We start from the raw sequence: 72,089 nt of genomic DNA, 5'->3' as shown, positions 1-72,089 counted from the left end.
GTCACAATACAATCTTCAACAAATGAAAAACATGAAAATGATAAACACGGCGTGATCTTACTTTAAAAACTTGGTTACAATAACGCCCAAATTTTATTAATCGCACCAAACACAAAACCTTAAATAAGTCATGAACAAATTCCAAAAGATAAAAAAAAGCATTTAGTCCCACACGTTTACACTGAGAATACAAAAATTTATTAACTAACTTAAAAAATCTAACATTTCCTATCATCTCTAGTCATAACTATCTAAATCAAAGAAATCAAGACATTCTTTTCTATCGCTACTCATTAACTAAGTCTCGTTGCACATTAGAATAAGACCTTCAAATCTTATATATCTTACATTCCAAAACAACCTTCTTAGGTATCATCTCAACTTATCAAAATCTAACTGCCTAATAACTTACTAGTCTATACCATACAGTTATATTAAAAAATTATTTTAAGTCCTGATCCCTAATTATAGACTCTAATCAACTACCACACGATATATGTTAACATTACTAGAATAACTATCGTATGCTTAAAAAAGGAAACTTTTTCACTAACCTCGAGATGAATGGCACCAACAATATGTGTGACTCCATCTAGTCGATATAGACGATTCGGGTCGTCTTCCATGTCTCCAGCTTCGATCTTTCCTTGGTGGCTTTCCGAAAATCTCGGCTCTGGGGTGGTGAGGTTTGGTGTGGGGTTCGTTTTGTTATTAGTTCGAATGAATGAAATTTGATTTGTATATAGTGTCAATGAGCATAAATCGAATCCATTGGATTCGAACTACTTTGGATGCAGTGTAAGTCGAATCTATGGGTTTCGATTTACAGAAACCACTAAATCAAAACCATTGGCTTCGATTTACCATGGGCTAAGCTTCTCATTCCTAAATTGAAATCATTTGGTTCGATTTAATTACAAGCATTCATGAAATCGAATCGATTTGTTTTGATTTATGGGGGTATCTAGTTCGAAGCTTGTTATTTTGATTTATGGCCTTTCTCAGCTTGCATGCAATTCGAATCTATTTGATTCGATTTAGTACTAGTTTCCCTAAATCGAATTTATTAAATTCGATTTATATAGAAATATATCTTGGGATATTCAAGAAGGAATTTTCGTTTTGGGGGATCTGGATAATTTTAGAAGCCACTTGGTTTATTTTAGTGATTTACCCACAAATTAATTACGAAAACAACATATCATTTTTATTACATATATTAAAAATCATCTCCATTTCCAACATTTAAAAAAATATAGATTTAATTACTACGTTGATGCACCTATAGTTTTATCAAATTTTAAATTAAGTTCTTGTTATGATGGGTAGCTGGAGATAGGTGGGCTGGACTTGTTAGGTTGGCCCAATCACTTGAAGGAGGTGATCATCTGACCGGATTCGCGTTTGGGCTTCTCCGTCCGACTTGTGTGCGTATGAGTGAATGGGGTGGTACCTGCAAAGACACTCCGATACCTAAGTGAGCAAGGGTCTAAGCAAGTTTGGAGAATATTCGAACTTAGAGATACCTGAGGGGTGACAGTGTATTTATAGTGGTGATCCAATAACCACCGTTGGAGTAGTTCCACTTTTTAAGGAGGATAACCGTCCCTTTATTTTAGTGAAGTTGAGATATGGCTCCTAGAAGTGGGTTGAGAGATTTTAGGGGCACTTACTTATTTGAATAAGGGTTATCTGCCAGCTAATCTTCACCTCCGACTTTCTTGGAGCAAGTCATGGTTAGATCCGACTTCCTGAGAGAAGTTCGGTGTCGAGTGAGGGCCAATCTTTGGATTAGGCCTTTCATTTAGACATGGGCTTTAGTGTTGGACCAGGGTATGAACAGTGCCCTTACTCGAGTATAATATCTTTTTCTTTAAGAGTTTGACTCGAGTATTTTAACTCGGGCTCGTAGCCGACATGATGAGGAACCGACGTATTTTTTCGCAACCGACGTTATTTAAAGTTTCTCAACAGTTGCGTCTAATCAAACGTCGCGTTCGTTAGGAGTTTGCGTATTCACAGGCGGGGAGCAGTTACATTGGTAACGACGCATCTCTTTAATGACCATTTTGACTTTACCATTATGCCCTAGCATGTTTATAAATACTTTCCCTCTCTTACTTTGTTTCGTTTCTGAAAACTTTCGCACTTACGTTCTTCATTCAAAAGAAAGCTTTTTCCTTTTTTGAGTGTTTGCTGTCGCGCCTGATTCTATCGGAAGTAAAGGTCAGTTTTTTTTCATCTCCTCTTTTATGAAATGCTTTCGTTTTGCATATTTTGTTTTAGGGGAGTGTTTATGACGCGTCTGACTGTAGGCCTAGTGGCTCTGTTTATTTTAGTGCATGCCTTAGGCTTTTTTAGAGACCCTGTTTTTGATCCATTCTCTTTTTCTTTGTAGGTTTCGTCATCTTTCTTAGAAAAAAGATGTCTTCCCTAGAGTCTCTTTCCCAATGGGTGAATGTCACAGTCCTTGGGGGAAAATCCCTTGTAGACACCGATTATATTACTGATCTCCGTACTCACCATAGAATTTGTGTTCTTGATGAGGACGAACCGAAGTATGAATTGGTTGCCTCGGGTCCCGAAGACCGGGTTTGTTTTGGGAAAGCTGCTGACACTGACCCTTCTTCCGTTTTTATGTATGATTGTCTGTTTACCCATTTGGGGGTTCTTCTGCCATTTTCTGATTTTGAAATCTCTGTGTTGTCGCATTGCCGAGTCGCTCCCACCCAGCTTCACCCCAGTTCCTGGGGTTTTATGAAAATTTATCAACTTATCAGCCGTGAATTAGATTTTCTGACTTCTTTGAAGATTTTCTTCTTTCTTTTTCATATGACCAAGCCCTTTAGTGGGAAAAATTATAAACAATAGTTGGTATCTTTCCGGGCCATCCAAGGTCGGAGAGTTTTTACCCTCTTTGATGAATCCTTCCATGACTTCAAAAACTTCTTTTTTAAAGTTCAAGCCATAGAGGGTCACCATCCCTTTTTTCTGGATGAAAATTCTGCTCCTCGCTTTCCTTTACACTGGTTGGAGGCTTCTCTTGTGGAGAAGTATGGTTTGGACAACTTAGATGAGGTCGAAGAGGCTGTTGTGGGGTTCCTCCGAGAAGTTTAGGGGAGGACCCTTATTTGGATACAAAGAAATTTCTCCAAGGGTCTTCGAATTTTGTTCGGACCCAAATAGGTAGACTTTGTCGTTTTTTGGATTTCTCCAACTTGTTTTGATTGCTTCGGATTTTGGGATCTTTTAGTATTTCCGATTTCTTTGTGAATTGATTCTTTGCCTTCTTCTTTTTCAGAAATGGTGAAGAAAGCTTCTGCCTCTTCTTATCAAAAAGTCCAAGATGCCAGGAAGAGATCTTGGGCACGGGTGGATGCGGCAAGGGCTGCTGGCACTCTTCCTTCTCCTCCTCCCCCTCCTCCTCCTCTTCATAACTTGGGGATTTCTTCTCGTCCTATCATGGTATCTTCTTCTTCTGCCTCTTCTCTTCCTTCTCCTCCCCCTCCGCCCCGATCTTCCCCTGAGCCCGAGAAGAAGAAGCGAAAAACTTCTGGCTCTTCTTTTAGGGCTACATTCGATGGTCCTCAATTTGTCCAGAACCATATTTTTCCCATACATCAATCAGTATGGAGGATGATATGGTTTGGAACCATCTGAATGTTATAGTTCAGAGAAGCGTTCGGGCGGTTGGGGTGTGTATAAAACTCTTGGATATTTTTGAACAGATTCCCCTTAGCTCTTTGGGTTCTACCCAAAAGGTTGAGGAGCTCAAGGGAAGGATTTTATTATATCAGAAAGAGGAGAAAAGGTTAAAAGAAGAGGTTACCAAGTTAAAGGAGGAGAGGGATCAGCTTCGGAAGAGGGAGAAGAAGTTGATGGGCCAGTGCGTCATGGCAGAGGGCCTTAAGGAGAAGGCAGAGTAGAATTACATTAGGCTCTTTGGGGAGAATCTGGATCTGAAGAAGGAGCTCTCTGGATGTCGAGATGCTTTCCAGGATTTGGAAGATTCAATCGCTGAGGGCGCGGAGGAGGCATGGAGGATCTTTAAGGAACAAGTCGGAGTTATCGCTCCCGACTTGGACCTCTCTCCGTTAGATCCTGACAAGATCGTAGTAGATGGTGCCATTGTCTCTCCTCCCCGACCTGCGACTGACTCTGACTTGAAGACGAGGGGACAAAGGATAGTGGAGTCCCCTCATCAGGGAGACGTGCCGAGTTCCTCTGGAGTTCCCCCTCAAGATCCTGACCAGCCTGCTCCGTCCTCTCCTGGTGCTGCTCCAACTTCTCTCCTCGTGGATCCTTCTGGTGGTGGTGGTGACCTTCCTTCCGGTGATACTAATCTTCCTGCTTAATTGAGATTTGGCTATTGGGGCCCGGCTTGTGGGTCCCTTGTTTTTTGAACTATTAATTTTTTTACTTCTGTGGTGGCTTACTCTTAACACTTCTTGGCCCTTTGTGGCCGTAAACAAAATATTTAAAAATACTCTTTTTTTATAAGGGTTTAGGATATTTTTATTGCGTGCATGCTTTCTGTTTAGGTTTTGAAAACTTTTTTTATCTTTATTTTTTGAAAATCTTTTATCTTGGCCAGCTGCCCTTTGTCTAAGTTATTTTGAATTTTCTCAAAGACTTGGGACAGCTTTGGCATTTTGATAGGTTTTCTTGTCTCTTTTCGGTATTCCCTACACTCAATTTCTGTTTTATTGAGTTTTCATAATATAACTTAGGTTATTTTGCGATGTATTTTCTTTTTCCTCGGCTTTTCCGACTTATAAGTCGGTTAATTTCCGAGTTTTTCATGATCTACTTTTATAACCTCTTTACACCGACTTGTACCTCATCGTTTCATCCTGACGACCATCTAGGTCGGTTGGTGCGCGAAATTGTGAACAAAACTTTTCACAATTCTCATAATCCCCGGTAATGAACCTCAAAGACTTGGTGTTCAATACCATGGCATAAACACAACTTCGCACAACTAACCAGCAAGTGCACTGGGTCGTCCAAGTAATAAACCTTACGCGAGTAAGGGTCGATCCCACGGAGATTGTTGGTATGAAGCAAGCTATGGTCACCTTGTAAATCTTAGTCAGGCAGACTCAAATGGGTATAGATGATGAATAAAACATAAAGATAAAGATAGAGATACTTATGTAATTCATTGGTGGGAATTTCAGATAAGCGCATGAAGATGCTGTGTCCCTTCCGTCTCTCTGCTTTCCTACTGTCTTCATCCAATCCTTCTTACTCCTTTCCATGGCAAGCTTATGCAAGGGTTTCACCGTTGTCAGTGGCTACCTCCCATCCTCTCAGTGGAAATGTTCAACGCACCCTGTCACGGCACGGCTATCCATCTGTCGGTTCTCGATCAGGCCGGAATAGAATCCAGTGATTCTTTTGCGTCTGTCACTAACGCCCCGCCCTCAGGAGTTTGAAGCACGTCACAGTCATTCAATCATTGAATCCTACTCAGAATACCACAGACAAGGTTAGACCTTCCGGATTCTTTTGAATGCCGCCATCAGTTCTAGCCTATACCACGAAGACTCTGATCTCACGGAATGGCTGGCTCGGTTGTCAGGCGAGCGCTCGGTTGTCAAGCGATCAACCATGCATCGTGTATCAGGAATCCAAGAGATATTCACCCAATCTAAGGTAGAACGGAGGTGGTTGTCAGGCACACGTTCATAGGTGAAAATGATGATGAGTGTCACGGATCATCACATTCATCAAGTTGAAGAACAAGTGATATCTTGGAACAAGAACAAGCGGAATTGAATAGAAGAACAATAGTAATTGCATTAATACTTCGAGGTACAGCAGAGCTCCACACCTTAATCTATGGTGTGTAGAAACTCCACCGTTGAAAATACATAAGAACAAGGTCTAGGCATGGCCGAATGGCCAGCCTCCCAAAGAGGGTTCAATCATAGAAACATGATCAAAAGATCATAACACAATAGTAAAAGGTCCTATTTATAGAAAACTAGTAGCCTAAGGTTTACAGAGATGAGTAAATGACATAAAAATCCACTTCCGGGCCCACTTGGTGTGTGCTTGGGCTGAGCAATGAAGCATTTTCGTGTAGAGACTCTTCTCGGAGTTAAACGCCAGCTTTTGTGCCAGTTTGGGCGTTTAACTCCCACTTTGGTGCCAGTTCCGGCGTTTAACGCTGGAATTTCTGAAGGTGACTTTGAACACCGGTTTGGGCCATCAAATCTTGGGCAAAGTATGGACTATCATATATTGCTGGAAAGCCCAGGATGTATTCTTTTCAACGCCGTTGAGAGCGCGCCAATTGGGCTTCTGTAGCTCCAGAAAATCCACTTCGAGTGCAGGGAGGTCAGAATCCAACAGCATCTGCAGTCCTTTTCAGTCTCTGAATTAGATTTTTGCTCAGGTCCCTCAATTTCAGCCAGAAAATACCTGAAATCACAGAAAAACACACAAACTCATAGTAAAGTCCAGAAAAGTGAATTTTAACTAAAAACTAATAAAAATATACTAAAAACTAAACCAAATATACTAAAAACATACTAAAAACAATGCCAAAATGCGTACAAATTATCCGGTCATCACAACACCAAACTTAAATTGTTGCTTGTCCTCAAGCAACTGAAAATCAAATAAGATAAAAAGAAGAGAATATGCAATGAATTCCAAAAACATCTATGAAGATCAGTATTAATTAGATGAGCGGGGCTTTTAGCTTTTTGCCTCTGAACAGTTTTGGCATCTCACTTTATCCTTTGAAATTCAGAATGATTGGCTTCTTTAGGAACTCAGAATCCAGATAATGTCATTGATTCTCCTAGTTAAGTATGATGATTCTTGAACACAGCTATTTATTGAGTCTTGGCCGTGGCCCAAAGCACTCTGTCTTCCAGTATTACCACCGGATACATACATGCCACAGACACATAATTGGGTGAACCTTTTCAGATTGTGACTCAGCTTTGCTAAAGTCCCCAATTAGAGGTGTCCAGGGTTCTTAAGCACACTCTTTTTGCCTTGGATCACAACTTTATTTCTTTCTTTTTCTTTTCTTTTTCTTTCTCTCTTTTTTTTTCCCTTTTTTTTCGTCTCTTTTCTCTTTTTTTTTGTATTCACTGCTTTTTCTTGCTTCAAGAATCATTTTTATGATTTTTCAGATCCTCAGTAACATGTCTCCTTTTTCATCATTCTTTCAAGAGCCAACATTCATGAATCACAAATTCAAAAGACATATGCACTGTTTAAGCATGCATTCAGAAAACAAAAGTGTTGCCACCACATCAAAATAATTAAACTGTTATAAAATTCACAATTCATGCAATTCTTTTTCTTTTTCAATTAAGAACATTGTTTATTTAAGAAAGGTGATGGATTCATAGGAAATTCATAACTTTAAGGCATAGACACTAAGACACTAATGATCATAAGACACAAACATGGACAAACATAAAGCATAAATTTTCGAAAAACAGAAAAATAAAGAACAAGGAGATTAAAGAACGGGTCCACCTTAGTGATGGCGGCTTGTTCTTCCTCTTGAAGGTCTTATGGAGTGCTTGAGCTCCTCGATGTCTCTTCCTTGTCTTTGTTGCTCCTCTCTCATGATTCTTTGATCTTCTCTAATTTCATGGAGGAGGATGGAATGTTCTTGGTGCTCCACCCTTAGTTGTCCCATGTTGGAACTCAATTCTCCTAGGGAGGTGTTCAGTTGCTCCCAATAGTCTTGTGGAGGAAAGTGCATCCCTTGAGGCATCTCAGGGATCTCATGATGAGAGGGGTCTCTTGTTTGCTCAATCCTTTTCTTAGTGATGGGCTTATCCTCATCAATGGGGGTGTCTCCTTCTATGTCAACTCCAACTGAATAACAGAGGTGACAAATGAGGTGAGGAAAGGCTAACCTTGCCAAGGTGGAGGACTTGTCTGCCACCTTATAGAGTTCTTAGGCTATAACCTCATGAACTTCCACTTCTTCTCCAATCATGATGCTATGAATCATGATGGCCCGGTCTAGAGTAACTTCGGACCGATTGCTAGTGGGAATGATTGAGCGTTGGATAAACTCCAACCATCCTCTAGCCACGGGCTTGAGGTCATGCCTTCTTAGTTGAACCGGCTTCCCTCTTGAATCTCTCTTCCATTGGGCGCCCTCTTCACAAATGTCAGTGAGGACTTGGTCCAACCTTTGATCAAAGTTGACCCTTCTAGTGTAAGGATGTTCATCTCCTTGCATCATAGGCAAGTTAAATGCCAACCTTACATTTTCCGGACTAAAATCCAAGTATTTTCCCCGAACCATAGTAAGCCAATTCTTTGGATCCGGGTTCACACTTTGATCATGGTTCTTGGTGATCCATGCATTGGCATAGAACTCTTGAACCATTAAGATTCCGACTTGTTGAATGGGGTTGGTAAGAACTTCTCAACCTCTTCTTCGGATCTCACGTCGGATCTCCGGATATTCACTCTTTTTGAGTGAAAAAGGGACCTCGGGGATCACCTTCTTCAAGGCCACAACTTCATAGAAGTGGTCTTGATGCACCCTTAAGATGAATCTCTTCATCTCCCATGACTCGGAGGTGGAAGCTTTTGCCTTCCCTTTCCTCTTTTTAGAGGTTTCTCCGGCCTTGGATGCCATAAATGGTTATGGAAAAACAAAAAGCACTGCTTTTACCACACCAAACTTAAAAGGTTTGCTCGTCCTCGAGCAAAAGAAGAAAGAAGAGAGTAGAAGAAGAAGAAAATGGAGGAGATGGAGGAGGCTTATGTTTCGGCCAAAAGGGGAAGAAGTAGTGTTTAGGGTGTGTGAAAATGAAGAAGTGAAGAAGGGTTTATATAGGGGTGATGGGAGGGGTAGGGTTCGGCCATTATGGGTGGGTTTGGGAGGGAAAGTGGTTTGAATTTGAATGGTGAGGTAGGTGGGGTTTTATGAAGGATGGATGTGAGTGGTGAAGAGAAAGATGGGATTTGATAGGTGAAGGGTTTTTGGGGAAGAGGTATTGAGGTGATTGGTGAATGGGTGAAGAAGAGAGAGGGTGGTGGGGTTGGTGGGGATCCTGTGGGGTCCACAGATCCTGAGGTGTCAAGGAAAAGTCATCCCTGCACCAAATGGCATGCAAAAATGCGTTTTGAGCCGATTCTGGCGTTAAACGCCGGGCTGGTGCCCATTTCTGGCGTTTAACGCCAGGTTCTTGCCCTTTCCTGGCGTTTAACGCCAGTCTGGTGCCCCTTTCTGGCGTTAAATGCCCAGAATGGTGCCAGACTGGGCGTTAAACGCCCAACAACTAGCCTTACTGGCGTTTAAACGCCAGCACGCTCTCCTCCAGGGTGTGCTGTTTTTCTTTCTGCTTTTCATTCTGTTTTTACTTTTTCAATTGATTTTGTGACTTCTCATGATCATCAACCTACAAAATAAAATAAAATAACAAAGGAAAATATATAAAATATAACATTGGGTTGCCTCCCAACAAGCGCTTCTTTAATGTCAGTAGCTTGACAGAGGGCTCTCATGGAGCCTCACAAATGCTCAGAGCAATGTTGGAACCTCCCAACACCAAACTTAGAGTTTGAATGTGGGGGTTCAACACCAAACTTAGAGTTTGGTTGTGGCCTCCCAACACCAAACTTAGAGTTTGACTGTGGGGGCTCTGTTTGACTCTGATTTGAGAGAAGCTCTTCATGCTTCCTCTCCATGGTGACAGAGGGATATCCTTGAGCCTTAAACACAAAGGATTCTTCATTCACTTGAATGATCAGTTCACCTCCATCAACATCAATCACAGCCTTTGCTGTGGCAAGGAAGGGTCTGCCAAGGATGATGGATTCATCCATGCACTTCCCAGTCTCTAGGACTATGAAATCAGCAGGGATGTAATGGTCTTCAATCTTTACCAGAACATCCTCTACAAGTCCATAAGCCTGTTTTCTTGAATTGTCTGCCATCTCTAGTGAGATTCTTGCAGCTTGTACCTCAAAGATCCCTAGCTTCTCCATTACAGAGAGAGGCATGAGGTTTACACTTGACCCTAAGTCACACAGAGCCTTCTTGAAGGTCATGGTGCCTATGGTACAAGGTAGTGAAAACTTCCCAGGGCCTTGTCTCTTTTGAGGTAATTTCTGCCTAGACAAGTCATCCAGTTCTTTGGTGAGCAAAGGAGGTTCGTTCTCCCAAGTCTCATTTCCAAATAACTTGTCGTTTAGCTTCATGATTGCTCCAAGGTATTTAGCAACTTGCTCTTCAGTGACATACTCTTCCTCTTCAGAAGAAGAATACTCATCAGAGCTCATGAAAGGCAGAAGTAAGTCCAATGGAATCTCTATGGTCTCATTTTGAGCCTCAGATTCCCATGGTTCCTCATTGGGGAACTCAGTGGAGGTCAGTGCACGCCCATTGAGATCTCCCTCAGTGGCGTTCACTTCCTCTCCTTCCTCTCCAAATTCGGCCATGTTGATGGCCTTGCACTCTCCTTTTGGATTTTCTTCTGTATTGCTTGGAAGAGTACTAGGAGGGAGTTCAGTAATTTTCTTGCTCAGCTGTCCCACTTGTGCCTCCAAATTCCTAATGGAGGACCTTGTTTCAGTCATGAAACTCTGAGTGGTTTTGATTAGATCAGAGACCATGGTTGCTAAGTCAGAGTGGTTCTGCTTAGAATTCTCTGTCTGTTGCTGAGAAGATGATGGAAAAGGCTTGCCATTGCTAAACCTGTTTCTTCCACCATTATTGTTGTTGAAACCTTGTTGAGGTCTCTGTTGATCCTTCCATGAGAAATTTGGATAATTTCTCCATGAAGAATTATAGGTGTTTCCATAGGGTTCTCCCATGTAATTCACCTCTTCCATTGAAGGGTTCTCAGGATCATAAGCTTCTTCTTCAGATGAAGCTTCCTTAGTACTACCTGGTGCATTTTGCATTCCAGACAGACTTTGAGAAATCATATTGACTTGTTGAGTCAATATTTTGTTCTGGGCCAGAATGGCATTCAGAGTATCAATCTCAAGAACTCCTTTCTTCTGATTAGTCCCATTGTTCACAGGATTCCTTTCAGAAGTGTACATGAATTGGTTATTTGCAACCATTTCAATCAGCTCTTGAGCTTCTGTAGGCGTCTTCTTCAAATGAAGAGATCCTCCAGCAGAGCTATCCAAAGACATCTTGGACAGTTCAGAGAGACCATCATAGAAAATACCTATGATGCTCCATTCAGAAAGCATGTCAGAGGGACATTTTCTGATCAATTGTTTGTATCTTTCCCAAGCTTCATAGAGGGATTCTCCTTCCTTCTGTCTGAAGGTTTGGACTTCCACTCTAAGCTTACTCAATTTTTGAGGTGGAAAGAACTTTGCCAAGAAGGCATTGACTAGCTTTTCCCATGAGTCCAGGCTTTCTTTAGGTTGTGAGTCCAACCATGTCCTAGCTCTGTCTCTTACAGCAAAAGGGAATAGCATAAGTCTATAGACCTCAGGGTCAACCCCATTAGTCTTGACAGTGTCACAGATTTGCAAGAACTCAGCCAAAAACTGATGAGGATCTTCCAATGGAAGTCCATGAAACTTGCAATTCTGTTGCATTAGAGAAACTAATTGAGGCTTAAGCTCAAAGTTGTTTGCTCCAATGGCAGGGATAGAGATGCTTCTCCCATAGAAGTCGGGAGTAGGTGCAGTAAAGTCACCCAGCACCTTCCTTGCATTGTTGGCATTGTTGTTGTTTTCGGCTGCCATGGGTTCTTCTTTTTTGAAGATTTCTGTTAGGTCCTCTACAGAGAGTTGTGCCTTAGCTTCTCTTAGCTTTCGCTTCAAGGTCCTTTCAGGTTCAGGGTCAGCTTCAACAAGAATGCTTTTGTCTTTGTTCCTGCTCATATGAAAGAGAAGAGAACAAGAAAATATGGAATCCTCTATGTCACAGTATAGAGATTCCTTGAGGTGTCAGAGGAAAAGAAAAATGGAAGAAAGAAGGAGAAGAATTCGAACTTAGTCAGATAGAGTTCGAATTGTGCATTGAGGAGGAGTGGTACTCCATAAATAAAAGGATGTGAGGGGAGAGGAAGAGCTTTTTCGAAAATTAAGTTAAAGAATTTGAAAACATTTTGAAAAACACTAATTAATTTTCGAAAATAAGAGTGGGAAAGAAATCAAGTGATTTTTGAAAAAGATTTTGAAATTAGAAGTAAAAAAGATTTGATTGAAAACTATTTTGAAAAAGATGAGGTTAAGAAGATATGATTGGTTTTAAAAAATATGTGATTGAAAAGATATTATTTGAAAACAATTTTAAAAAGATTTGATTTTAAAAATTAATGACTTGCCTAACAAGAAAAGATATGATTCAAACATTAAACCTTTCTCAACAGAAAAGGCAACATACTTGAAATGTTGAATCAAATCATTAATTGATAGCAAGTATCTTTGAAAAAGGAAAGAAATTAATTTTGAAAACATTTGATTGAAAAGATATTATTTGAAAAAGATTTGATTTTGAAAAACTTTGAGAACTTGAAAAAAAATTAATTTGAAAACAAAATCCTCCCCCTTGTGCCATCCTGGCGTTAAACGCCCAGAATGGTGCACATTCTGGCGTTTAACGCCCAATGCACTACCTTTTTGGGCGTTAAACGCCCAACCAGGCACCCTGGCTGGCGTTTAAACGCCAGTCTATCCTTCTTCACTGGGCGTTTTGAACGCCCAGCTTTTTCTGTGTAATTCCTCTGCTGCATATTCTGAATCTTCAGTTCCTTGTACTATTGACTTGAAAATAGAACCAAGATCAAATAAACAATGCATGCAAGACACCAAACTTAAAATTAGACACTAGACTCAAACAAGAAACATAAAATATTTTTGGTTTTTATGATTTTGAAAATTTTTTTTGGATTTTTTTTTCGAAAATTTAAGTGGAAAAAGAAAATAAAGGGATCAAAATTCTTAATGAGAATTCCAGGAATCATGCAATGTTAGTCTAAAGCTTTTAGTCTAAAGGATTTAGACATGGATAGCCAAGCTTAAGCAGGACATTGCATTCAAGAGCTAAATTGATGATAATCAATCAGCTTTGGTGATGGTAAGATCATCACCTTGAAACACTAGAATTCACTCTTAAGAATTCTGAAGAATACCTAATCTAAGCAACAAGATGAACCGTCAGTTGTCCATACACAAAACAATCCCCGGAAACGGCGCCAAAAACTTGGTGCGCGAAATTATGAACAAAACTTTTCACAATTCTCATAATCCCCGGTAATGAACCTCAAAGACTTGGTGTTCAATACCATGGCATAAACACAACTTCGCACAACTAACCAGCAAGTGCACTGGGTCGTCCAAGTAATAAACCTTACGCGAGTAAGGGTCGATCCCACGGAGATTGTTGGTATGAAGCAAGATATGGTCACCTTGTAAATCTTAGTCAGGCAGACTCAAATGGGTATAGATGATGAATAAAACATAAAGATAAAGATAGAGATACTTATGTAATTCATTGGTGGGAATTTCAGATAAGCGCATGAAGATGCTGTGTCCCTTCCGTCTCTCTGCTTTCCTATTGTCTTCATCCAATCCTTCTTACTCCTTTCCATGGCAAGCTTATGCAAGGGTTTCACCGTTGTCAGTGGCTACCTCCCATCCTCTCAGTGGAAATGTTCAACGCACCCTGTCACGGCACAGCTATCCATCTGTCGGTTCTCGATCAGGCCGGAATAGAATCCAGTGATTCTTTTGCGTCTGTCACTAACGCCCTGCCCTCAGGAATTTGAAGCACGTCACAGTCATTCAATCATTGAATCCTACTCAGAATACCACAGACAAGGTTAGACCTTCCGGATTCTCTTGAATGCCGCCATCAGTTCTAGCCTATACCACGAAGACTCTGATCTCACGGAATGGCTGGCTCGGTTGTCAGGCGAGCGCTCGGTTGTCAGGCGATCAACCATGCATCGTGTATCAGGAATCCAAGAGATATTCACCCAATCTAAGGTAGAACGGAGGTGGTTGTCAGGCACACGTTCATAGGTGAGAATGATGATGAGTGTCACGGATCATCACATTCATCAAGTTGAAGAACAAGTGATATCTTGGAACAAGAACAAGCGGAATTGAATAGAAGAACAATAGTAATTGCATTAATACTTCGAGGTACAGCAGAGCTCCACACCTTAATCTATGGTGTGTAGAAACTCCACCGTTGAAAATACATAAGAACAAGGTCTAGGCATGGCCGAATGGCCAGCCTCCCAAAGAGGGTTCAATCATAGAAACATGATCAAAAGATCATAACACAATAGTAAAAGGTCCTATTTATAGAAAACTAGTAGCCTAAGGTTTACAGAGATGAGTAAATGACATAAAAATCCACTTCCGGGCCCACTTGGTGTGTGCTTGGGCTGAGCAATGAAGCATTTTCGTGTAGAGACTCTTCTCGGAGTTAAACGCCAGCTTTTGTGCCAGTTTGGGCGTTTAACTCCCACTTTGGTGCCAGTTCCGGCGTTTAACGCTGGAATTTCTGAAGGTGACTTTGAACGCCGGTTTGGGCCATCAAATCTTGGGCAAAGTATAGACTATCATATATTGCTGGAAAGCCCAGGATGTCTACTTTCCAACGCCATTAAGAGCGCGCCAATTGGGCTTCTATAGCTCCAGAAAATCCACTTCGAGTGCAGGGAGGTCAGAATCCAACAGCATCTGCAGTCCTTTTCAGTCTCTGAATCAGATTTTTGCTCAGGTCCCTCAATTTCAGCCAGAAAATACCTGAAATCACAGAAAAACACACAAACTCATAGTAAAGTCCAGAAAAGTGAATTTTAACTAAAAACTAATAAAAATATACTAAAAACTAAACCAAATATACTAAAAACATACTAAAAACAATGCCAAAAAGCGTACAAATTATCCGCTCATCATCGGTTCATGAGATTTTCATGTTTTGTCGAGTTTAAGTCGGCGCGTTTCGTAGAGAAAGCGATAATAACATAAAAGGGAATTTCATAAAAAGATATGGAAAAAAGATCTTTATTTATTTGCGATGGTATTGTTTTGCTACTAAGGGTTTTGACAATTTGTTCCCCCTTAGCCCCCACTTTGATGCCTCGTTAAAAATCTCCCCTTTAGGAAAACCCTTTCTTTGGGAAAAAACCATGAAGTTGGAAAAAGAGTACATCAGGGAGTGGAGTTTGCTCTTAGCTATAGTAGCTTTTCATATTACAAACATGCCACGACCTAGGTAGCTCGGTGCCATTTAAGTCGGTCACCTTATAATAGCCCTTTCCTAAGACCTCACTAATTTTTTATGGTCCTTTCCAATTAGCAACGAGCTTTTCATCCCAGATTTGTTGACTCCAATGTCATTTCTAATCAAAACCAGCTCGTCTGGGGTAAAACTTCTTCGAATGACTTTTTTTGTTATATCTGTTTGTCATTCTTTGTTTCAATGTTGCTTCTCTTATCTGGGCTTGTTTTCAGACTTCAGGGAGCAGTTCAAGTTCTTCTTTGTGCCCCTGTATGTTTCCAACTTCGTCGTAGAAGCTCACCCTTGGACTTTGCTTGTTGATTTCAACTGGTATCATGGCTTCTACGCCGTAAGCAAGTCGGAAGGATGTTTCTCCTGTGGCAGACTGAGGTGTAGTCCGATAAGCCCATAGTACTTGTGGGAGTTCTTCTGCCCAAGCTCCCTTTGCATCTTGTAACCTTTTCTTCAACCCTATCAGTATGACTTTGTTGGCTTCCTCAGCTTACCCATTAGCTTGTGGATGTTCTACCGAGGTAAACTGATGCTTGATCTTCATATTGGCTACTAGGTTTGTGAAGGTTGAGTCGGTAAACTGTGTGCCATTATCAGTGGTGATAGAGTGAGGTACTACATACCTTGTGATAATGTTTTTGTAGAGAAACTTACGACTTCTCTGGGCGGTGATGGTGGCCAATGGTTCTGCTTCTATCCACTTCATGAAGTAGTCCACCCTCCACTATTAAGTATTTTACTTGTCCAGGCACTTGGGGAAATGGTCCTAACAAGTCCAATCCCTATTTTGCGAAAGGCCATGGAGAAGTTATACTAATGAGCTCCTCGGGGGGAGCGACGTGGAAGTTTGCATGCATTTGGCATGGTTGGCACTTTTTCACGAATTCTGTGGCATCTTTCTGCAAGGTCGGCCAGTAGAACCCGGCTCGGATGACCTTCCTGGCTAACGACCTAGGTCCGAGATGATTCCCGCAGATACCATTGTGGACCTCTTCTAAGACTTCTATTGTCCTTGATGTCGGGACGCATTTTAATAATGGTGTTGATATTTCCCTTTTATAGAGAATATTTTTCAACAAAGTATAGTTTTGTGCTTCCCTCCGGATTTTCTTGGCCTTTTTTTCCTCCTTGGGTAGAATGTCGAATTTTAGGTATTTGATTAGAGGGTTCATCCATCTGAGGTCTAATCCAGAGACTTTAAGGATATCTTGCTTGACCTTTGTTTTTGCTACAGAGGGTTCTTGGAGAGTTTCTTGGATCAGGCTTCTGTTATTCCCCCTGGCTTAGTACTTGCTAGCTTAGAGAGGGCGTCTGCTCTGCTATTGAGATCCCGAGTTATATGCTTGACCTCGGTTTCTGTAAAGCGCCTAAGATGCTCCAAGATTTTATCCAAGTATCTTTTCATATTGGGGTCTTTAGCCTGATACTCTCCATTTATTTGGGAGGTCACCACCTGAGAGTCACTGAATATCTGTACTTTGTTGCACCGACTTCTTCTGCCAGCTTTAATCTTGCAATCAAGGCTTCATATTTTGCCTGATTGTTAGAAGATGGAAAGTCAAACTTGAGGGAGACTTCTATTTGCGTTCCCCTTTGGTTGACTAATATTATGCCTGCACCGCTTCCCATTTTGTTTGAGGATCCGTCTACATATAATTTCCATGCAGTGGATTTTTCCTCTTGATCTCCTGCATATTCTGCTACGAAGTCGGTGAGGCATTGAGTTTTGATTGCAGTCCGAGTTTTGTACTGTAAGTCAAACTCGAATAGCTCTATTACCCATTGAACCATTATACCCGTAATATCCGTCTTTTGGAGGATTTGCTTCATGGATTGGTTTGTTCGAACCTTTATGGTATGAGCTTGAAAATAAGGCCGTAACCTTTGAGAGGCTACTATTAAGGCATACGCAAACTTCTCCAGTTTTTGATACCTTAATTCAGGGCCTTGTAAGACTTTACTGGTGAAAAATACAAGATGCTGCCCGACCTCGTCTTCCCGTATTAAAGCTGATGCTACAGCTTTGTCTGTTACGAACAAATACAGGACGAGCTCCTCCCCGACTTTAGGTCGGGTCAGGATGGGAGGTTTGCTTAAAAACCTTTTGAATTCCTGGAATGCTTCTTCGCACTCAGGAGTCCATTCGAACTGGCATCCTTTTCTTAGTAGAGAGAAGAGTGGTAGAGATCTCAATGCTGATCCTGCCAAGAACCTGGAGAGGGTGGCAAGTCGACCGTTCAGTTGGTGGACCTCTTTTAAGCAAGTCGAACTTTTTATTTCTAGTACTGCTTTACACTTGTTGGGATTAGTTTCGATTCCCCTTTGTGTAAGCATGAATCCCAGAAATTTTTTTGCCTCTACCACAAATGTGCATTTTGTGGGATTTAGTCTCATCCCATGCATCCTTATGTGTTGAAAACTTGCGAAAGGTCAGCCAAGGCCCAAAAGGTCGATCTCCACCTTGGTTTTTACTAGCATATTGTCTACGTAGACTTCTATTAAATTTTCAAGGTGGGGAGCAAACACCTTATTCATCAGCCTTTGGTATGTGGCTCCAGCATTTTTTAACCCAAAAGGCATAACCACATAGCAATAGTTTGCCCTAGGCGTGATGAATGAGGTTTTCTCTTGATCCGGCTTGTACATCAGAATTTGATTGTATCCCGAGTATGCATCCATAAATGACAAATATCGATACCCTGAGTTGAAGTCTACTAGGGTAGCGATGCTTGGCATTGGATATGGGTCTTTGGGACACGCCTTATTCAGGTCAGTGTAATCGACGCATATCCTCCACTTGTTGTTTTGTTTTTTGACTAGCACCACATTTGCCAGCCACGCCGGATATTTGATCTCTTTGATGAAGCCGGCTTCTAGGAGGGCTTGCACTTGTTCTTCCACTACTTGAGCTCGCTTAGGTCCAAGCTTCCTTCTTCTTGGGGTACATTGATAGCTTGTGCGACATGAGTTCGGGATCTATCCCTGGCATGTCGGAGGCCTTCCAGGCAAAGAGGTCGAAATTATCTTACAGGAGCTTTATCAGCCTCTGTTTTAGGTCTCCCTTTAGGCTAGCTCCTATGTTGGTATTTTTTCCTTCCTCTTCTCCGATAAATTCCTCAGTTTTTCCCCCTGGTTGCGGCTGCAGCTCTTCTTTAGCTCTAACTCCGCCAAACTCTATGGTGTGAACTTCCTTGCCCTTTCCTCTCAGGTTCAAGCTTTCATTATAGCATTTCCTTGCCAATTTCTGATCTCCTCGGATGGTTGCTATTCGCTCTGGTGTTGGGAATTTCATGCAAAGATGAGGGGTGGACACCACTGCTTCGAGCCGATTTAGGGTAGTCCTGCCGATTAAAGCAATGTAGGCTGACCCCACGTCGACGACTATGAAGTCGATGCTCAGAGTTTTAGATTTTTTCCCTTTTCCAAAAGTCGTGTGGAGGGGTATGAATCCTAGTAGTTTTATTGGTGTATCCCCCAGTCCATACAGGGTATCAGGATAAGCTCTTAACTCCTTTTCATCTAATTCCAGCTTATCAAACGCTGGCTTGAAAAGGATGTCGGCCGAGCTCCCTTGATCTACCAGGGTTCTGTGAAGATGAGGGTTGGCAAGGACCATGGTTATCACCACTGGATCATCATGTCCAGGGATGATCACTTGCCCATCTTCTTTGGTGAATGAGATGGTTGGGAGGTCGGGAACCTCGCTCCCGACCTGGTAGACTTCCTTCAGGTGTCTCTTGCGAGACGACTTTGTGAGGCCGCCTTTACCGAATCCCCCCGAGATCATATGTATATGCCTTTCCGGAGTCTGTGGCGGTGGATCTCTTATGTCCTTGTCGTCTCGCTTCCTTTTCCCATGATGGTCCGACCTTTCCATGAGATATCTATCAAGCCGACCTTCTCTGGCCGGCTTTTCTATTACATTTTTAATGTCGTAACAATCATTCGTCGAGTGACCATATATCTTATAGTATTCACAGTAGTCGCCACGACTCCCCCCCCCCCCTTTTGTTTTTGATGGGCCTAGGGGGTGGTAGCCTTTCAGTAAGGCAAATTTTCCTGTATACATCAACTAGGGAAACTCTTAGAGGAGTATAGGAGTGATATCTCCTAGGCCTTTCAGGGCCGACTTCCTCTTTTTTCTTGGGCTCTCTTTCTTTCTCCTTCGATGAGTGAGAGTGCCCAGGTCGCCAGTTTGGCTCTCGCAGTCTGGCATTTTCCTCTATGTTGATGTACTTCTCAGCTCTTTCCTGTACATCACTCAAAGAGGTTGGGTGCCTTTTCGATATGGACTGGGAGAAGGGACCTTCCCTGAGTCCATTTACTAGGCCCATAATTACTGCCTCTGTGGGTAGGTCTTGAATCTCCAAGCACGCTTTATTGAACCTTTCCATGTAGTCTCTTAAAGGTTCCCCGACCTCCTGTTTCACACCCCGGAGGCTCGGTGCGTGTTTTACTTTGTCCTTCTGGATGGAGAATCGCATCAAGAACTTTCGTGAGAGGTCGTCGAAACTTGTAACCGACCTAAGGGGAAGACTGTCAAACCACTTCATCGCTGCTTTCGTCAAAGTGGTCGGAAAAGCTTTGCAGCGAGTAGCATCGGAAGCGTCGGCCAGGTACATCCGACTTTTAAAGGTTCTTAAATGATGCTTTAGATCGGTGGCTCCATCGTAGAGGTCCGTATCAGGGCTTTTGAAGTTCCTTGGAACTTTTGCCCTCATTATGTCCTCGCTAAATAGGTCCTCTTCCCCCAAGTGAAAATCTTCTCGATCGCTGCGGGAGCTTTGACTTTTTAGAGTAGATTCCAGCCTCAAGAACTTTTCTTCTAACTCTTTTCGTCACTCTATCTCGCTCCTCAAATTTTTTTCTATCTCTCGCTGTCGTTTTAGCTCTTGCTCCAATTGTTCCAAACGCCCTTGATGACCGTGGAACAACCCCATGAAATCCGCTACATGGGGTTGTCCTTCCTTTCCTGACTTGCGCCCTTTAGAGGTGTTCGTTTTCGGATTTTTCAATCCTGGGGTACCTTCTTTATGTTGATTTGTTACCCCTTGGTGATCGTCGATGTCATCATTGTTGTTTCCAATGTTTAGGTTCTCTTGCTCAGAATCAGACGCTACGTGGCCATCTTGGGGTGAATCGTCCGTCATTTACTCGTTGATCTCTCGGGTCCCCAGCAATGGCGCCAATGTTATAATGGGTAACCGGAGATAGGTGGGCTGGACTTGTTAGGTTGGCCCAATCGCTTGAATGAGGGGTGGTACCTGCAAAGATACTCCGATGCCTAAGTCAGCAAGGGTCTAAGCAAGTTTGGAGAATATTGGAATTTAGAGATACCTGAGGGGTGTCAGTGTATTTATAGTGGTGATCCAATAACCACCGTTGGAGTAGTTCCACCTTTTAAGGAGGATAACCGTCCCTTTATTTTAGGAAAGTTGAGATATGGCTCCTGGAAGTGGGCTGAGAAATTTTGGGGGGAGTTACTTATTTGAATAAGGGTTATCTGCTAGCTAATCTTCACCTCCGACTTCCTTGGAGCAAGTCATGGTTAGATCCAACTTCCTGAGAGAAGGTCGGTGTCGAATAAGGGCCAATCTTTGGATTGGACCTTTTATTTGGACCTGGACCTTATTTGGTATGAACCGTTCTTATATTTTTTTCAATTAAATTATTATACCGTGATAAAAATGTTAAAATTATATTAACAGAATATTTCGTTAAATAAAACAAATACATCAAACATTTGATTGAATATTTTGTTTTATTTAATAAAATATTTCATTAATTCTAATGTTTTAGTCATAGAAAAAATTTAATTACAAAATTTTATATGTTATAAAGATCCAATTGAATATATATATATATATATATATATATATATATATATATATATATATATATATATATATATATATAAAGACTTAATTAAAAGTTTGGTAAAATTATAAAGATTAACCAAAGAATTAAACCATAAATTTATCGTTGAAGTAAATGCTGATAATTTAAGGGTTTACTTTTAAAAAAATGTGAGAGCAGCATCTCCATAATTTTTTTTTTCGACACGATAAAAGGAGTTTACCTAGAAAAATAAAAAATCATATGAATACTTGAACTTTAAAAATTAAATGGTAAAGTATATTTATTATTTTTGAAATTTATCAAAAGCTTTAAAAACATTCTTAAACTTTTGTTTTAATTTTATATTAAAAATTTTCGATTTACGTTAAATATATTATTAACAACTAAATTTTTTAAAAATTTAGAACTAATCCGACAAAAATACATGATAATTTTTTTTAACTTATTTATGTTGATGATTGTTTTTGTAAATTTATTATTAAATTGGTCCTAAATTTTTTAAAAAATGATCCGTCAAAAATATATTTGATGTAAATAAAATATTTTTGGAATAAGAATAAAATAAAATAAATTTTAAAAATAATTTTAAAATTTTTAATAAATTTAAAAAAAATTATATATGCTCTATGCAAAATTAGAAGTGTTGTCCATGCACGAGCAGTTAGGCAAAGCCTCTTTCAATATTGAAAACCATATTTAACAGTTTGTTGATAAGAAAATTCTATGGTGCTTACAGCTGAAAAAAGTATACTATGCTAATTATATGTGTCAAGAGAAGAAGAGTGATACGTGGCTTGATGTGCTTCTCTCTACCTCACACTATTAGTTTTATACATACAGTTATCATCACACACGCAATTTCCATTTTTTATTATGAGCTAAATTACAGCTTAATATTTTGATTAATTTTTGAAAAATTGAAATTCATTTTTGGTAGTGGCCGAATCTATTTAATTTTTAGACTACTAACTATACTTATAATAGTTGATATTTTTTTTACTAAGACTTACTTGAAATCATATATAATAAATATATATGATCTCTTAAACCTAAAAAAAATATTATATATATATATATATATATATATATAACTCCTTCTGTACAGTTAAAAAAAAAAGATATACCGAAAAAAAATTATATATAGAGTAACATTATCAAAAAATAGGAATAAAATTACCATTTCTCATGTTTTCAATCTATAACTCATTTTTTAAAAGAATTTATTATTTTTTTTTGGTAAATGATTTTTAATATAATTATTTTTTAAAATAATTTAAAAATTAATTAAACATACAATACATGTATTTATGTTTAAATACATAATAATTAATTTTAATATATAATAATATTTTTTATATACTAAATATAACTTTTTATTCAAATTCTTAAAGACAAGAAGATATCATATTCTCATAACTTCTAATTTTGTCAAAAATAAAATTACTGTTACTCTCACTTAGTTTATTCTATACATTATTATTAGTAATAAATTTTTTTCTTAATTTTTAATTATTTGTTTTATTTTTCTTAATTCAAAAAACTTATTTCTGTATTAACGAATTCCACCAATCTAACTAACAAATCTACAATTATGATTAGTAACTTAGTTAAACTATATAAATAATTAAGAATAAAAATAGAGATAAAATAATAAATTAGATTAAAATATTAAATAAACTGATTAGTAGCTTTTGCGAATATTATGAAATAAAGTTTTTATAATAACCAATGTTATGGGATTTATAAAATTATTGTTAATTTTTTAAGAATATATTTTTTTCTATTTTGATGTGTCATGGGATATTAATTATAAAAAACTACATTAAAAAAGGTCAGCGTCGTTGTCGTATCTCTTTTTTTTTTACTCTACGGAAGGGGTTATATATATTCTTTTTAAGTTTCAAGAAATTATATATATTTATTATATATGATTTCAATCAAGCTTTCGTCTATAAAATATCAATTATTATAAGTTCAATTAAAAGTCTAAAAATTAAATAAATTCAGTTCATTATCAAAAATAAATTTCAGCTTTTAAAAAATTAATCAAAATATTATGCTGTAATTTAGCTTATAATAAAAAATAGAAAATTGTGTGTGACTGTGACTATGTGTGTAAAGGTGACAATATGAAGGAGAAACAAACATACAAAATTACGTGTCACTCTTCTTCTCATGACACATATAGTCAGCATACTATTTTTTTTTAACTATAAGCACCATAGAATCTCCTTTGTTGATAAACATAGATATCCCAATTGCATACGGGCCATAAAATAATATGATGTGCATGCCCATCAAAAATAATTATTAAATTAGTTATAATGTATTTTTATAAAATATATATTATTTAATTTATTTTTAATATATATTTTATACAAATAACTGAAGTTGTAAATTTTTTTTATACATGTAATATAGTAGTTAGGAAAGATATTAAGTCAAGCTTTTTTTTTTTGGTGACTGAAATAAATTAAACAAAGAAAATCAAAATAAACAAAACAAGGAACTGCTTAAATAGAGAGGCAGTCCCATGTAAGACTACTCTTAAACTCTTCCCAAGGTGAAAGAAGCTCCACATGTGAAAGTTGTAACTTCATCGCCATCTTTGCCATAGTATCTGCCACCGTGTTTGCATCTCTCATAATCAAACGAAAGTCAACACGCCAATTCCAATGCATGATATCTCTTATTTTGAGCACCAATGGATCAATAAACCCAAAACCATCTTGAGTAACAAGATTAAATGCTTCCACACAATCCGTCTCACAAATAACATCTCGTTGACCCACATCCCAAGCTAAGAGATATCCTCTCCAAATAGCAAACAATTCTCCTTGAAGAATACTATTACTCTCGATCATTCCCAAACACCCCCTTTGCCAACTCCCATTACAATCTCTAATAACACAAGCAAAACCAACACTATCACCCGAACCAAAATAACTAGCATCACAATTAATCTTAAAAGTACCAATGGATGGGGGATTCCAAAAACCATTTAGAGTAGAGGGAAGGGACATACGTTGTAATTCAAAAATATTCCTAAGCTCCTTTTCTGAAGTTAATGCCAGACAAATCACTTTTTTCGGAGGCCAAGTTTCATGGGGATTAAATATGTCATTATTCCTTACTCGCCATATCCACCAAAGTCCCGAAAAGAACTTGAACGGATGCTCTCTGCTATGATACAAGAACCAGTTCTTCAAATCCAAAGGATGACAAGAAATATCCAACCTATGCCAGACAAACTGAGCTTTTGGACAATCCCGAATACAATGTAAAACCGATTTCTGGCTAGAAAGACATCTTGGACACCTATCCGATGACGACATCCCTCTTCTAAAGCGAAAACTTGCAGTAGGAAGAGCCTCCTTAAGACACAACCAAACCAAAAACTTATGCTTTTCCGGAACAAGCTGACGCCAAAGCCAAAGCCAATTCTCCCGCTCCTCCCAACCAAACAGTTGCTTACACAACCACAAGTAACCATTGCGTGAGTTATAGACTTTGGCAGTAGACCCACTCCAATACCAACCCACTTCCGGACCTGCTTGTTCATCTGGATTGTAAGAGAGAATATTACCTTTCAGATTTTGAGATAAAGGAGAATAAAGAGTATCCAAATGCCACCTACCAACCGACCAAATATCTTGTATCCGGAGATTCGAATCAGAAATGTGAACATAATCCATCTCATTAGATAACCGTCCTTCTCTCCTCCAACTAGAAAACCAAAAATTATGGTTCAAATCTCCAATACACCAAGCAAACCCATCCTTCAACACTTCCCAAACCTTACAAAGACACCTCCAAATGGGAGAGTCCTTGTTCTTAGGATAACTAAAACAGTCATATAGAGATGATCGGTACTTGGCATCCAACAATTGGACCCATAGCTTGTTTGGCTGCTGGAAAAAAGTTCAAACTAGCTTCCCAAGAAGAGCAATATTTACACAATAAGGATCTCTAATCCCCAAACCTCCATATTTTTTTGGAGTAACTAGTACCTTCCAACTAACAAGATTCAATCCTCTTCCATCAACTTGTCCTTTCCAAAGAAAATTCCTCATCATAGACTCCAATTTACTAATGATTTCTTTGGGAAAAATAGAGACCTGCATCTGGTATGTGGGAATAGCGGCGGCAACAGAATTAACCACGCAGAGTCTACCAGCCCGATTGAGTAAACTCCATTTCCAACTTGCTAGCCTACTCCGAACCTTATCCAGGACACCATTGAAAGCTGAACGAGTCACCCTAGAATGGCTAAGGGTAACTCCAAGATACTTGCCCAAGTCCTGGACAAATCTGATAGAGGATACCCCAGTGAAAATCTCTTTCCTTGTTGCAGAGACATTCTTAGAGCAAAGCGCTTTAGACTTCTCCACATTAATCTTCATCCCAGATGCTTTGCAAAAAGTCTCTAAAACCAACATCACATTTTGCACTTGTCTCTTTGTAGCTTTACAGAATAGAAGCAAGTCATCCGCAAACATTAAGTGGGATATTCTTGGTCCCCCTCTAGAAATAGCAACCGGCTCCCACAAGCCCAAATCAACCTGATGACTAATAAAGCATGCCAATCGCTCCATACACAACACAAAAAGATAGGGTGACATAGGGTCTCCTTGTCTAAGACCTCGACTAGGAGTAAAGCCATTCAGACGACTCCCATTCCAAAGAATAGATAAAGAAGAAGCAGTGACACAATTCATAATCAAATTAAGTGTAGGAATAGGAAAACCAAAACTCTTAAGGGTATGAGCTAAAAACCTCCAGTCAACTCTGTCATAAGCCTTCTCCAGATCAATCTTAAAGGCCAGTGTGCCTTTCTTTGATTTAGTCTTCTTCATAAAGTGGAGGACTTCTTGAGCAATAATGATATTGTCAGGAGTTCCTCGTCCCGGAATAAATCCTCCTTGAAGCGGGCCAACAATATCCGCAAGATGAGGACGAAGCCTATTAACAAGGACCTTCGTGATGATCTTGTAAACTACATTGCAGAGACTAATCGGCCTGAAATCTTTCATAAATACCGGTGATTCAACCTTTGGAATGAGAACCAGTAAAGTCTCCAACATTCTCGGATCAAGAGTAACACCGGAGAATGTCTGCTTAACCATCTTCCAAACATCAAGACCAATGATCTCCCAATATTCTTTGAAGAAGAAAGCTTGAAATCCATCAGGACCCGGAGCTTTAAAAGAGTTCATGTGAAAAACAGCTGTTCTGACTTCCTCCATAGTAACTGGTGCCGTAAGATTATTGCAAGCTTCCTCATTTAGAGAAGGAAGAGGCACATCACCAAGGCAACCCAAATCAACATCATCCAAATGACAGAATAAGCTTTTATAGAAAGACTCTGCTTCTTGACTCAGAACCTCTGGATCAGTTTTCCACACTCCATCCTTGAGAAAAAGGCCATGAATCTTATTATGCTTCCTTCGCGCAAGAATTTGAATATAAAAGAATCTTGTATTCCTATCTCCGAACCTAACCCACTGCTCTCTGGACTTTTGGAACCATAGGAGCTCTTCTTGCACTAGAGTATTATTATAATTATCAAGCAACTGTTGCTCTTTCTGACGCAAATAAATACTATCCACCATTCCCTTTAGGCTGAGGACATTTTTCATTTTTGTATTAAGTTATTAACCAACAGTCTTAATTAATACATTATCTACTTTTAAACTAAGTCGCACCTTTTCCATCTTAAACTACGGCTTTAATTTTTCTTTTTCGGTAAAATATTTTAATTCTAAGTAATGTAATTATAATTAAACTTATATAATTGTATATTAGCGTACGTCTAGCCTTCTTATGAGGTATACTATGTGTACGTTAAAACATTTTAATATGATTTTATTTATATATATATATATATATATATATATATATATATATATATAGATATATATTTTTATATGATAAAAATACACAATCAATCGGAATTTAATATTTAAAAACTATATATAAAACTTACCACCAGTATCTTAAAATTATTCACACTGATTATCTTGTGGTTGATAAAGTTGATGGGATATATATTTCCAACTATAAAATAGATTAATATAGACAAATTTATAAATAGATTTAGTCTTTATTATAGATGGATTTTCGATTACCAACGAAATTACCAATGGATTTTATCCCTTTATAAAAGTCTCGTTGAAAATTATTTACCGACGGATTTTTTCCGTCGGAAAATTACCGACGAATTTTTACTAGTTACGGATGAATTTTTTCTCTGTAAATTCTCCATCCATTTTCCTGAAACGTCGAACTTCCCGACGGATTTTTTATTGGTAATTACAGACGTATTTTTCGACGGATTTTTCGTCGATAATTATAGACAGATTTTTCGTCTGTAATTACAAATGAATTTTTCGATGGATTTTCTGTCTGTATTTGGAACCTTGGAAAATCATCCCAAATTCTGAATACAGACAAAAAATCTGTCTGTAAATCCATCAGTAAAGTAAAATAATTTTTTTTAGATTTTTTCATTGCAAAATAAACTTATTTTCATACAAAATAAATATAAATTTAATAAATACAAATTTTTATTAATGGTACAAATAGAAAAACACACCAGTGAGTATAAAGCGCTTTCTTTATAATAAGAAGCAATTACTTCCATGCAATAATACAAACTGAATACATTAGATGACAAGTAACTACTAGTGAATTCATCAGGATTCAATATCCTAATTTATGGATAGCTTTATTCTTTCTTGAGCTTCTTAGTGATGGTGGCAATATACTTGCCTTGATAGAATGCTTGCTCCAATTCAAATTTAGTTAATTGTCTTGATCCATTACCACCAATATAAGTTTAGACACCATACAGACTGTCACCTTTCACTTTATTTCGTCTGTAAACCATTCATTATAATGTATTAATTTTAGTGTAAACTTAACATAGTATATATATATAAAGTTATAAACAGGTAGGGACAGTCCTTTAGTTAATTATTAATTCATTATCTTGGAAGTTTCAAAATAAATAATTTTAATTTGCTTACATATCATTTTAAGTTTTTATTTATTGTTTAACATTTTTTATATTTTTTATTTTTTTAGATGATTCTTTTATTTTCTTTCACTTTTTAAAATGTTCAAATAATATTGTGTTTTATTTTTTCATTTATTTTTTTATATTTTATAATTTTTTATTTTCTAACATTATTCTTTAAGACTTTATATAATTTTATTTTATTTTTTAATTAATTTCTAATATTTTGTTCCTACAAAAAAATCAAGACTCTTTAAAATAAAAAAAGAATTCTATTTATATAAAGTTGTTTGAAGTATTTTATTCAATTTTTTATACTAATTTTAATTTTTAATTCATTCTACTAAACTATATTTAGTATTTTTATTTTGTAGGTTTTGTATGTCCTTCATTCCTTTCAATTAAAAGGTAATAATAATATTTTCTTCTTTTATATTTTACATTTTTTATTAATTTTATTTTATATTTTTATTATTCTTCATACAATTTATAAAATATTTACTTTTATCCTACTATATATATTTTTTTGTCTAAATTAAATTTAGAACTGATTTTTTAGATGCTATTACGATTAAAATTTATTTATTTTTATTATTTATTCTTCATTATATTGACCTTATTTATATAGATAATTTAAAAATACTTGCTAATATTGTCAAGGATCAAGATCAAGAAGCTGTAGATTTTGGTTAACTATGTGTAGCTTAGTAAAAAATTGAAATTCTGTTACAAAATTCAGTTACACATAGTTAACCAAAATTGAAATTCTTTATGCATCTATAAAAAACAATGCCTTGTACATAAAGAAGTTAGTTTTAATACATGATAGTTAATTCTGATTGAAAAAGTATGAGGAGCCAATGTACATTTTATACAATGTGTACAATAGAGTTAAATTGAAATTAGAATTAAATTAGAGGTAATTAATTAATTTTGAGTAGTTTCTAATTTAAAATTTGAAACAAATCATGATTTCTGTCAGTTATGGAATCAAATTAGGATTACCTCACTCTCTCCTCGAAGCAAAAGTCGGTACAGTGCCGCCACGGTTACCATCCGTCGTCAGACATCATGCCGACACTCTTCCGACTGGCGTCATCCGGTACAGTGCCACCACGGTTACCAGCCGCCGTCGGACATCGCGCCGACACTCTTCCGACTGGCGACGTTGTTCGCACAGGCCACCGTACGTAGAGAGGACGCGCATATTGTGTGAGTCGAGCTCGCGGCACCACAGCAATCCGGACGTCCAGCGCCTCCGTTGCAGCCAGTTTGTGCCTTCTTCCCGTTGCTGGATATTCACTTTCTCTGTGAACGTGGATGGTTATTCTTGGGTGGTTAGTTATAGATGATGATTGCTGGTTATGATTTATCTGACTATCACGGTTTCAAAATATTTTTTTACACGGTTATTTGGTTGGTAGCCAGTCGTTTTATAAAGTAATTACGTTGTTATTTATACACATTCACAATGGATGTTTATGTTTGTATGATTTTGGATGTTCACTTTCTCAATTTTCGTGGATGTTTATTCTTCGAGTAATTCAACAAGACCCAGGCAACAGGCTGGCGTTGGGATGACGCGAGCGCGGGGGGTTCGGTGCTATAACTCACGTTGGCGGCACTGACAGTTGCAGGTCACGGATGTTCGGCTGCGTGAGGAGTGACGGAGGTTCTTCCGGCGAGGGCGTTGGCGCAAGGAGGCGGAGTGCGACAGTTCCGATCGGCAAGAACAGAGGCTACACATCGCAGAGAAACAGAGCTGTGGGATGCAGGTTGCTGCGCACACGGCGGGGCGGCGAAGAAAGGGGAATTTTCTGCAGAACAAACAATGGGATTTTTTGGGGGTAGGGTAACGGTGGGTGATAAAGGGTTAATGTGAAAGAATTTGGGGTAAATTGGGAATAGATATCACAAAACAGAACAGGCAACTAGAAATTAGGGATAATGATGTTTAATTAATTTACATTATTAATACATATTGAGCTAAATAAACAACCATTGTACATATTGTATAGATACCTCATTGTCTCCCTAGCGGGACTCATTCTGATTTTCTCTCAATTTACTTCTCATCTATTATTCTCTCTGCACTCTACAATTTTATTTTCTCCATCATCAACCTTACTACTTCTTATCAGAAACCTTTTCATGGTATCTAGAGCCTAATGGTTGACACCATGGCTATGATCCTTTCTAACACTTCCAACTCCAAATATTGTTTACTAGTTATCTCTGATAAGCTAAATGGCAACAACTTCCTAATGTGGAAACAAACTGCAATAATCATAGTGGAAAACCAGAATCTTAGAAACCACTTCAAGAAGGAGAATATCCCAACTCAAACGGTGGATTCTGGAGACCCAGCAAAGCCAACAAAGACTGAATCAGAAACCTTCAAAGAATGGAGACTCTGGGACAAATCTCTTATGACCTGGCTATTGGCATCTATGGATACAATCTTCAAAAATAAGATTGTGCATTGCAAATTCTTCTATGAGATGTGGGATACTATTCTTGAATTCTTTACAGTATCATCAAGGGCAAGAATTCAGAGTCTTCGATCACAATTAAAGTCTGTAAGACTCACTACTACCACTATTGAATATCTTACAAAAATTAGACAATTAGTAGATTCATTAATTGCCTTAGAAGTACCGTTCTCTGAAGATGAATATATTCAGACCATTCTTGATGGAGTCACTGAAGAATATCAAGGCTTCATTAGCACTGTCATGTCAAAAATGGGTAAGTTTATGGTAGTTGAAACAGAATCATACCTGGTAGCATATAAAGACATGCTAAATTGATTCTAGAAACCTTCACAACCAATTTCTTTAGCCAATTTATCTCAATCTTCCATCTCTTCGGATCAGAATTTTCAAAAAAACTTCAATCCTTCTAGAGGCAGAAGAAGAGGAGGAATATTCATGAGAGGTGGCAGATTTACTAACTCAACTCGCTTGTTTTGTCAGATCTGTAATCGCCCTGGACATGCTGGTTAGAGTTATTATTACAGATTTGACCAGCAATTTGAGTTACCTAATGCAACATTTTCAGCTCAACCATATCACCCTCCAGCTCCTCTACCATCCTTTCATCAACCTATGGCATTCTTGGCAGCACCACTATCATCATCATCCTCACAAAATACAACATAGTATCCTGATTCTGGAGCCAGTCACCATGTGACAGCTGAACCTAATAACCTTCTTCAAGCTGTTGAGAATCAGATTGGATCAGATCAGTTGTATATAGGTAATAGTCAAGGTATCAATATTTCTAACTCTGGTTCTTCTATTCTTTATAATTCAAATACTGCTCTTTATTTTAAATTAACCAATCTATTACTTGTGCCTCAAATAACCCAAAATCTTTTAAGCGTTTCTAAATTTACAGCTGATAACTCGGTCTTTTTTTAATTGTGGCCTCACCATTGCTTTATTCGTGATCAGGATACCAAGAATCATCTACTTCAAGGGATAGCTAAGAATGGAATTTATGTGTTTTTCAATCTGTTTGTACTAAGAATCATTATGTTGTATGGAAGAAAAGATCGAGTTTTCTCTACTTTCTGTGCCTCCTGATGAGCTCATTCAGCTTCATACTGGGGGAGATCAAAGAAGTATTCATTTCCTAAAAAATATAAGGGCATTTGATTCAATATTTCGCTTTACATCAATGGCCGGAAAAATTGACCGTGGGGTGAATAATGGGACTACTCCTCCAATTTTTAAGCCTAGGGTCAAAACTACCATAGCATTGGTAGCTTACTTCCTCCGGATAGTCTTCGACCAACATTTCCCCAGCTATATATCTATGACACAGGAAATGAGATTGATAATCGGATAGGAACACTTTGGTAATTTCCATGCAACCAGTCAAACATTTAAGTTATTTTTTATCTGTAAGAGAAAATGACATAAAATTTATTGTATTTTTTTTGTGTAGTTCCAATGAAGCTATAAATGAGCGGGATAAGAAAATTGTGGCAATATTAAGAAACATGCTAGACAAATATAATAGTTTGGCAAAGAGTTTTTGCTATGCAAGAGATAGGTACCAACAGAAAAATTGCACAAACATAAAGCATAAGTTGATTAGTAAAAAGACTATAGATGGCAGGACATACAACTTGCCATTTGCATCTGAAGTGGCTGCATTGATTGTTGGCGATGTCAAACAACTAAGCAAAGATAGAGATATTATTATAGAAAGTCAAACTAGAAAGCTCCAACAGATTGATGTTTTTCACCCATCTTATTTAGCCTTGTAATATCCATTGTTGTTTTCGTATTGAGAAGATAGATTTTGTTTGGGTATTGCAACATCAGATTATATCTCTGCTAGGCCTAAAAGAAAAACAAAATAATCACTTTGTGATAATTCTTTGCTTTTCAACTACGTACAGAAAAGGACGGGTAAATCTCCATTATTCTGAGATCAAAGAGATTATTTCAATAGTTTCTGGTAAATGTCTACACAATGGTGAAATCAGAGAAGTTAAAATTTTTTAGGTGTAAACAACCACAGTTGAGGGTTGATAAATACAAATGTCTGCATGAAAGTCTTATAAATGGGGATGTAGATGCTGCAAGGCTTGACAAAAGAATCATTCTTCCCAGTACTTTTACCAGTAGACCTAGGTACATGATAAATAGTTGTAAAAATATATTTGTAATTTGCAGATATGCAGGATATCCTAGTTATTTTATCACTATGACCTGTAACCCTGAATAGGATGAGATAAAAAGAGAAGTGACTCCTATTGGATTGAAGGCAGAAGACCGCCCTGATATATTGTGTCGAGTTTTCGAGATCAAACTTGATAGTTTGATTGATGACCTAAAAGAGGGAAAAATTTTTGGCAAAATTTTGGGATGTAAGTCTGCGTTTATGTAACATCTTATTAAAATCTTATGTTGTAATGTTTTGCTCATTTGTCTTTTTCAATTTTCAGATGTTTGCACTATAAAGTTTCAAAAGAGAGGGCTTCCGCATGCACATATCCTTTTATTCATGAGTAACGAGTTCAAGCCACAAACACCAGATGACATACACAAACATATAATAGATGAGATTCCTGATGAAAATGAAAGGCCAAATCTACATGGAGCTTTTCAAAATTACATGGTGCATGGTCCATGTGGTCTGTACAACAAGAATTCACCTTGCATGAAGAATGGATTCTGTTCAAAGTTTTATCCCAAAGAGTTTAGACAGCGAACACTCATTGATGAAGCCAAATTTTCCAAATATAGGCGTACTAATAACGGTCGAATAGTGAAAAAAATAGAATGTGTACTAGACAATAAGTTCATTATTCCTTATAATCTAGAATTGTTGCTCAAGTTCGGGTGCCACATTAATGTAGAATACACATGCCAAACAAGTTCTATTAAATATCTATTTAAGTATGTACACAAGGACAATGACCGCATATCAAGTACCCTATAAACGCTGGTGATCCGTTAGAAGCCACACAAATTGTTGACAAATTTAGAAATTACTATGATTGTAGGTACATTTTAAGATGTGAGGCAGTCTGGTTTATTTGGATACGAAATCCAAGAGAAAGAACCATTTGTGATTAGACTTCCATTCCATTTGGAGGATGAGCAACCTGTGGTTTATAGTAAAACTTCTAATGTGAATGATATCGTCGAAAGAGCAATATCTCAAGTCCATGTTTTTGGGATGGATGGCGGCGAACATGTCATATCCCTATGCTCGAAGTCTGACTTATGCTGAGTTTCCAACCAAGTTTGTTTGGAAGGACGATGCTTCAAAGTGGTTTTCTCGAAAGCAAGGCTTCGCAATTGGAAGGTTGACTCATGTACTTGCAGGTAATGACGAGTTTATATTCAATTTTGATCTTATTTATTTGATGATTTAAATTTAAAATCTTAATAGCATGTATCCCAAGTCCATTTTATTTGATTTATCTACACTAAAAAATAAATGTTCAAATAACTTTCAGTAGTTATAATCTGTAGATTATACAATTTTAGAATTGTTCTATATTTTTTAGAAAAATTAATCTTATGCGGATGTGTAGCTACAAATAATTGAAATCGTGTAGCCTAATCCATTTAGCAATTTAAAAGTGGGATTTTAACCAAGTTTTTTGTAGCAAATACTGAAGAATATTACCAACGACTTCTCTTGAATACTCAGATGTATAAATTTTTGAGATATAAGAACAGTAGGAAGAACAATTTATGCTATGTATAGAGATGTATGCTTCGTCCTTGGACTCTTGCAAGATGACAGAGAATTCATGGATGCAATTAAGGAATCAAGCCCGTGGGCCTCAGGATCATATGTTAGAAGGTTATTTGTCATTCTATTAACATCCAACAATATCTCAAGACCAGAACATGTCTGGGATAGATGTTGGCATGAACTGTCAGATGATATTTTGTATCGACAAAGAACCGTGATGAACATGAGGGGTGAGTTTTTATAATTACAATTATAAAAGTTCTTCATTATTGATCATTTTTAGTTTATTGAATTTCTACAGTATCGTATAATATGCAGAGTTAACCATGTCAGATGATGAGATTAATCAGCTGTGCTTAATGGATATAGACAAGATATTATGGTAAAATCTTGAAAGACTATCCTCCTATACCTTTAACAACTGAAGTTGATAGTTCTTTGTTAACCGTAAGGGTTATTAGGAAAGAGCTAAACTTTAACAGGGATGATTTAAAGAAAAATATCTCAGACATGTTAGCCATTGCAATACCTGAGCAGAAATATGCATTCGATAAAATTGTTAGAGTTGTGTATTGTGATGAAAGGGTTTTTTCTTTGTGTATGGTCATGGGGGTACTGAAAAAATATTTTTCTGGAACCTTATGTCTGCTGAGATTTTCTCAAGGGGTGATATTGTGTTAAACATTACTTCAAGTAATATTACATCTTTACTTTTTTCCAATGAAAAAACGGCACACTCAAGGTTCAAAATACCGCTGAATATAACTGAGAATTCTGTATGTAACATCAAACCTAGTTCCCCTCAAGCAATGCTGCTGTTGAAAGCCAAACTTATAATCTGGATTTATAATTTTGAATAAGATATGTTTGTGTGTTTGTAATAATATTTTGTAATTTATTTTTTTATTTTTTTGATATTTTTTATTATAATTTCCATATGAATGTTAAACATAAGGAGATGAGGAATGGGACCCCGCAGGAAACGCGAAAAACGCGAAAAACAGAAATGGAGACAATTATTCCCCATGGCGGAGAACGGGACGGGGATAGAGATTAGTTTTGGGGGCGGGGACGGGGACGGGGAGCAGGGAGGCATTCTCCACCCCCGCCCCGCCCCATTGACATCCCTACTTATGAGGTATACTATGTGTACGTTAAGACTTATTTTAATATGGTTTTATTTTACATCGATATATAGATATATATTTTTATATGATAAAAAAATACACAATCAATCGGAATTTAATATTTAAAAACTATATATAAAACTTACCACCAGTATCTTAAAATTATTCACACTGATTATCTTGTGGTTGATAAAGTTGATGGGATATATATCCCCAACTAGAAAATAGATTAATATAAACAGATTTACAGACAGATTTATTTTTTATTATAGACGGATTTTCGGTTACCGACGGATTTTATCTCTCTGTAAAAGTCTCGTCGAAAATTATTTACCGACGTATTTTTACCAGTTACTGACGGATTTTCTCTCTGTAAACTCTCCATCTAATTTCCTGAAACGTCAAATTTTTCGACGAATTTTCCGTCGGTAATTACATAAATTGCTCTGGTTTTTCTTCACATAAATTAACACTCAATGTTGGTGTTCTGGTGATGTTACTAAGGAATACTGACCAATCCATTGGTCTTTATAATGGTACAAGACTACAAGTTAGGAAGCTTGGAAATCATGTCATAGAATGTGAAGTCTTAACGGGTAACAATGTTGGTCATATTGTTTTGATTCTAAGAATGAATATAGTACCAACAAATGAAACCGTCCCAAAGTTAGATTCTAACGAAGACATTTTTTTCATAATAGTATCGTTTGCCATGATAATTAATAAGTCTTAGGGACAAACTTTATCTCATATTGGATTGTACTTGCCCAAACCAGTTTTTACATATGGCCAACTATATATGACACTTTTAAGAGTTAAGAGTAAGAGAGGTTTAAAAATTTTACTTATGAATCACGTAGGAATATCTGCAAATTCAACCATCAATGTTGTTTATAGAGAAGTCTTTAAAAAAATAGGATTCTAATATAAATATTTTTATTTTATTTTAAATTCTGTACCAGTGTATAATTATTTTACTTAAAAAAAGTATAAAATGATTATTACTCACTATTTTTAAGTTAAACTTTGATTTTGATAATAATTTTATAAATTTTTTAGCATAATAATTATTTTGTGTTTTTTTTTTAAAATATCCAAACATATAATTTTTTTTACTTTTATAAATTGTTCCGTATTGAGCACGGGTTCATACACTAGTATATTATAAAAATTAAGTTTTGTACTTAATGATGGAATCGAAATGACATATTTTTAAGAGTATTTCTTAATTTATTTCTTTTAATTCATTAAATACAATTTATTATGATGAACTAATTATATTAAATTATTAATTAATTAATTTAATTAAATATTTAAGTATCACACTAATTAATTTAATTAATTTATAAATATCAAATTGAATTTCAATCATTTAATTATGAATTGACATATATAGCTTCTTCTTGCAAAATATTTTTTAATTTTATTTTGTTTGATTGATTAAACTAAATTAATCAATTGTAAATAATTATATTAATTATTTGATTTTAGATAGAATTAATAACATGTCATGTGTAACAATTTTTTTTCCAAGTCATTTAGCTTAACATAGTGAACCTAATTATATTAATATGCTAACGTTAATCTAAGTCATTAATAAATTTTGTTTTCCATAAAAATAATAATGTTTCAGGTTAACTTTAAAATTTTACTATTACTATATTAAACTTAATTTATCATTGTGATTTGATTTTTCAATTATGCGATACGATTAATATTCAAATGAATAAACGTGAATTTTTTTTCTTATAAATTACATTAAATACATGTTTTTAATTTGCTTATATATAATTTATGGTCTTATTTATTATTTAACACTTCTCGTATCTTTTATTTTTTTTAGATGATTCTTTTGTTTTTTTTTTCACTCTTTAGAATGCTCAAATAATATTGTGTTTTATTTTTTCATCTATTTTTTTATATTTTATAATTTTTTTAGTTTCTAATATTATTCTTTAAGACTAAATTATTTTATTTTATTTTTTTCAATTATTTTTTGATATTTTGCTCCAACAAAGAAAAACTAAGATCCTTTAAAATAAAAAAAGGATTCTATCTATATAAAGTTATTTGAAGTATTTTATTCAATTTTTTATATTAATTTTATTTTTTTATTCATTGTACTAAACTATATTTAGTACTTTTATTTTCTAGACTTTGTAGGTCCTTCGTTCCTTTCTACTAAAAGATAATAATAATATTTTTTATTTATATTTTACATTTTTAATTTTATTTTATATCTTTGTTTTTCTTCATACAATTTATAAAATATTTACTTTTATCCTACTATATATAAAATTTTCATTTTTTTTTGTCTAATTTAAATTTTGAACTAATTTTTTAGATGCTATTATGATTAAAATTTATTTATTTTTGTTCATCATTCTTCATTATATTGACCTTATTTACATAGATAATTTAAAACTATTTGGTGATATAAAAAGAAAGTTTATGTTGTATAATCTAAATTTCTAGCAATAGAGTTAGATATAAATCTTTTAAACTTTTGAATATTGTAGTATTTCAATTTATTCATACTAGAGAGGCAACTTTTACATTAGAGACAAATAAGAAGTGAACTAGGATATTATTGGAGGGGTAAATCCATGTTGAGATGAGAAAGGATATAGGGAATGGTGTCTCTTGGTAGAAATATATTTGTGATTGAAATTGAGATTGAGATTGAGTTTGAGTTTGGGGGAGGATCTTGTGAGTAAAATGGTGTGAAATAGTGATGAAGCTCTCTCCCTATGCTTAAGAACCAAGAAAAACATCAATCTGTATGATATTAACAAGCAAACCAAGGCTCCTATGTCCCACCATTTTGAATAATCTGTTCTTATTCCAAACATTTCTTCAAGTATCACTTCACCCTTTATCTTTCTGTCTCCTGGCATCATTCCTTCAAATTCAAGTCCAATCAGGTCATTCTTGTATTGCCCCTGCTCATCAGTTTCACAAACATATGTAGTTATGTATTAGCATCCTCTCAAACATTCTTATATAACTGTTCCTCAACTTGAATATCCTTGACTCTTGATTATGTTAAAACATTGTTTCTGTTATATATATAATCATTCATGTATCAGAAAGACTCCTGCATGAAGAGGAGTACTAGTACCTAGTACCTGTATTGACCACGCGATATAACTGATGTAGGACATGGGATAGCGCCAGAAGAATTTCGGAATGTCAATCATTCTTCGAAATGCATTTGATGGCATCATCATCAGTATCTATATACATATAAGTGCATAGTTTGAGTAACATAATTAACTAGATCTTGAAAGAGATGAGAATTTGGTTGCTTACAGTTATAGCAGCTGATGTTCCAATAGCTAGGAGCTGGTTGGAAACAAGAGCAGCAACTAAAAGCATGCACCCTTCTGTGACAGAAATGCTGCAGAAGAGGTTTATGCAAAAGTAGCAGTAATGAGAGAAACCAGGGTGAAAATTCACCATGTGGTAAAGTGTTGTTCCTGAAGTCAGGGAAATGAAAACAACAAAAGGAAGTGACGAGATGAAACTCGAAAGAACATAAACTGCCTCTCCATAATGCCTTCCGAATCTTTCGCGCTCGAAGACCTGTTATTCGATCAGTTAACTCGCCGTTTGATGTAGGATGATACAATACAAATGTCTATTTGATTTGTGTTTTGTACCTTTAACTCCTCAAGGAAGAAGGGTAAGCCACCAATGCACAGAAAGATCATGAAGCCATAGATGAATCCATCAATCTTGCTTCTTGATAAGATTGCACTATTACTAGTTCCTACATTTAGATAAAGAAAACCAGCACACACTGATACTAACATGTAGAACAGAATCCTTAACCAATAGTAACCAATGTCTCTGGTCATGTTAAGGAATGATCTATGAGTCAATGTGCATAGCTGCTTCAGTGTTCTAGTATCATATGCCCTCTCTATTGAAGGTTCTTTCTGCAATCAGAAGAAATTTATTTAATTATTTCAAGAAAAAATAGAACCAATTTAGAAAGGACAAAGGAGTTATGGCTTACTCTTAATTTGATTTCTCTGATCTTTTCCCTTGCATTTGCTAACTGCCTAGAATTCTTGAAACAGTTTATAAGTTTCCATTTAATCTCCTCTGTTGTCATATTTATTAGAGAATTCCATGATGATGGTGCTTCCTAAACACATAATGATAATACTAATAATGAATAGAAGAAAATTTTGATACACAGATGAAATTCATGTGACTATTGACTAACATTATTGGCATTCTTGGACTGTATCAAAGTCAGAACACTATCGAATTCGGGGCTGACGCAACGAAGGAAGTGCTCAGGAGGGTTCTTTCTTGTTGGACAAGGAAACCCTGCATCTTCAAAGAACTGAATTGGAAGAACAGAATTTAGTGAAGTTTCTCAAATCAAATACTTGTTAAGTTGTAAGTAACTTATGATAACTTTATTTAGTACCTTAACAGCTTTAGTCCTTTCTCCAAAATACACAGTTTCACCTCCTGCGAGGATCACCATGTCATCAAAGAGATTGAAAACTTCACTGCTAAGTTGGTGAATGGAGCAGATAACAATTCTGCCATCATGTGCAATGCTTCTGAGAGATGAAATGACAAAGAAAGCAGCAGCACTATCCAATCCACTAGTAGGTTCATCAAGCAAAAGTATATGAGGCTGAGTTAAGATCTCAATGCCAATGCTGAGTCTTCTCTTCTCTCCTTTACTTATTCCTCTTGAATGCCAATTCCCAAGCCTGCTCTCTGCACATTCTTGAAGACCCATTTCGTCGAGCGTCTTGGCTACAACCCTGTCAATCTCATCATTGGCCATGTTTGCAGCAAGTCTCAGATAAGCAGCATATGTGAGTGTTTCCCTCACAGTTAGTGTTCCTAAGAAATGGTCTTCTTGTGTTACATAAGACTGCAACAATTTACAATACAAACTCAATTTGGTTAAGTTTGAATCATAAGAAACTAATAATATGTATGTTCCTTGCATTGTAAGTAATAATATATAATAAGCTAAATTAATAACACAATTGCACTGAAAGAACATTACTAAAACTGAGTTTGAAGATTCAGAATTGTAAATAGAAACTTACAAGATCTCTGGAGGATGTGGTTCTCTTAGTGCCATTCAATAGCACATTTCCAGTAATGCTGACATTGGTTGCAAGTCTTCCTGTTGTGTTTGGAAGTTAATTGGAAGCAAACAAACAATATTAATTATCACTAAAATCATGAAAGAGATGTGGACTCAGAGAGCTTGTCAAACCGTATTTTACATCTATAAACTAAGAAAGTATAATATTGTCAAAATATAAGAGAAAATTTGTGTACACTTTGTGAAAAAAGATAAAAAAAATGGACTGAGGGAATGGTTTTATACTTTTATGAATATGGAGTTTGTATTTTAATATTGCTAATAGATCTCAAGAGATCAAAGATGTGTGACATATTCAAATTTTAGGTTTTATAGAGTTTAATTTTTATGAAGTGACGTAAATAGGACTGTTATCCAGTAAAATTCATGAGTTAATATGATTTTGTAAGCAATAAATTTAAAAATTAATTGCTTTCGTTGATGTAACAATTTACAATTAGAATGAGTCAAATCTTCGGTTCGGTCTGTTCACATAGACATTTGTTTCTAAAATTAGACTCGTTTAAATTCTGAAATAAACGGGATGAATTCAATCAATCTGAAAAAATTTGTGGGTTAAACAGACTAGTTCGCAGACTAAACGAGTGGCCTATTTATAATTTTTTGTATTTTTTAAAAGATATTACTTTTTCAATACTTTCCTTTTTTGGACTTGAAAACTTGATCCACCAACTAAAAATTAATTTGTTTAATATTTTTGTTATAAAATTGGCCTTTTTCTGTCATAAAATATTTTTGAGTCTAAAATTGAAATTTTTTATCCAAAAATAAATGAATGGGCTGAGATTTTGGAAAATTTTCCTTTTAATTTTGGCCTGTAGTATAAATGAATGGATTAACCTACTATTCGACAACATTTGACTAATCCTTGACTTATCCTATTAAAAAATACAACAACAAAAAAATCTTTTGTATTGTGAATACATGAAAATTAAATTCTTAATAATATTTTAGTAGTTAGTCTTTAAAATTATTTATATACTCTTGTACAATTTAAAATATTTAGATCAAGTTGCTTAATTTTGATTTTTCTAATACATATATCAATTATATTAGTAATTTTTCTTCAATTATTATTAAAAATGATCCGATTTAACAAAGTCGTATATATCAAAATTGTCCTTTTTTTAAGTGAGACAATAGGTGATAAAATACACATAGAATACAGGTTATGATCCATTTTTTGGCTTATGGACAGTTAAACACAAATAATGAAGTAACGATCAATAAACCCATGAAATGAGTAGATCCATTTTTATAGAAAGAAAAACAAATCAAAGAAATAAGAAAAAACAAAACAAAGAGCAGCCATTTTATAATATGATATGATGAAGTGTTTTGGTGTCCCAATTATGCTTAGAAAATTATGAGACAAAGTAAATCATACATTAATTATTGGATACTTTCACACATGAATAATAATCATAATGTATTTAGATTTTTTATAGGAAAAGAAATAACAAATCAAATAATGATTATGTAAATTAAAGCATGAATTAACACATTAATGATGCAATTAATTAATTAAAGTGAGCATACCAGCAAGAGCATCAAGGAAGGTGGATTTGCCAGCACCAGAAGGACCAATTAGAGCCATGATTCTGTTTGGTTCAGCATATCCACTTATTCCGTTCAACACTTTCTTCCTTCTTTCACTATTATTATTACTGCTCTTGCCGCTGTTAATAACCACTGTCAATTCTTCCCAAACCAAACACACTTCCCTCCTAATAACAACATTATTATTCTTATTGTTATTTTCATTCTCCATCACTTCTGCATGCAACTCCATTGCTGGGGAAGCAGTGTGTGTATGTAACAATCAAAGTGACATTTGTATAATCTATATAACTTACCTATTGCATGCTTCATTATGGCACCGTATGGGCACGATTCTCATTGTTTGAAAAGTCAACCCGCCTTTTCAAAAATAAAATAATAAAAAAATTTAATAATAAAAAAATTTAACCAAAATCAATTAATAATTAATAAATATTATTAAACTACTCTTTTACCTTAGTCCATAACAACAATAAAGAAGTCGGCCCACAAATTTAGCCCAACAGAATACATAAATTTAATTATAATTTTAGTCTTTATTATTTTATCTTTAACTGTTCTTATTTTATCTTTATTTATTTTTATCTTTCTTAGACCAATGTTCTATATATATTTAATTTTACCTTCACAATTAAATTTAATTCAATCAATTAACAATTAATAAAATTTCTTCATCTTTTCTTTTCCTATTCTTTCACAATCCACAAACAATTCAATTCCACATTCAAAGATGAAAAAGTTTTTCACCAAATTAAAATCATGCTACTGCACATGTCCAACTACTAATAAGAAGAAGCTATTGAAGGATCGTCGTGACAGCAATGTCGACCACAACGAGATTGTTGTTACCAAACCACAAAAGAAACCTAATGTGGTCTTACCCTTCGATGATTACAAGAACAACAAGGAGTGGTAGAAGTCAATGCCGATAGTGGTTTTAGGGTTCGCTTTTTCCATGTCTTGAACTCCAAATTCGTATAATGTTTAAGTGTTGTGATGTGTTGTTGATAACTGATAGTTAAATTTTTATATTATTGAAAAAATTGCAATTGTACATAATGGGATAATATAGTTCGACTTCTATGTTTATACCATACTATTTCAGGTGAATTTTTTCTTTAAAAAAAAGTACAATATTCTTCATCTTTTTTTATTCTTTCACAATTTTATCATGGTATCAGAGTCTTGGTATCCTCTTTAAAGGGGATACATAAGCTATCATCTTTTCGCTGAAAAAATCACCCTACTTCTTTTTCAATCTACTCTCACGATGAATAATCAATCTTTTAATTTAGCTCAAAATTCAACCAATCTCTATTATGTCCATCCAAGTAAAAATTCAATATCAGTCTTGGTTACACCTGTTCTAACAGAAAACAACTATTATTTATGAAATAGTTACTATAATGAATGAAATAGTTACTATGGCCTGTCTGCTCCTTCTTCCGGCAGTTTCATCTGCATCTTCTTCCGATAATTCCGTCTGTATTCTATTCTATTTCAGCAGTCATATCTGCATTCTATTTCAACAATTCAATTTGCACTCTATTTTTAGCAGTTCCCACTCTTAGTGCGCCATACGCGCCCTATGAAAATCAATCTTATCGCGCACCTTGTTTTTTAAGATCGTTGCTCAAGCACATCATCTCCTTTTATATTTTTTGCCGTCGACAGCTGTAGCTCCGCCGCACGCAACTCCCTTTGCGTCACCACGTCAAACGCATCTTCCTCAACAATTTCATCAGAACTTATCCAAGCTGTGGATTATTGACATCTTTCATCTACCAGCTTGCGGGACTACTTTTCCACCTTAGCCTATGACAACAATAAAGAAGTCTAGTGGCCCACAAATTCAACCCAACAAAATACATAAATTCAATTACAATTTAGTCTTTATCATTTTATCTTATCTTATCCTTAGTTGTTCTTATAATATTCTATATATATTTAATTTTACCTTCACAATTAAATTCAATTCAATTCAATCAATAATCAATAAAATTTCTTCATCTTTTCTTTTCATATTCTTTTACAATTTTATCAAATATTAAATAAAATAAATTTTAATTTTTTTTATCTCTTTAACATTACTAATAAAATAAAAATTTAGCTAATTAATATGTACTTTTAGGATACGCACATCATAAATTTACTATTAATTAGTAAAAAAATTTAAATTTTTTTATTTAATAAATATAAAATAAATATTTTAAAAACTTAATTTTTTTGTATTTTTAATAAAAAATTAATTTATAATCTTAATTTATAACCTATAAAATAAATACAATTAGTTTGGTTTGTGATACACTAAAGTCAAGGTAGAAAATAGAAATCACATTTTGCCAACAAACATTTTTAGCATAATGAGAGATTATTTTCTATGAACAATTTTAATTACTCCGACCTAAAAGTATTAAAGAAAATAATCGAATACAATTAAAGTTATTGTTCAATTAAAGCATGTAAACCAGTAGTGATTTACTGATCTTATGAACCTATATATGAAATTTAAATTGAATGATGATATAAAATACAAAAGGAAATAAAAAAATCCATATTAAAAAACAACAATGTATAATGTATCATTATATATTTAATGAATTAAATAATGAGTGAGAAGGAACGAGTCTCTATAAAACCATACATTGCAATTTATGATGGTATGAATGAACTCCACGTGACCAAGTTCACACACAAAGCTATATGTGTCATGAGATTCTGAATTTTTCTGATTCATTCCAATCTATCACAGATCACAGATAGATATACATTGATATGATGCATTATTTTCAAGTGGCTGTGTTTTTCCAAGTCCGGCAATATTAAAGTAATTGGAAAAAGGGTCTCTTTCATTTGATAAAGTGATATTTAAATATTTGTAGATATGGCAACCGCCACATGAACAACAGTAGTAGGAGTAGAACACTCGAGTTCCACTTTGGATATGTATGTAGGTATGGTTGCATTGTGTCACACAATCTCATAATATTCTTTTGCAGAGTTAGACCGTCAATGGAAATTAGAAATCATCATCATTACATACATTGCATTGCATTGCATTGCACCTCTCTCTTGTATTAAAGACGAGCTATGTTATGAGAGTTAAAGCCACCGGTTTTTTGAGTCAAGAAATTATTATTTTAGTATTTAACAAAACATTATTTACCCACTAAAAAGTACCTACTAAAATAATCACCATATAACTAAAATTAATTGGTAAAATAATTTACTCGTTTACTTATCTATTTCTGTATAAATTATATATTTAATTTATTTTTAATATATATTTTATGTTTTAATATATATTTTATATATTTGATTGACTAGTTATTAGATTAGATAAATTATTATCCTATTATCAAGTAATAATTAAACCATAAATATAAAGTTGTATATCCCAAAATATTAGAGTCTAAAATGGAGTAAAAAATTTGACACGCCAGAGGAAGGGATACACACATTCTTACATTGAAACTAAATGGTGAGAAATTTTATTTTATAGAGGAACTAGATGAGCCCACAAAAAATGAAGCTGTTATTCCACATGTTATAATATTTTTTAATTTTATCCAAAAAAGATAGTAGATTTAGACGAAATTGAAAGAATATAAATTAGGATTGTTATTTTCTGTTATTTGATATATAAAATGAGATGTTTAATTATTCTTAATTTAAAAGTATGAGTCTGAAATTAGATATACTATTTGGCAGAAGTGTATAGAACAGTGGTTTATATAAGTGAGGAGAGGGTGTTATTTGGGGTTAACAAAGAAAAGATGTCAATGAAGGATGTTAAGAAAAAATAATACATTTAATATGGATAGCTTCGGTTATTATGAAAAATAAAATTTTCAAATTCATCCTTAAAAATTTTTTTAATCAACTTCGTTCTTTAAAGATTGTGAATTAATCATATTTGTCCTCCATTCATTCTGTTAATAATTTTTTTCAAAGTTTGATGTTGTAAAACGTTAATTGGTACCATATATAATACCTGATATATCTAATTAGATATTGATCAAATATGTTTATGAAAATTTATTAATTTAGTCATTTTTTTCAATTATAAAAATCTTATTCCTAATATGACTTAATGACTAAATTGATAGATTTTTGTAAACATATTTAGTCAATGTCTAATTGAATATGTTATGTGTTATGCTATCACTTAACATTTCACATCATCAATCGTTGACGAAAATTGTGAAAGGAGTAACTGAAGCACAGATATAATTAATTCGTAATCTTTGAAGGACCAATTTGATTGAAAAAATCTTTCAGGGACAATTTTAAAGAATACCTTATCTTTTAGGGACTAATTTAATTATTAACCCTTAGTTTACTACTAATCATTGAAAGTCTATAAGCTTTTTGGAAGGTAAAAGTCTTGCTATGTTGATGTCTCGAGTAGGGGTTTTTATGGACCGTGCTGAGCCAGGTTTAAGTAGACCCAGATTTGGCCCAAAAAGAAAAACGAGTCTATTTTGACTCAATCCGAAGTGATCCCAAAAAAAACTGAGTTAAATCAGAAACATTAGTATATACAAATTTGTAAATTTTTTATATTAAAATAATAAAATTTTACTTTTAAAAAATAAATTTGACAAATGTTATGTCACATTTATATCAAAATAAATTATTTTAAAATAAAAATAATATCGTATAATATAAAAAATATTAATTGAATCATAAAAATAGAATATAACATTACTAATTAACTTAAATATATATCTTTTAGTGTAAAAAGTAATTTTAGGCCGAACTGGGTGACCCGAAAGCCGAAAGGCCGAAACAAACTCGAACCTAACCTAAAAATAATACCAGTTAAAAAAAATGAAAACCTAAATCGACAAAATATGTCTCACACTCCTAGTCTCAAGAGTAAACATTTAGTGTGTTTAGATCTAGGTGGGAATAAACTCTTCTTTATTTTTTAAGTTATTTTTTTTGTATATTTTTATAATCTTCTAGGTCTTGCTTTGTTGTTGATGCAGAATTCTGTGTGTTTGGCTTTGATTAGATTGATTTTGATTGATTATTTATTCTTAATGAGAGATTTTAATTAATTAAAGATTAGTCTTTGTACGTTTTCTCCCTTGAGTCGAGGTTGTAACTCGATAATCGAAAAAAGAAAAAAATGTTGCCAACTAGTCTACTACTCCAAGTCTCCAAACGAAAATGTAATTAGGTATTTTCATTTAGAATAATATTTCATATCTTCAAATAATTATTTTAAAAGATTAGTTTAATTATAATAGTTATTAAACGAATAAAATGTTGATAGACATAAAAGTACAAATCTTAATCATAATCTTGTTAATCAAACTGAAAGGAAATTCAACCTCGAACTATATATTGCAGAAAATTTTAGAATAATAGATTATCAAAACATATGGTACAGATGCGAGAAAGGAAAGGTGGTGGATCTTTCATGATACAGGAACATCATCAAGAATGAAAGGTCCAAGTTTACCAGCTCTAAATAAAGTGAGAAACTTCTTGGATACCATCAACCTTGCTTCTGATGCCTTGTGAGGAATTTTCATTGCTTTCTGCAGTGCACCAAACTGCAGGTCAATGAGGCCCTCTAAGTCATTCTCATCTTCTACATTGCCGTCGAATTCTGTTAGCGTTGAATACAGTGCACGCTGAACTTCCATTACAAGGTCCTGTGATGGATGGCTCAAGAACAAAAATAGTTCAAAAAGATCCATTTATATATAGCATGGCAGTTAACATTCATATACAGTCCTTGCCATCATCTCACAGGACGAAACACCCAATGTCAAAAATGTATTCCAATAAAACCCTTAATCAGCAGGTGCAATAAAATGCACTTCAATGTCTTTTGCACTTGCAGTAACAAAGGTTTTCTGCTAATTGTTAAAACTCTTGATTGTTTCTCAAATAGGTAGCAGCAACATATAGTTGCACTACAAAATCACTCAAAATATTAATCAATAAAAATACCTCAAAGGATTTAAATCAAATCTCACAATGTAATAATTAACATCATACAGGATTAGATATCATAGTCCAACAGTCAAATCATCAAAAGCACAAGTATTCTCCATTAAATGAGGTTAGAAAAACTTGAGAAGTGTTATGGAATTTGGAATTTATTAACCAAGGATGGAAATTGGAAGCTGAGAGCATCATAGACTGTCATGCACAGAAGAAAAAAAACCAGAGAAATGAAGTCATATCTTACCTCAACATAAATCAAGTGAGATTTATTTGGTAGATTTCTTGTCTTTGGCTTTAGATTTTTCAGACTATAGTCAGGTTTTTCTTCAGCATCATATTCAATACCATCTATTCTCCTATTATTTAGGTGTTTCCAGTGAAGTGGAGTCCCCCGAGTATCCAAAACTGCCAGTAAGTATTGTGCGATACGCTCCTCACCCACCACTGAATCTTTCACAGAACCTATCAATGCAACAACCAAGGTTAGACGAGAAAAGCTAGACTAGCATATGTGCAACGGACACATGTAGTCAAGAAGTAGCGCATGCAGATAAGATCTTACGAAATTGCTGAGAACTTCACAAATTGAGGGACGAAAAGTTCATGGAACAGTTTTATTGGAAATTAAGAAAACAATTCTTTTTTATTTTCTTTACTTTTTTTTTCTTCTGGGGAAAAAAGGATGTTAGGAAATGTAACTTCAATTGCTTGATACATTACCTGCAAGAGCCAGCCTTAACCCTGTCTCTATGTCTGAGATACTTGGAACAAGCACCCCTGGGGTATCTAGGACATATATGCTGGGTTTTTGTGCTATCTGAAACATCAAGTAAGATGCACATTTCATTATGAGAACCATCAACTTATCATAGAAAAAGATGGCAGAGCAATTATAGAAACAAAATATTGGAAGCACTGACTTAATCATATTACAAGAATTAACATGAACCACGGGTACTTCTTTACTACCCTTCTAGCTTTTGTAAACAATATTTCATTCAAACAATAATGACAAACTTTCAGCATCCGGGACAGACTGGAAATCTAGACTAAACTCAAGTTTGAAGTATACCCACACATAAAAGCAAACTACAAACCATTTCTGAAACAATTGAGATATATACACAACTTGTAAGCTAAAAACCAATAAATCGAGTGACACTAATCACCACAGAAATCCCACATAACGATAAAACTCAGTATTCAAAGTTCATTAAATCAACTCAGAAACAAAGTGGGGAAATTTAAGTACAAGACCTTAAATCCAGCAATATCTTGGGTAACACCAGGTAGTGGACCTACAGCAGCTCGCTTCATCTTCTCCTGCACTATGGAACCAAATCTAAACATCACCAAATGCAAACCCAAACCAACTTTACTCAAAAAAAGAATTCAATTAGCACATGCTATTATTTCCATCACTATAAAATATGTTCCAATTGATTATCATTGATTACCAGGAAATCGAGACTGCGCAATTTGATGAATGGAGTTAATCAACGCAGATTTTCCAACATTAGGAACACCAACCACCATAACCAGCAGAGTAGGTTCCCTCGAAATGACTTCCTTCAGCTTCAACTCCGCAAGCTCCACAAGCTTCTTCACTGAACTCTTACTATGCGCGTTTATCGGAATACAATCCTGCTTGCACCTCGCAAAATAATCCACCCATTTCTACGCAGAAATTAATCATAATTTTCCATTAATTCACGCATAACTCAATCTACGTTGAAAAGAAAAGAGGAATTGCGAGTTAGTTTTACTTTACGTGCATGATGTTAGGGTTGGCGAGGTCTTTCTTGTTGAGAGCGACGACGCGGCGTTTGCCGGAGAGGTAAGGCTGGAGGTCGGAGTTGGCGGAGGAGAGAGGGATGCGGGCGTCGCGGACTTCGATGACGAGGTCGGAGAGTTTGAGGCGGTGGCGTATGGCGCGTGTGGCCGCAGCCATGTGTCCAGGGAACCAGTTAATGGCTCCTCCGCCGGCGTTGAATCCCATGTCTCCTAACCCTAACCCTTTCTTCAGCAGACTTTTCAATCCCGCCATTGTTTCTCTGTGTGGCACCGTTTCGGTTGGTGGCGATGGCGGTGTCTACTTCCACTTCTCTTTTTTTTTTTTTTTTGTATACTTCTTTTATTTTTTTTATTATCATTTTTTTTCATAAGACTTTTTTTTTTTGTACAATTAAGACATTTTTTGTTGTAGAGTTTTTTTCCATAAGACTAGAAGGCTTTCTTTTTTAACCAAAGAATGAAAGCCCAATAGGCTAGCCTAATGAAGCCCAATGGGCTAGCTCTAACCAAAACCATTACAAGAACTCTTAGAGAAACAAAAATTAGATTATAATCAACTCACACTCGTCTGCTTAAAGACATCTGTGTATCCCTCTTTAGATTAGAAGATTTTGTAGGCAACCAATCAAAAAAATAATATAAACCAAAAAAAAAAAAAATAATTGTCAACTTCTTAATCACATCACTATTGTAACAATTAGATTATATCAAATTCATGCTCCTTTTAGGAAGCTTGGTTGCCTCAAAACAACATTAAGATAGTATTATTTATCTTAATTGTAACTACATAACTATAACCATAACTATGAATTCGATATATTTTATATGATATGATGATCACCCTTCACTTAATCACTGTACTAGGTCGCAACTGATTTTATATATCAATCAATCACTAATATTATGTTAATGTAACTATAATAATATTAACAATCCTATCAAATATCAAATAATAATAACAACGACAACGACTACATTTTCCTTTAAAAATTCATAGACACCCTAGATCTACGTTATTATTTTTTGTAATCTGTCATTTTTATTTGTTATCTTTAGCGATATTCTTTTTTTTTGTTTCCAAAGTTAATTCTTGGTTTAAAAGTATTATTTGAAGCGACCCAACATTATTGTCATTAATAGTATTTAATGTTTATTATAATTGCTTTCAAAATTATACTTATACGGTGATAAAATACTAAATACTAATATATAAAAAATAGTTTGAACTTCTCATATAAGTCTTATATCGAAATAGTATTTTATTGTCATTAATAGTACTTTTTATTTCTTTTATCGAAATAAATAAGTACTTTTTTATTAAGAACAATAAAAAATACTACTCGTACACCAAAAGTCATCAATGTATTTGTATATAAATATACGTGTAATTTAATTTATTTTTAATATGTATTTATATTTTAAAATAATTGATTTTTTGACTAATTTTAGTGTTCACGTAGTATAATCGTAAAAAAATAAAGCACTCTATAATTGGTTTTTAATTAAACTAATAAGAAACAAAAGCTTATATTTAGGATTCATCAGCATTTCTTTTTAGGATAATCTTAAAACTTATAATATATGAATATTAGGCTATGTTTGTTTATAGGCATAAAACAAACACAAAACAAAAATACAAAAATATAAAATCGTATTTAATAGAGATAAGATACAGATAGAGACATTATATTCAAAAAATCAGAAACACTAATAAAAAGTAAAATTTATTTTTAATTTTTATTCTTATTAATTTTTTATAATTATTATTATATTTTTTAAATTTATTAAATAAAATAATAATAATAAATTAGACTTCATAATTTATTCTAATTTATCATCAAACAAAATATAAGAATACTAATTTATATATTTCTGTCTATATATTTTATTCTCAATGTTTTGTTTTAAAACTAAATGCAGTCTTAATCCTTATTTGCCAGTAAATCAATATTAAAAAATTCCAAATTCATTCACCAAAATAAAGTATAAATTATAGTTTTATGAAATATATTATATTAATTTTTTCATAATAATATATATAATTATATACACATATTATAAGTTAATTTTTAGTAAATATTATCATTCATTAATTGACAATGTCACTCTTCTATTTAGAGGTGTGCATGGCCCGGCACAACCCAAAGATCCGGCCCGTCTCCGAACACTTTAGGGGCTAATTTGGTGTGATTTCATCGGGTCTATGGCCGGGTAAGGGTCTCAAAAATAGACCCGATCATTATTTCGGGTCGGGTCCAGACCATGACTTGGGTCACCCGAAGTCGGCCCGGTGGTCCGGTTGTCATACACAATTAATATTTTGTGTTATTAGTGATGGATGATGGCTATTCTTACGTGGAGTTTAAGTATTGTAAACCTTAATATTTTGTATTATTAGTTATTCTAAAACTATAAGTTAATATTTTATGTTTAAAATGCATAAGATTTTAGACTAATGCATAATATTATGTTATTTGTATTGATTTAAATATTTGGTGTTATTAGATAATATTAGTATTGATTATGGTTATGCTTTAATTTTAGAGAAGAGTTGGTTCTTGTTATATTTTTCTAAGTAAATTTTACCATGTCAAATAATGGTTGGAGTCTTAGAAATTTGGATATTTTCACATGCTAACTTATTAGAAGGTATCAAGGTAATGAAATGTTTTTTTTTTGGTACTTTAAACGGGACATGAAGTCCAAGAAGCAAAAGGGACTACACTGTAACTATGCGGGGTAAAACAACCCCTCTAGTATCATCATCAACAATCATTCTAAGGATACCAAAAGGCAGATCCACAAAATGGTAACCAGGTTCTCTTTCTGTACTTAGCTTAGCTAAGCAGTCAGCCACACGGTTCCCTTCCCTGTATGTATGGCTGAATTGGAGTTGCCATTCTCTATTGATAAGAGAATAAATTCTCTTTATTAGACTATTTGGATGATTTTTTGCTTTGTTTTTTTCATCAAGAACTTCTATCACCGTCTTAGAATCCAACTCTACCATAGCCTTTCTGAATTCCAACTCCCACAACGTTTTGAGACCATAATACACTCCCCAAAGCTCCACTTGATATGCTGAACATGTCCCTATATTCCCCATGAAACCTGCAATCCATCGCCCATTCTCGTCTCTCACAACTCCACCACATCCAGCCGGACCAGGGTTCCCTGCTGACGCCCCATCTGAATTCAATTTTACCCATCCTCGTGGAGGCAATTTCTATTTTATGTTCACTTAAAATCTGGTTGGGCCGGTATTCAAGAGGCTTTCTTTTTTGAAGGATGTGCGAATCTCCTCAACATAGTTAGCTATAAGCTGATGAAGACTTGGGGGTCTGCTCACTATTGGATTGAACACCTTTGTGTTTCGCCACTTCCAGATCCACCAACATCCCACCATGAAGATATCCATCCAAGGGTCATTTGGTTTGTTACTTAGCTCGGAGGTGAGGTTCCACCTTAGCCAAGTGTTGAAGGGAGCTCTAAAGAAGCTTTCAATTTTTGAGGGATGGATTAATCTAGCCCAAACCCGCGATGCTGCTGAACAGTCACGAAGCGCATGTAAAAGGGTTTCTTCCATTTCAACACATCTATGACAATAAGGTATTGTTCCCATAATTCTTTGTCTTCTCTTCGCAGTTAGAAGTTTGTTATGCACGGCGAGCCACATGAAACATTTTATATGTTGGGGTCCTTTCCAGCCCCAAATTATTTCCCATACTGCATCTAGGTCTTATTCTGTGCTTGTGATGCTTTTGTAGGCTGTTGTAACTGAGAAGTCCCCATCTCTACTCAGGCTCCAGAGGATTTTATCTTCTCCAAATTCCTCTGATGGTGGTGGTATCGCTCAAATTTTACTTACAATATGATCAGGGAGGTATGTACTCAGCTTTTGAAAATTTCAATTGCCATTATTTTCAACGTAATCTGCTACAGTTTCTTGTTGTTGACTGTCTTGTAATTGAATAATTGTATGTTGTGAGAGAGATTCTGTTTCCCCCTGTAACCACCTATGTGTCCAAAAATTAGTTCTTTTGCCGTTACCAATAGAGTAGGATGAGTTATGTAGCACCCTTTCCCATACTTTTGCCAACTCTTTCCAGAGTTTCAAATTGGCTCTATGTGTTTGAAATTGCTCCACCAAATTCATCCCTCTCCCATACTTACTTATCAAGACTCTGGTCCATAAAGAGTTTGGTTCAGTGAGAATTCTCCAAAAGACTTTCATAATGAAAGCTTCATTCATGATGGTTAACTTTCTGAAATCCATTCCTCCCTTCAGTTGTTCTTTGCATAATAATTCCCAGCTTACCGCATGTATTTTCCTGGTATTCTCTTCTTCTCCCCATATGAATTTTCTCTAAAGTTTCTCAATCTGCTGGCATATACCTTTTGGAATTTTGCTGTGCAACATATCAAAATTCAAAAAAGCGCTCATCACCGATTTAGCTAGGGTTATTCTTCCTACAAATGACAGACAACTGGCTTTCCATCCCTTCATTTTTCCTTGCACTCTTTCTAATATGTTCTTGAAATTCTCCTTCTTGCTTCTACCATTAGTAAACATCGCCCCCAAATATCTTCCTAAGCAACTCACCTCTTTGTATCCACTACTATTACAAATGATTTCCCTTAATCTATGATCTGTGCTCTTGGAGAAATAGATAGCAGTTTTTTCTTTATTAACTTTTAGACCCGATGCTTCACAAAAAGCCTCAAGAGTTGAGTTAATAATTTGTAATTGATCTGTTGATGCCTCCGCAAAGATGAGTAGATCGTCCGCAAAAAAGGGATGCGATATGTGTGGCCCATCTCTGCCTGCTTTCATTGGCAACCATTCTCCCCTATCCACCCTTTCTTCTATGAATGGGGAGAGTTTGTCCATAGCAATGACAAACAAATATGGAGAAAGGGGGTCTCCTTGACGGATTTTCCGAGTTGGGTGGAAAAGCTTTGTTTTAGAACCATTCCAAAGAATTTGATAAGTGACCGAAGCTATGCAGCTTTTGATGATATTTGTAACTTGGCCAGGAATCCCAAATTCTATTAAGCACCTTTCCACATAGTTCCAATTCAACCGGTCATAAGCCTTCTCAAAGTCGAATTTTATAGCCATGAATTTCTTTCGACCCTTCATTCTTTTCATGTCATGGACCATTTCCTTTGCTATGATTATATATATTATCATGTATTAATCTCTTAGGTATAAAACTAGATTGGTTTGGAGCGATGTTTTCATTCAAGAATGGTTTTATCTTTTCAACTAGAATTTTTGTGAGGCATTTATATACTACATTACATAGAGCAATGGGGCGAAATTGAGTGATAAATTCAGGTTGGTTTACCTTAGGGATAAGAGCCAAAAAACTCTGATTTACCTCCTTAATCATGCTGGGATTTCTCCACATGCTGGATATAAACTGGCATAAGGATTCTTTGACAAGACTCCAGTTCTCCTTATAAAAGAAAGCTGGCATGCCATCTTCCGCTGGGGCCTTAAGGGAGCCTATCTTGAAGAGGGCTTTTTCAATATCACTTTTGTCAGGGAGCTTCAAAATTTGAGTCCGAGCTTGTTCGTCAATATCTGAAAAGGTAGAAAAGATGGGGAGTTCAGGCCTGAATTGTTGCTCTTCTTCGTAAAGATTCTTGTAATAGTCTACTGTCATGTTCTTTAGTTCTTCTTGATCTTCACACCATACACCATCCTGTCTTCTCAGCTTTACCACTCTATTTTTTCGTCTTCTAATTGTTGTCTTAGTATGGTAGTACTTCGTGTTTCTATCACCCTCCACTATCCATTGTTGTCTTGACTTTTGGAGCCAATGGATTTCTTCTTGGTTCAAAATACTCTCTAATTCATTCTTTAACTGTCTTTCGAGCTCTTCAAGAAAAGGGTTCCTTCCATATAATGTAGCCCGGTTTTCACCCGGTATAATCGTGGCCCGAAAGTGTATAGGTTTCATCGGGTCTAGGGCTGGGTTCGGGTCTAACAAATAGGCTCGGTATATATTTCGAGTCGGATCTGAGTCACATTAAACCCGGTTTCACCCGGCCCATGCACACCCCTACTTCTATTATATTTTATTATCAAATTATTTTCATGATAAAAAATTATCTTTTTTTTTATGAAAAATACAATAAATGAGAATGAGTGAATTTTTTGAAAACAAAAAGTACACGAAGAAGCATTATTAATTATTATAGGAGTAATAATATCACAGAAATTATTTTTGTTATGGAAAAGAAGTTGGTGTTTTGGGAGAATATTGGAGGATGGGGATTTACCTACCGGTCAACACGCAGGGGCGTGGTGACCCTGCTACGGTGTAACGTGTCCGCACCACGCAAGGGCGAGGTGACGCGGCCAGCATGCAGGTTCTGGCACCACGTAGGGGCGTGGTGAACCTGGCGTCGCGGAGTCCCGATGCACCACGGGGGGCGTGCTGGAGCTGCTGGCATGCAAGGGACAAGCCTCACCCCGGTAAACAGCAAGTGTGGTGCGTTCTTGCTCTATATAAACAGCAAGCCTTCAACTACAATGAGAAAGAAAGTGTTAGTGAGAGGCAGGGGAAGGGGGCTTGCCCTTCGGAAGGCTTGCTGCTGCTTCACCGTGAAGGAGAAAGGGTGAAAAATAGGAAGAAAAAAATATTATTTTGTGTTTATTTTAAAGAATGGTTCGTAATTATAAAGCTCCGAAGGAACATATTATAAATTATTTGGATCATCCAATCTATGTAAGTTGGTAAATTATATTTTTTTGTGTATTTTAATTTTTGTTTTTTTTTTGTTATTTAATATGTTTAAATATAATTTTTTTGTTAATTTTAAATTAATTTTCTGTTATAAAAATATTAAAATAGAATATATATTATATTATACTATTCTATACGACATACTAAAAATTTTTTAGAAAAATATATTTCTCTATGATAAAAATATAAAAATAATACTATAGTAAAATAAATAATATACATTCTATAAATAAATATGTATGTCGAACATATTCAAAAATTTAATACATAATTGTTAAAGTAATAAATAAATAAATATTAAAAAAATATATACGTTGTTATTAATAATATTAGAGAAATATATGTTGATGCACGAAAAAAAATTATTTTAACTATGGTAATGCACTTCTAACAAATAAAATATTAAAATAAATAAATATCTAAATAATATTATCAATTGAAGTGATCACATACATTTTATAAATCCATTTATTAATATTTGTTTATTAATAAATGAATATTTATAAGTAATATAACAAATATAATTTTGTTGATACAACCCAACAGAATTTTATTGGTGCGTAAACTAGATCCGCCACAGAGTTGGAACCCGAGGGTCGAAAACTACTTATATGCCACCGGATTCTACCACGTATCTAGGATTGGGATGATAAGAGGATCTCACTTGTTGTTAGCTGTTCTGGTTGAAAGGTGGAGGCCGGAGACTCACACTTTTGTGTTGTCGGTGGGTGAGGTTACAGTGACATTGGAAGATGTCGCACATATATTTGGCTTACCAATTGATGGAGAGCCTGTGAGTGGATGGACTGATAGTAGTAGTGATTTCGTTCAGAGTCAGAGCATGGCAATATTCGGACGTGAACCGGTGCTCAGTCGTAATTCGAAATCCTATATAAAGTTTGGTTGGGTTCGATGTATCAGAGATGAGGAGCCGTTGGACACTGAAGAGTCCATAAGGAGATACGTGAGATGTCAAATTTTCTGTATGTTAGGGTCGACCCTATTCACAGCTAAGTCGACCGCATACGCCCATGCGATGTATCTACCATTGCTTCGCAATTTCGAGCAGATCCATACTTATAGTTGGGGTACAGCATGTCTCGCGCATCTTTGCAGAGCAATATGCCGTGCATCATGATATGATATGAAGGAGATGGATGGCCCTCTTAATCTGTTGTTTGTTTGGGCATGGGGTACCGAGACATATCCTTCCACCTGCTGAGATACCAGTTGCCATGAGGTAAATATTTATGGTTCTTGTCGGAGATTATATTCATTATGCATGTTTCAGTTACGGTTACTTACGTAAATTTTTTCACTATATCATGTTTCAGGTGGAGTCATTCGGAACAGAGCACAGCGTGGTTAGAGAAGACCGTTGTGACATTTAGGCATGATATAGACTACATGCATGAGGTAAATATTTATGGTTCTAATGAATCCTAGATCCAGACATTAATGTTAGGGTTATGACATTCGAATTATCTGTGGCAGTTTGAGTGGCGGTCGTACGAAGGAATGATCATACCCGGCGAGTTACATGGACATCTTGATGTGTGTGAATACCCAATATTGACTACAAGCTTTTGCAAGTGATGGACTTTGAATGCTCGTAGGAAGTTGCTGCTGATGCACCTTATACAAAACATCCACCATGCTCTTGGAGGTTGCTAGTCACCTTCGGAACGATTTACTGTTGCCCGAATTGACTCATGCCGGTCCGAGATCATACCCACACCATCTTTTCTGACAACATGCATTCACAGATTCCTTAGAAAGAAGTGCCACGCATCAGCTGTCTCCCCTTCCACCAATGCAAAAGCGATAGACACAATATTCTGGTTCCCATCCTGTGCAACAGCGACCAGAAGTGTACCTTTGTACTTTCCATATAGGTGTGTTCCGTCAACCTGAACTAGGGGCTTGCAATGTCTGAATGCCCTAACGCATGAATTGAAACTCCAAAATACTCGATGAAGTATTTTTACCCCTTGCGCCTCTTCATTCCCATTGTAGAGTGGGCGTGTTTCTATCTGGACAACTGACCCAGGCATCTTCTGAATCATAACCGAGAGCCACCACGGCAAGGCTTGGTAACTCTCCTCTCAATCACCGAAAACTTTTGCTATGGACTTCTGGTTTGCCAACCAAACCTTTCGGTAATTGATGGTATAGTTGAACCTTGACTGGACTTCGGCTATTATAGTTTTCACCTTTATGGACGGGTCAGTCTCGACCAATAGCCTTATAGCCTCAGCAACTGTGTCCGAGTCCAACTTGGAATGATCCTGTAAAATCACTCCCGTTGTGCACGTGTGCCTACCGTTGTATCTGCGTATCTCCCAACAACCTTTTTTCCGTATCGAGCTGGCTCGGATAAGCCAGTCGCACCCACGCCCATACATCTTGCATTTTGCATAGAACGTCTGTGGCTCAGACTCATACACGTCGTAATCAACTCCTCTAGTGATAGTGTAACTTCTAATTGCTGCCATGACCGACTTTCTAGAATTGTATTCCATTCCAATCCGGAACTCTTCGTCCTCTGGATCAGCAACGCCTACAGAAAGTGCCCATCATCGTTTATTAATCAATCCAAAGTATATATTAAAGATAACATATTATTCGGTCATCACGTACCTATGTTTGAATATTCCAGAAACTCCGGTGCATGCATGGCGTCGAGATCCAACTCACGCATAAAAGGTGGCACATTCATCGGTTGACTGATCGAGGGGTGAACCACTACATTATCAGCTGTTGTCTCAACTCCCACATCACCATCCTCGTCTTTGTCGCCGGCTTCATAAGTGGCTTCGAAGTCATCTTCGCTGTCACTATTCATTCTCTCGTACACTGCAGCTCTATCATCCTCCACCTCTAAGTCATTTTGAATCCCTTCCACCTATACAGTTTCAAACTCAACATACAGCTCAATCTGTGGTTGTCGCATCTGAGTCTGCCGGTGAATTTGAAACATATTATGCATAGTCACTTCGTCAGTGATTGGCATGGTATCAAACTGTATTAGACCACCAAAAACTACAACCGAATTCCGGTACAGAATTTTACTCACTCTCATTAATGTACCGTTCTCCATGCTTTGATAGAGACCATTCTGAAGTTCCATAAACATCATGGTGCATGGAACCACAAACAAAAACGGATTCTGGCACACAAACCTCACTCCCTCATGAGTATTACATATTATCTCAACGTCGCGATACACTACCAAGTTTGCGGTACCCTCCATTACACCAGAAACACACTCAAAGAACACTCACGCACTTCTTCAGAATGAAAATGAACCCGAGCACTGCCTTATATAGAGAGTAGCATTCACCACGTCCCACGTTTTGATTGCCTCAGGCGAATCACGTCCTGTCACGTGTCAGGACGCCCTCACGTGCCACGTCATCACGTCCCCACGTGATGCCCAGGTGTACCAATCAAGCTCCGCCACGTCATCATCACGCCCCACGTGCTACATCAGCACGCCCCTACGTGGTGCTGCGCGGCCCATTCATCTTCTGCCACGTCATCATCACACCCCCACGTAATGCCTACATGGTCAATTCTTGCTCCGCCACGTCATCATCACGCCCCCACGTGCTAGGTTAGCACGCCCCACGTGATGCCACTGTGTCCCATTCAACTTGCACCACGTCATCTCACCTGACACTCGTCGCAGTCAACACGCCCCTATGTGTTGAACATGAATTTACTATTGGGTAAAACACAATATTTCTCCATTTTTAGTCAAAACACCACTTTACTTCCTATATTAAAATTCTTGAGCCATAATATCACTCTCCTAAGTTTTAAAGTATATAGTTTCATAGTTTTATAGTTTTATAAGAGGGAAAGAAAAAAAAATCTGATTTTACCTTATTTATATATATATATATATATATATATATATATATATATATATATATATATAATTATGAATGAGCTTGATTGGTCAATCAGTCAAAATATTTTTCCTCTGTTATTAGTAAATTCATGTCAAAACTTTAAAGATTCCAAAGAATTGTTTATGACTAAATAATGCTAAGTTTATTAAACAATTTAACCCACAAAAATCTCTAAGTATTTATTAATTTCCATTTTCACATATAAATGAATTTAATTTTGATTCATTATTATTATTATAAGATAATTTTATATGTATATTCAATTAAATAATATTATATAATAAAAATAATTATTATTTATATTAGTTATGTTTTATATGAATAATCATTTAAGAAAAATGAATATAATTAAACTGACTATATAAAACGTTTAAATTAGTGCATCAAAATTAAATTAAACTCATAAATATAATGGGCTGATTTTCAGAACAAGTATTTTCCCAATAAAACAAATCCCAACCGTAGGATCAGTTGACTCAGTATGAAGAACTAACGGTTGGAAATGCTCGCTGACCCCAATAACGTGGCCTTCTGATTTGAATTCAAAATCAGCGAAATGTAACGTTACGATTCCGTACCTTTCAGGTTCGGAATCCGAAGCTAAGCACGATAGTCCGAACCAAAAGCCAAAAACACTGTCCCATTAATCTGATCATCTCTCTTCATTTTTATGGTTTCTTTGTAATTTTACTGAACACCCACGTCAAAAAGTTTTCATTTTTTTCCTTCAACTTTGGTTTCTACTTTCAGGTTCTTGAAGAAAAATGCTTCTTTTTGTTTTTTAATCATTTTTCTATTTTCCTTTGTCACTGTCTCAGTCTTTTATTCTCTGCACGAAACATTGCAGGAGACAAGATTCTGAAGAAGAAGAAGAAGAAAATGGAGAATTGCTTAAGAAGTAGGGTTCATGATATCAACATGGCTTCAAGAAAAGCTGAAGAAGCAGGTTAGTTTGTTCGATCACATTGTTTCTTTTGGTTTTGTGTTCCAAGTTGCGTACTTGTTATGTCTATTCGATTGGTGATGGTAACGGTTTTTCCTTTTTTTTTCCCATTTGCTTTTGGGTACAATTCCATATGTAAAAATACACATGAAATTTTGCACCAAGCTCTTCACTTTGCTATTGATTGATGTTTTATTCTGAAAGAATCTATCTGTTATGAAAAATTGAACAGCTTGGAGACGCTATGAGGCAACACAGTGGTTAGAAAGCCAAGTTGGTCCTCTTGGTATATCCAAACAGCCTTCAGAGAGAGAACTCATTTCTTGCTTGAGAAATGGTCTCATTCTTTGCAAAGTCATCAACAAGATTTATCCAGGATCAGTCCCTAAGGTACTTCAATCTAATCTAATCTAATATATGGTTGCATTTTAGTATTAAATTGATTGGTTCAAATTGGGAAATTTGAGTTTTGCAGTTTGCACAATTGTTATTTATGGATATTGGGCATATTATCTCATCTTTTTTGGATGGGATTGTTTTTTAAGGTTGTGGATAATCCGGTTGCTTCGCAATCATTTACCTGGGATTCCCAGCCATTACCGGCTTTCCAGTACTTCGAAAACGTTCGGAACTTTCTCGATGCTGCAGAAGAACTAAAGCTTCCAGCTTTTGAAGCTTCTGATCTTGAAAGGGTAATTTATTTAAAGATTATACATCTTTGATATGCATGTCCAACTGCATGCCAATATTGCTTGTTTTTGTAAACTTGCTTATGCATGTGTAAACTTGCTAGTTATTTATTATTTTCAGGATAGTGTAGATATGGGATCAGCATCAAAAGTTGTTGATTGCATTCTATCACTTAAAGCACTTCAAGAGTTGAAGAAGACAAACAGTGAGAATGGATCCTCCAACAGGCACTTAAGATCTCCATTACTTATGCAGTCAGCCAGTAGAATTCATTCGAGAGCCACGGCTGCGTTTCCCTCCGATGCATGTAAGCGATTGGATTTGTCTGCCACATGGGAAAAAGTGCATTCTGTTGAGAGTAATTTTCAGAAACGAGAAGGTTTGATCACTTAGTCTTGCTCATGTATTGGTATATAATTTTGCATCCTGTGCTGATATAAAATATATTGTTTTGGTTGCAAGTGATAAAAAAACTGCTATTGAAAGTGATTACAAAGCATTCGTACTCATATAATTTCATTCTTTCAAATAACTCTACTGGATGCAGAGGAAAATGTAGAACTACTTGTGAAGCTACTGGTTGATCGCGTCTTGGAAGCCAAAGAAAATATGGATGGGAACTTTGCTGCATCTCTTCGTAATGAAAATATGGTAACGATTTTAGTTTAAATTATCTCCTCAACACAATTGAGCTTTTTTATCCCCCTCATAATTGTTTTAATCTTTGCTTGTAGGATCCTGTAAAACTATTTAAGCAAATCATGACAAACTTTTGTGGGGTAAAGCTACCGACGAAATCCTCTGAGGTTAGTCTGAGTCTTTGAGATGATCATTTATCAATGCTAAAAATTGTGAGATATACATAAGTATTAGAAAACAATCATCCTTGGGGATCAAAATTCTGTAACTCTAGATTTGTTTTGGTCATATTAAGAAAGTGCTTTCATGTTCTATTTGTTAATATTTTCTATCTTTGCAATTGCAATGATATTTAACAAAATATCTCCTTGACTAAAACACAGCTGCCAACGCCACTAAATGATTCTACAAAAGAAAGAAGTAGCGTACCTCATTGTTGCACTTCCACTCCTCCATTATCAGATGCTTCATTAGTGCCTGAAAGTTCAAAGGTACCTTTCTGTGAAATATTAATTTAGAATATTTAGAATAATTGCCTAATGTAGTATTTACATAAAATTTTGCAATATTGGTATCTTTATATGTTAATATGTTAATGTGCTCACCCGAATATTGTTTTTGATCAACATTTACATCATTAATACTGTGGTACTATTACCAATTCAATATAAAATGTCTTAAACTTGGATTCTGATGCTTCCATTGTGCATCTCACAGTGTAATAGAGGTTGCACTGGAAAGTGCATTTGCAATCCGAAGCATCTCTTAGCATTGCAAGAAAAAGAACTTCAGGTAGACATTTGTAAATCTTTAACTGTTGCATCATTTGTGCTCTAACTAGAAATTTTAATTATTGATGAGTTAAGGTAGAAACAATTTAATAGATTACATCGACATTACTACCTTCCCATTCTAACATACATTAAATACTACAGAAGATTGAGTGGTTTTCTGCATTCACTGTGATAATGCTTGTAACATCCTGTGTTTTTTCAGGATCTCAAGGCTTTAAAGTTGAAAATCAAGAATGATTTTGAGGACATGCAATCACAAGTTCAGAGTTTTTTTAATGAACTCGGTATGAATAGCCATGAAATACTGGTTTTCTTTCATTGTTCTGATTGGTTGTAAAAGGATTCCCTTGTTTATTTGTTTTTTATATAATTATTGAGATGAAATACTGGTTTATGAATTCAGGGAGTCAAGTAGAGGATATGGCAACTAAAGCTGGTGGATATAACAGAGTAGTAGAAGAGAATAGGAAATTATTTAACATGGTTCAAGATCTGAAAGGTTGAACTTTTAATTGCTTATTTAATTAATGGTCACTTTCTCTTTATATATTATTGACCAAAGTTAATTTTGTCAAACTCTTCAAATCCAAATCATAGGTAATATTCGAGTTTACTGCAGAATCAGACCCTCATTCCAGGCTGAATCCAAGAATATTATTGATTTCATTGGGGAGGATGGTTCTCTATTCATTTTAGATCCATCCAAAACATTGAAAGATGGAAGGAAACTTTTTCAGTTCAATCGGGTTTTTGGTCCAAAGGCTGGCCAAGGTAGAGTTCCACATGCTGATTACAGAAATTTTCCCTCCCTCTCTTTTACATCATTTTATTGACATTTATTCTAACTTTGTACACAGATGAGGTGTTTAAGGACACTCAGCCGTTAATTAGATCCGTGATGGATGGATATAATGTTTGTATTTTCGCATATGGTCAAACTGGATCTGGGAAGACATACACCATGGTAAGATAAAAGAAGTATGATACACATTGCATTGGTTCTTCCATATATTAATTAACGCGGACACAGACCAATGGAATAACAAGCAATGTCTGCTTACTATATATGCAAACTTAAACCAATTATATATCCATCTAATATTTTTTGTTTCTTCTTTCTTTTGGCAGAGTGGTCCATCAGGTGGAACCTCTAAGGATATGGGGATCAATTATCTCGCTCTTAACGATTTGTTTCGAATGTCTAATAACAGGAAAGACATTATGACATATGACATTTATGTTCAAATGGTCGAGATTTACAATGAACAAGTTAGAGACCTACTTGCTGAGGACAAAACAGATAATAAATTAGAGATTAGGAGCTGCAATGATGATGGATTGAGTCTTCCTGATGCTACATTGCGTCCTGTGACATCTACAACTGATGTTCTGACCCTCATGAAACTCGGTGAGGTCAACCGTGCTGTCAGTTCCACTGCACTGAACAATAGGAGTAGTCGTTCCCACAGGTAATTTTTAAAATATTTTCAGACCCTATAACTTGAATTTAAATGTTTAATGCAGACACTGATAATAAAGGTTGTTTAATTCAGTGTACTCACCGTGCATGTTCACGGAAAAGATACATCCGGTAACACCATTCGCAGTTGTCTGCATTTGGTAGACCTTGCCGGAAGTGAACGAGTAGACAAGTCAGAAGTCACAGGGGAAAGACTAAAGGAAGCACAATTCATTAACAAGTCTCTTTCTTGTTTGGGAGATGTGATCACAGCACTAGCTCAAAAGAATTCTCACATTCCATATAGAAATAGCAAACTCACACTTCTTTTGCAGGACTCCTTAGGTACACGCTATTGAATTCTATCTTGAATTCTATTCCACAAGATTCTATCTTTAATTCTTTAACCTTATAGAGAAAGTTTCTTTAATTTTTTCTTGGACATTTTCTGCATTAGGTGGTCATGCCAAAACCTTGATGTTTGCTCATGTGAGTCCGGAAGCAGATTCCTTTGGTGAAACAACGAGTACTCTAAAGTTCGCTCAGCGCGTTTCAACTGTGGAACTTGGGGTAGCACGTATGAACAAAGAAACCAGTGAAATTATGCAACTTAAAGAACAGGTAATGATATACCTTAAGCCACAAGAAAGCTAGTATCATAGGTTGCTGAAACTCGAATGAAGTCAAACTAAACTGGTTTTCCCTCTTTATGTGTTTAGGTTGAGAATCTTAAGCTGGCATTGGCAAACAAGGAAGCTCAGAAATCAGTGTTCAGCAGACCCAAAGAACCATACACTCCATCAGAGAAACCAACCATGAAAACTCCATTGCGTTCTAGAAGACTCAGTATTGAGAATTGCAACACAGCGAAGGGCGAAAAATCATTGAATCCTGAGGATAAGGATAAAGCTGCATGTAAATCGCCTTCGTTTGTACCTCGTTCGAGAAGATTGAGTTTGGAAGGCTCCAAGAGCAACATCAAGAAAGACAGTGCGTCATCCGATGTTAGCAAGACTTTACAGTATGAGTCTGTGCTTGTGCAGAAATATCGTCCACCACAAGATCCAGAAGCTGCATCAAAGCTTTATGGACACTTCAGCAATGGAATGTCCAGGCCAGATTCGCAGGCCAAAGCTCCGCGAAGTCCTACAAGCATGACCTACCAAAAGAGACTGATAAAAGTAGATGAAGGGATCAAAATTCATCCTCTTGTACTACCTCAGACGCCGGAACCAACAATGCCAGATTTCAATGATGTGCATAGTGTTATGCAGACAACAAAGGGAATAAGTAGCACCAATGGAAAAGGTTCCTTGAGAAGATCCTTGAGAACAATCGGAAAACTTATTAATGGCCCTGAAAAGAGGTATGTGCGTGTCGTGCGTGCGCGTGTGCGTGTGTAGCAGGCATTGTTGTTTTTTAAGCATGTCTATTATTATGGCTACTCTATAAAAAAGAGTGTCAATCTTTGAATGTGAATTGCAGGAACCAACAACAGAATTTGGTTGAAGTAAAGTCTCCAATCAAGGGTGCTAGCCATGCAAATGATGTAAGATCATCGGTTACAGCTGTAGAAAGGACACAGAGGAGGCAATCACTAACTGGGATTCATGGATCCGGGCCGAATCGCAGATCTTCGCTTGGAGGGAAGCCGGTACCATGTAAGTTAAAACCTATAGAGCTGCCATTTTTCTATTAATATGCTTTGCAATTTCATCATACTAAGTACAAGGTTATGTTTAGATGAGAAGGAGAGAAATGCTAGAACACCTCCTCCGGCAGCGGCGAAGAGCTCAAAACGGTGGTTGTAGGAAGACTTCAAGAGCCAAATATCAATGCTGGGGTGGTTGCTTTGACTCAAAGAAACACCAGCAGCTCCAAGCATCCAATTTAGTGGATTTTGTTTTTTCAAATTTGGTGTTTAGAAATATTTTTGTAATTATGAAACTAGGATCATGAAAAACAAATACAAATTTTTGGAAAAGAAAAAGAAAAAATAAATAAATACAGCTTTTGTTCTGTTCTCGTGCAGTTATATGTAATCACACCCTTTTTATGTTTTTTGTATATATATTTTTGTATTAAATGTGATTAATACAAAATAAAATATAAGATGATCATACAAAAAAAAACTACACAAAAAGTATTATAAATATTAATTCATATATAAAAAAAATACTCACGGTCAACTTACTTTGTATACGGTTTTGAGTTCATTCGTTAGATATTTTTGTAGATTTTATATTTGACTTCACTTTCTCAATCAATAGTAAAATTCAACACATAACATTTTACAATGAGGTAAAAATTTAGATAAAAAATTTTACAAAAATATTTTTGGTACACTAAAATTAGCTACTAATATATTTATGTATAAATACATGTGATTTAATTTATTTTTAACATGTATTTATATTTAATATATATTTTATATTTATGGTTAATTTTAGTGTAGACGTAATATAATAAAAAATTTTAATATAGGTGAAATACCTATATGTAAACATGTTGCCTTTTACCACTTGTGAAAAGAAAATCCATGCTAAACGAAAAGTCCTTTTAACTCATTTCATTGATATTCATTAAACTCTTCCATTTGTCAGTCCTTTTTTAACAAAACTTTCAAATATATCATTATAATATAACATTTTTTTAGCTTATTATTTCCATTATTCAGATTTTTTATTGTTTACTTAGCGAAAAATCGTAATTATTTTAAATAATTTATAACCAACAATATTAGTACATTACACCAATTACTCTTTGAAATAGAAACTAATTTGTGAAAAATCTTCACGGGAGAGAATCAATTTTGAAAGGTACTGTTTGTTCTGACGAATTGGCACAAAGGTTGTGCTGGTTGAGACAATACATGCAGTGTGGTTGATGGATGGTTCATAAACCATTAATCATAACCGTTAGTGGTCCCCATTGAATCTGTACTTCAATACTTCATACTCGCATAAGAACTGCAATCATGGAGTTTATTCACATGCACTACACAACCCTCGAGGTTAACCTTCCCCACACTACTCTTACACTAGAATTGCCACAACCCTCTATATCATTATTCCAATAATAAAGTTGCTTCTATTTACATCTTTTATTTAGATCTATAACTGAGAACTACATCCTTTTCCATTTCATAATAACAAAATGTTATTACACTAAAAATAAATAAGATAAAAGCAATAATAATTTTATAAAGAACAATAGAACATGCAGGGGTCAGTTCTGAAGTCACATTGTAACATGTGTTGTTACCAAAGAAATTAGACCCACAGCAACATGGAATGTCATTCCCCAATTAATTACCTCACACCTCAATGATGCAACCTCAACTTCATTCCAGAAGTTTCATATATTTATATATGTAAAATTAAGGGATTAAATTTTACAGAAAATAAATAAATAAATAAAGAACCTGCTATGGAACTTTTCAATCTATACCTAACCATTGGTTGGGCAAACTGCACAAACAACTTCAACCTCTCCATAGAATTTAAGCAAATTGTAGGGTTATCAGTTTAATTGTTGTACACCAAATTATGTACCAACTTAAAAAGTGTTGAACAGTTTAGTCAAATATTTGTGTAAGATACTAAAAAGTGTTTCGTGCATTCCCACGATTACTGTAAAAAGTAGTTATTTTTACTATGCGACGTTATGTAATTAGATGCATGTATAAAACTACTTTACGATGACAATGTATCAAAATTAAATTCACAAATTAAATCCTTAATTTATTCACATCAAAAAGGAAAGTTGTTGCTCTTATACTTACACATTCTATAATTCATTTTTAAGTATTTTGCTGTACAACATGCTCAATACTAAAAAAAAATGTAATCTTTCTTTCCTCCCACATATCAAAGAATGAACATAGAGAAGTAAAATGAAACAAAAGAATAAATTGAAAATTTTACTCTGTCCTGTGATTTGATTTGGAGACTATGTACTCATAAGCATGCTGCAACCTTTTTCTGAATCTTCTGAGGTCCAACACAACATTTTGGCTATCAAGATAAATCTTCTTTGTGAATTCCCAACCTTTCTTTGTGATGCTTTCGGGGTCCCTTAGAACAGGATCATTCTTATCATACTTCTCATACAAAGAGCTCTCTCTAATCTGAATTTCATAGCCAATGTACTTCAAACCAAGTTTTCTTGCAGGTTCACCATAATATGTTTCTGCAGCCCAAGTTGTCCCAAGAGGAACAACTTGAATGAACACTGAGCCAGGCCTCAAGAACAAGAAATGTGTCATTGCTGCGCCGTGGACGCCGATCATCACATCACTTGCATTCAGTGACCTATAAATCTTGGCCAATTCTGTTGTTCTGTCTGGCTTCAAGACTTCGACTTCAAAGCCGATTTCCTCAGCCATTTTAACCATAGAATTTTCATTTGTTATGGCTCTTGATTTGTCTCTAGAGAGAATAATTAACTTGGGTTTCTTCAATGGATTCTCTTGTACTTTTTGCTTAATTATGTACTCTTGTTTCTTTGGAGATTCTGATTCTGGTTCCGATTCTGATGATGGGGATGAAGACAATTGTTTTCTTAACTTTTCTTGTGCTTCCCTTTCTTCATCTTGAATCAATCCATGAATCCGCGGCCAATAGGCCTTATCAAGAAGGTTTCTAAAGTCAACAATGCTCTTGTTCCTTTGCATCAAAGCCGAATCCACCGTGAGCTCATCATGGATTCTAAGGCCAACAATGGCTTCAGGGAAGCAATGAGTCCTGTTGTCTCCTCTAAAATCGATGGCCGGATAATCCGAAAGGTGAGAAAGAATGTCTCCATACTTGGTGATCCACCAATTGTGATATTCAAGGATCACAAACACAACCTTCTTGTTGAAATGCTGGGAGGTAATGTACAAAGGAATGATTCCATCGTTGAATTCGTGGTACACATTGCCGGTATAGCCCCCATTCGAGAAGAACACGGCCGGGACATCATGTTTGACATCACAACCATGGCCTGAATTACCAAAATTCACTCTCTTTGAGATGAGGCTTAGCTCATCAATGGTCTCCATTACACTCTTCTCCCATTTTCGAGTATAAGGCCTAATCCTTTCGTGCTGAAGTATCTGATCCCCTTTGCCTTTTTCAGCTCCAACATTCCTTGAAACATTGTTGATGATTCCTGAGTTGTAGAGGAAGATTGAAGAGGAAGGGGAGTGTGTTCTAATGTCTCCTTTCATCAAACATATATCAGACCTATAACCAGTTCTATCACAGCATATAGTTCCTGCATAAATGAAAACACCAAATTAAACTTTAACTGTTCATCATCAAGTTTAATAACAATCACAAGAATTTGTGCGGTTAAAACACATAAAAATCATTACTTTCCCAGGTTATAAAATGCATAAAGCTATCATATCAAACCCCTTTTCATTTATACCCATGCAATATGCTTCTAAAAAGGAAAAAATGGAAATTGAAAATTGAAAAAGAAGAAAAGGGGGTAATAAGAAGAATTACCACTTGAAACTGAAGAACACATAGAATCATTTACAACAAGAGCATCATTTTCGGTTGCAGGAGAGTCTGAAAACCAAAGCAAACCAAAACAACAACATAAAAGATGTCAAAAACGAAGTCCCATGTTGTAATAAGAAGGCACAAGTGTATGAGAGTGAAAAGAGGAGTTGCTTACAGAGGAGAGAGAAGGTGAAAGAAGGGGGAAGGAAGAGTGGTGCAAGGACATAGCAGCAAGAGAGGAAAGTGATGAGGAAGAGGAAAGAGAGCAACTTGGGCCTTGTTCTCTTGTAGTAAGAAGAGGTTGAACAATCCATGACAAGGTTCTGTTGTGATTCTTCATCTTTTGTGATAATGGGGTCTGAAGCTTTTCTGGGTTGATGGTACCTGTGGTAGTGAACCATGTCTTTGTTCTGAGAATTGAATCAAAGGAGGGAGGGAAAAAGAGAAAGCTTCAAAAACAGAGAGGGCTCTGTTTTCTGTTGTGAGAGTTTCTTTTTGTTGATGGAAATGAAGAAGAAGAAGAATAAGAAGAAGAAGAAGGAGGAAGAGAAATCAAAGGAAAGAATAGGAGAAAGCGTGGAATGAAGGCTCCTCCGAAGGTGGCAAAGAAAATGACTCTGATGTTTCATTTGCTTCGGGAACTCAAACTCTGTTTATGTTAAATTGTAATTTATTGTGCTATTTTTGTAAAATGTGTGATGATTTAATTTATGGAATATAAATCAAACCATTCGATTTTAAATAAAAAATTAGACTGTACGATTTTTATATTCGGATTATTAGATTTGTCTACCCCAAATTTTTTAAATTTTTTAAACATAAATTAGAGAGTTTGATTTGGTATACTTTTCATAGTTTTAAAAAATACCAAAAATTATCACTTTAAGACATAACACTCATTCTACTTTTATATCCAAATTTTTTAGCCTATTCTGTTTATGTGCATGCTTTTTTTCTGTTTCTATTTAAACTCTAAAAAATATATGTTGTAACATTGAAGTTTTCTTTTTTTTTTAATATATATTGGTTAGTATTTTTTAATTAGTAGTCTAATTTATTTAATTTAATAGTCTAATACTATATTTTTAACTGATATTTTTAAATATTAATAATTAATTATTAACTAAAAATAATAAATTTTATTGATTATGTAACATTGTTTTCACATCTAAAGTTTTTTTCCAAATTCTATAAGTGGTAGAATATATAATATCTTATAGACATAATACTTATCTATATTTAGTATTTTTATTTTAAGGAAGAGTTTGTATTTATATGAAAATCATCTATAACTTATGAGTAATTACGTATTTTTATATTTATTTATCGAAAAAATTTAGGACCAGCAATTTTTATATTTTCTGGCCAACACTTAATCATTAAAAGAAGAGTGAGTGATTTTTTATCGTTGGATATAATTTCACACCATTAAAAACATTATTAATGGCTAATTAATAGTTACAAAATACCAAAAT

The 72,089-nt window shown here is 35.4% G+C and overlaps 5 protein-coding genes across 6 annotated transcripts; 1 reads left to right on the top strand and 4 right to left on the bottom strand.

Moving 5' to 3' along the window:
• Positions 1-19,194: 19,194 nt before the first annotated feature.
• LOC130933719 (uncharacterized) lies at positions 19,195-19,842 on the bottom strand. Its single transcript, XM_057863339.1, has one exon. It carries the CDS (start codon positions 19,840-19,842, stop codon positions 19,195-19,197), a length of 648 nt encoding a protein of 215 aa, XP_057719322.1.
• Positions 19,843-38,028: 18,186 nt separating this feature from the next.
• Positions 38,029-42,390, bottom strand: LOC130933718 (ABC transporter G family member 15-like). Its single transcript, XM_057863337.1, has 9 exons — positions 42,138-42,390; positions 40,537-40,616; positions 39,894-40,355; positions 39,684-39,806; positions 39,471-39,602; positions 39,112-39,390; positions 38,762-39,034; positions 38,578-38,685; positions 38,029-38,391 (listed from the first exon to the last, which is right to left on the bottom strand). Exons 1-9 carry the CDS (start codon positions 42,388-42,390, stop codon positions 38,029-38,031), a joined length of 2,073 nt encoding a protein of 690 aa, XP_057719320.1.
• Positions 42,391-47,454: 5,064 nt separating this feature from the next.
• Positions 47,455-50,221, bottom strand: LOC130932999 (short integuments 2, mitochondrial). Of its 2 annotated transcripts, none has more exons than XM_057862482.1 (6): positions 49,897-50,221; positions 49,583-49,769; positions 49,383-49,453; positions 48,846-48,942; positions 48,370-48,587; positions 47,455-47,827 (listed from the first exon to the last, which is right to left on the bottom strand). In XM_057862482.1, exons 1-6 carry the CDS (start codon positions 50,170-50,172, stop codon positions 47,588-47,590), a joined length of 1,089 nt encoding a protein of 362 aa, XP_057718465.1. In that variant the 5' UTR covers positions 50,173-50,221; the 3' UTR covers positions 47,455-47,587. The 2 variants fall into 2 exon arrangements, with proteins under 2 accessions (XP_057718465.1, XP_057718464.1); XM_057862481.1 differs by having other exon boundaries at positions 47,456-47,827; positions 49,583-49,802.
• An 11,083-nt stretch (positions 50,222-61,304) lies between these two features.
• On the top strand, positions 61,305-67,131 carry LOC130935717 (kinesin-like protein KIN-14L). Its single transcript, XM_057865592.1, has 19 exons — positions 61,305-61,344; positions 61,442-61,540; positions 61,770-61,927; positions 62,083-62,229; positions 62,348-62,606; positions 62,775-62,878; positions 62,962-63,033; positions 63,250-63,357; positions 63,584-63,658; positions 63,863-63,944; positions 64,064-64,159; positions 64,258-64,431; positions 64,518-64,624; positions 64,789-65,129; positions 65,214-65,464; positions 65,577-65,740; positions 65,839-66,485; positions 66,605-66,780; positions 66,863-67,131. Exons 2-19 carry the CDS (start codon positions 61,474-61,476, stop codon positions 66,928-66,930), a joined length of 3,096 nt encoding a protein of 1,031 aa, XP_057721575.1. The 5' UTR covers positions 61,305-61,344; positions 61,442-61,473; the 3' UTR covers positions 66,931-67,131.
• Positions 67,132-68,836: 1,705 nt separating this feature from the next.
• Positions 68,837-71,226, bottom strand: LOC130935423 (xylan glycosyltransferase MUCI21). The gene is made up of 3 exons (XM_057865163.1): positions 70,790-71,226; positions 70,615-70,680; positions 68,837-70,378 (listed from the first exon to the last, which is right to left on the bottom strand). Exons 1-3 carry the CDS (start codon positions 71,013-71,015, stop codon positions 69,042-69,044), a joined length of 1,629 nt encoding a protein of 542 aa, XP_057721146.1. The 5' UTR covers positions 71,016-71,226; the 3' UTR covers positions 68,837-69,041.
• Positions 71,227-72,089: the final 863 nt, after the last annotated feature.

Source organism: Arachis stenosperma, chromosome 6 (assembly GCF_014773155.1).
Source record: "Arachis stenosperma cultivar V10309 chromosome 6, arast.V10309.gnm1.PFL2, whole genome shotgun sequence".
In the NCBI taxonomy this organism is placed as follows: domain Eukaryota; kingdom Viridiplantae; phylum Streptophyta; class Magnoliopsida; order Fabales; family Fabaceae; genus Arachis; species Arachis stenosperma.
This window is presented reverse-complemented; position numbering and strand designations above follow the sequence as displayed.

What these genes read in the sequence shown, in the direction of transcription:
- LOC130933719 (XM_057863339.1), bottom strand. Translation starts at nt 19,842, where the DNA reads ATGTACCTGGCCGACGCTTCCGATGCTACTCGCTGCAAAGCTTTTCCG.
- LOC130933718 (XM_057863337.1), bottom strand. Translation starts at nt 42,390, where the DNA reads ATGGAGTTGCATGCAGAAGTGATGGAGAATGAAAATAACAATAAGAAT. An exon ending in CCACATCCTCCAGAGATCTT is followed by an intron (nt 40,356 to 40,536) that starts GTAAGTTTCTAT and finishes AAATTGTTGCAG; the next exon opens with TCTTATGTAACACAAGAAGA. An exon ending in TCAGAGAAATCAAATTAAGA is followed by an intron (nt 39,391 to 39,470) that starts GTAAGCCATAAC and finishes TTCTGATTGCAG; the next exon opens with AAAGAACCTTCAATAGAGAG.
- LOC130932999 (XM_057862481.1), bottom strand. Translation starts at nt 50,172, where the DNA reads ATGGCGGGATTGAAAAGTCTGCTGAAGAAAGGGTTAGGGTTAGGAGAC. An exon ending in TGCGCAGTCTCGATTTCCTG is followed by an intron (nt 49,454 to 49,582) that starts GTAATCAATGAT and finishes TTGGTTCCATAG; the next exon opens with TGCAGGAGAAGATGAAGCGA. An exon ending in GTTAAGGCTGGCTCTTGCAG is followed by an intron (nt 48,588 to 48,845) that starts GTAATGTATCAA and finishes TTGCATTGATAG; the next exon opens with GTTCTGTGAAAGATTCAGTG.
- LOC130935717 (XM_057865592.1), top strand. Translation starts at nt 61,474, where the DNA reads ATGGAGAATTGCTTAAGAAGTAGGGTTCATGATATCAACATGGCTTCA. An exon ending in CTGGGAAGACATACACCATG is followed by an intron (nt 64,625 to 64,788) that starts GTAAGATAAAAG and finishes TTCTTTTGGCAG; the next exon opens with AGTGGTCCATCAGGTGGAAC. An exon ending in TCTTTTGCAGGACTCCTTAG is followed by an intron (nt 65,465 to 65,576) that starts GTACACGCTATT and finishes TTTCTGCATTAG; the next exon opens with GTGGTCATGCCAAAACCTTG.
- LOC130935423 (XM_057865163.1), bottom strand. Translation starts at nt 71,015, where the DNA reads ATGGTTCACTACCACAGGTACCATCAACCCAGAAAAGCTTCAGACCCC. An exon ending in TTTCACCTTCTCTCTCCTCT is followed by an intron (nt 70,681 to 70,789) that starts GTAAGCAACTCC and finishes TTTGGTTTTCAG; the next exon opens with ACTCTCCTGCAACCGAAAAT. An exon ending in GTGTTCTTCAGTTTCAAGTG is followed by an intron (nt 70,379 to 70,614) that starts GTAATTCTTCTT and finishes TCATTTATGCAG; the next exon opens with GAACTATATGCTGTGATAGA.